Consider the following 72,089-nt stretch of genomic DNA (forward strand, 5'->3'; position numbering starts at 1 on the left):
CAGTTTGGGAAGTTGCACCAACTAAATGATACTGTCAGCTCTACTCTGTTTTCACTAACATACTACCTTCCTCTTTTTCAGCAACCACTTCACAGAAAATTGTGTCACTGTGTATCAAAAATGAGCACACACATCTAGCATCTGCCATGACCTATTAATTAGATTCTTCCACAGCCCTCCCACAAAAGCATATGGGACCACAAAAAGATGTTTGAGACATTCCTAACCATACAGAAGCTCAAAGTGGAAACACTTCGTGAGAGAGGGCACATAAATTGAGGGATCATCTTTCAATAAATTACCAAGAATAATTTCATCCTTTCTAAAAGCTGCATAGTATTCCATTGTATAGATGTACCAAAGTTTCTTTAACCAGTTGTCTCTTCTCGGGCACTCGGGTTTTTTCCAAGATTCTGGCTATTGTAAATAGTGCTACGATGAACATATAAGTGCAGATGTCATTTCAACTATATTTTTTGTTTCTCCAGGATATATTCCCAGAAGTGTTATTGCTGGATCAAATGGAAGCTCAATATCTAATTTTTTGAGAAGTGTCCATATTGTTTGCATATAAGTGGATCAACATGGAAAGTATCATGCTAATTGAAATGAGCCAGAAAGAGAGGGACAGACATAGAAAGATTGCACTCATCTGTGGAATATAGAACACAGAGTACAAGACTAATACCCAAGAATGGTAATATATAATACCAGGAGGTTGGCTCCATAGCTTGGAAGCTGGCCTCACACGATGGGGGAAAGTCATCCCAGATAGAGAGGGGAACACCAAGTAATATGTGACTAGAGATCGTGTGCAGGAAGGGAGATGCGTGCTGAAAGTAGACTAGAGACTGAACAGGATGACCACTCAATACCCCTATTTCAAAACACAACACCCAAAAGGAAAGAGAGATATCAAATTAAAATGCCTCGCCACAGAGGTGGGGTGGGGTGGGGGGATAGGACTGGGGGGGGTGGGAGGGATACTGGGTTCACTGGTGGTGAATAGACACTGGTGGAGGAATGGGCTCTTAAAAATTGCATGAGGGAAAATCAAGAACAAAAATGTGTTAATCTGTAACTGTACCCTCACTGTGACTCACTAATTAAAAAATAAATTTAAAACAATCCACTATTCAAAAAAAATTATCAAAAATAAACAAGTCAAAGCTGTACTTCTTGGAGGGATAGCACAACGGTTAGGGTGCTTGCCTTGTATGTGGCCGACCTGGGTTCAATACACAGCATCCCGTATGGTCCCCCGAGCACTGTGTGGAGTAATTCCTGAGTGCATGAGCCAAGAGTATCCCCTATGCATTGCTGGGTGTAACTGAAAAAAAAAAAGCTCTACTTCTTTTTTTTTTCATGAATGAGTCACCAATAGGGTACAGTTACAGAGTTTCGTGCCTGTGTTCCACTTATACAATACTCGAATACCCATCCCTTCATCAGTCCCCATTCTCCTCCACGAATGACCCCAGTGTCCCTCATACCATTCCTCATGGTGTCCCCCCCTCGCCCCCACCCCCGTGAGAGGGAAGTCCTTATTGTTCTCTCTCTCCTTTTGGGTATTATGGTTTGCAAATGAGATACTGGGTGTCTATCGTGTTCAGTCTATAGTCTGCTTTCAACCTGCCTCTCCCATCCTGAGTGGATCCTCCACTAAACTTTAGTTGGTATTCCCTTCTCTATCTGAGCTGCCCTCTCCCCCGCATGTGAGGGCAGAAAAAAGCTATACTTCTATAAAGTGAAAGGTACAAATATAACACACACAACAACAGGGATGAATCTTACATATAAAATGTGAGTCAAACAACAAAGCAGCCCATAAAAATGCATTTATCTCTGGGGAGACGGGGGCACAGTGAATAAGAGGCTGAGGAGGTGTGAGGAACACAAGAAACCTCTACTGACCTTTATCTTCATTAGGGTCATTGTCCCAAGAACTTCTTTACACCACAAAACTTTCTTGAGTTCTAAGATCTCTGATTTGTGCACACACATACTTCCATAAAAAATTAAAACCTCACTTAAAATTTAAGCAAGTATGTATTCGTCATCTTAAAATATAAGTACAATATATCCAAAAGGATCTTTGTGAGTATGTTCGTGTTGTGTGTGTGTGTACTGCTGAAATCCCTCCAGATCAACACATCTGGAGTCTGCCATGATCTTCATTGAACTCTTACGCAGCAGCATCTAAGTATTCTGTATTGTAAGCCTTGTCTAAGGATATTATTTTTATTTTTATGGTCCCAAGAGAGCCTCTTCAAATAAACCAGAAATGTCCCTAAAATTCTCCAGTGGCAGGTACAAGAAATATTCCCTGGGCTGGCTCTCCTGAGAGAGAGAAAGAGGCAGCACACACTGCCCTATTCTCCCCAGTGGACTTCCACATTCCAGAAAGCAGAGTATTTAACAGAGATGCCGAGAGCTCAGCTAGTTCCATGCACATCTCTGCCTTTAGCCTTCCCAGCAGGCTGCTGACCCTGTGACTTAATAAAGGAGGTTTTGTCTCCAGCTGACCACTGGACCAGCTTGCATGCAAAAAGTGAGTGAGTGACTAACAGGCTGATCAGTCTGCCTGGTTCACAGAGATGAAACAGCTATTCCTATTTCTAAGTCTCATATTTCCTTTGTCCTAGTCTCCCTTTATTTTAACATTGTTGCAGGGCTAGGAATCAGTCAGATAAAATGGGTGTTTTTATGCCATTTTAAAAAGAAATCATTCTTCTCTCATTTTGAACATAAAGGACGGTTCCACCATATCCAGCATCCAGAGACGGAAACTACATATTTGCACTGAATAAAAAGGTGTATTCAAAAATAATCTGTCTTTTCCAAAGTCATTGTAACTGGAGATTCAGTCTACTGAACTGAGCTTTCATGGGAGAGGAAATCAGGTCACTGTTATAGGGAAGTGGGCACCCTGCTGATGAGTGTATTTGGGGAATAATTTATGCACAACAGGTATAATTAATAGCACTGTAATTCCAAGATCAACAAAGTAAAACACTTACATCGCAAAACATGTCTGCCTTTCAAAGACACTTTCTCTGAGAATTTGATACGAGACCTGTGGGTAATAGGGGTTCAGGTCTCTGGCCCAGCAAACAGAGGGTTGAGTGACAGAGGCGGGTCTGGACATCCAAGCGGAGCCTGCAGCTGCCATCTCTAGGAGAGGCTTGGCCAGAGGGCTTCCTGGCTCTGTGAGGAGCCTCCGGTGCTCCCAGGACATGGTTCCTCTGGATTAAGGCAGTAAGATAGTTTATTTCTCCACCTGGGGTTCCAACTTCTTTGGAAATGTGTCTGTTAAATAGACTGAATACAATCATCCCAGTAGTGTTAAGTATATTGAACAAGATGCCTTTAAATATTATATCTGAGGAAGATAGTCTTTCCATGGTGACAGATTTAAGCACTTTGAAAGCAACTACTTCTTTACAGTTTTCATACTCAAAGTTTTCTCCTCTGCTATCCTGCATTTCATGTGGGTTGCTCTGAACACATTCTGAGAAAATTTAAGAATCCCTACGTACTTTGGTACTTTGTATGATATACACTCAGTCTGCTAAAATAATTTTGTTAAAGAAGATATCACTTGCATAGCCTTGCTAGAGTGCTGTTTTATTTTTAGTGCAAATTTCTTGTTAAAAAAGTGTAGTTTTATAGAGCTGATAGACCAACTTATATCCGAACTTTTATAAAAGGTTATTAACTAATTCTTGATTTTGTCAGACAGGCATACCACAGATGCTTTACTGGTTGACTTGCTGGTTCGTTCATCCTTGGTTCTAGAGCAAGTTCCTTTTTAAAAATAAATCATTTATAATCTTGTTTTTAGTGGTTCAGCTGGTGCCGTTAGGGGTGTGCACTGAGAAATGACGGTGTCGGCGCCATGGAAGTATTACTGTCGCACATGTTGCTTTCCTTCACCAATGTCAGCAGCTTCCTTTCCCCCAAACAGTGTTAAAAGCCACTTTATTACATCACTTGACTTCATATAATGTACCTTCGCTGTTTCACATATATATTCAAGTAAATCAAAAACCTTGGGTGGAGTTGTTGAGAAGTGTGTTTCTGCAGTTTTGTTTTATGTAGAACATTCATTTATCCAGAATGGCAGTTCTAGCAGGTGGTCACAGTCCATTTTCTGAATCAGATTTTAACAAATCCAAACACTTAAACAAATCCAAAGTATCCTCGCTGTTTGTCAAGATGGTCTACAGAGATGTTAGAAATGAATAGAGATGCTATACTTTTAAAGATGTTGCAATATTAGGGTGCCATTTTCACCTTTTTTAAGTGATGCATTTTGTTGGCAGGTCTATGAAGTTCTTGCAAACTATTATTATACAGGAACATTTTGAGTACCCACTCAGGCATGTTTGCAGATACGCCACATGTATAGGTGTTAGGAAATTTCATTTTATCTTCTCTAAAGTCTGCCTAATGAAAGACATTCCACTATTATAATACATAATGCTCAGCTTTTTGTAAATATTTAAATGTATTTTGTGTTTATACAGGTATTCACAGTACTTTGTTCTCTATGATGCAGCCACTATAACATGATATAAGGCATTGCACAACTTCAATTTTTTAGTAATATCATGAATTTAATTTGCTTAATAAGTTTTAGCACATTTCATAACTTTTAATCTCTTGACAATTACATTGGCAAAAGCGTTTGTTAATAGTCTCCCCACCTCAAACCCACAAAGCACTGTCATTTTCATTTGGAATAATGTTCTGTTTTATGATGTGTTTTCAAATTGAGTTTGGAATCTGCAACTCAAGTTCAGCATAATCTGTTGAGCTTTCAAACGTGTCTGAAGTAATATTTAAGTAGGCATTTAAAATTATTAATTAATGTTTTAAAATTGATGCATAGTAATTTTCACTGTAAAATAATTCCTCTTCTCCCCTTCCTGTCTGCCATTGTGAATATGCTTATTAAAGTATTTTTTAAACAGAAAAAAAAGAAGATATCAAAGATCTACCTTGGCCTTTCACACAAAATCAAAATAAAGCAACAGCATTTATTCCATCTGCTTATTGGTTTTAGGTTGCTTTAAAGGCAGATGGTTTCTTTCTGAGGTAAGGAATATTTGACAGTCACCGAATTAGTTAATCTGTAATAAAGAACAGTTGTCAATACCCACTGACTTTCAGTTTTGTCTGCTTTCTTCCAGACAAAACTAACATCAGATATTGTTAGAAATACCTATGGCGACTGTTAAAACTACAAGGCAGAGACAGGGTTGTACTCTGAAAGTATATACCCTCTCACAGGGACAGCTGTCACAAGCTTCATTTATTCACATTTCCTTCCAGAGGATCATTGAAAGATCGCAGTAAACGTGCATAACAGGATGTTTGTTATAGTCTTAGTGCTTTTCAACTGTGAGCTTTGCAGTTAGCCAAAGATTTGAACATCTTTCATATCTGGTGCCATGATTAATTTTTATGGTTAAACCTCTTTGGCAGCATGTACTTATAATATGTTTATAGATTTTGAAAATAAGGGTGACAGCCTGCTTACCCAACTGATTTGTCTTTCTTTCAACTTTACAAATTCCTAGGTTTTCTTTCAATTCTAGTACAATATTCAGGGTATACCTGGCATTCTTTACATTTCTGGCCTTAAGTAGATCTCCTGCCACGGGTCCTACTAATGTTAATGTCAACAAACAATTCTACTGAAATGGCATTCACTGTTTAGATTTTCGTAACCTGAGCAATCCGGTTCCCGGGGGTATTTTGAACAGATCCAGTGGGTTGTATCACTGGGTGCAATTGATATTTGCTTTCTCTCCACGCACTCTAAGGTGTATTTCCAGGCCAAGTGAGAGAGTATAAGGTTAAGCTACTTGCCTTGCACGTAGCAGAGTCCCTACCACAAATGAGGAACAGATCCCAAGAACCACAACATATGGGGGCAAAAAAATAGTAGGAAATAGAGAAAAGTGAATCTCCAGGGATGTTGAGAAATTATTTTCTGAAAAGGGAGTAGCAGACTAAACAATTTTGAGAACATGTGGCTTAGAAGGTTAAATATCCACAAACTTGAATCAAAATATTCATAAATTCAGCCTCACAAGCTCAGCAAGTATCTCTAATATCCATTTCTCTTGGAAAGCAAAACTACATAAGTAAACCTGATAATGGGTAAACCATTGTGAGTATACCTATGTATTAACCTTGGCAACAGATCTGCCCATACAGAAGATGAGTGCAGCCCAAACACAACAGGCGAGCCATAATCACCCACCAGTCACCTTCTCCAGACTCTCACAGTGAAAGCAGCAGCCTAACTGCTGTGGGACTGAGCGGCAGGATTCTCTGGCTACACCTGTCCTGGTGACCCCTGTGTGTCCGGGACCAGCTGAATCTATTCTCCTCCATAGGAAGAGGCTATTCCTCCCTCCACCCCATTTAGGAAAGAGGTGATGCTTTCTCTCCAGACCCACCACTGCCAGCTAGCAGACACAGTTCTGAGTCAGCAGATACTGCTCTGCAGTAGCAGATACAAGGAGGAAGATCTCACAGCAGTTTCTCCAACCACAAAGAGATTTCAGTAAATGTATGGTGTCAGTGACTGGATGGTTTAAGACTGCTGGTAGCAAGCATGACTAGAACCAGGGCTAGAGTGACAATACAGTGGAAAGGGTGTTTGCTTTGCATGTACCACAAGGTTCAATTCCCAGCATCCCATAGAGTCCCCTAGTACTGCCAGGATAACTCCTGACTGAAAAGCCAGGAGTAACCCCTGTGCATCACCAGGTGTGACCCAAAAAGGGGAAAAAATCCCTGACTAGAACCTCTCAGAGAGCTCTCAGACAGAACCATTCCCAAGGCCAAATTAACACCTGAAGGTGACTATCACCGTGTGAACATCACCTCACACTCTGTTGTACTCCTCTGCTTTTTCACTACTGAGTGCACAGAGACACGGACAGCACATCGAGAGAAAACACAAGCACTGTTCATGCCCAAAAAGGCCATGACACAGGAAGAGCAAAGCAGCTGGCTGAGGAAACGTGCCAGTATGTTATGTAGGAGCAGGGACATTGTCGTTGTATCTTTCAAAGCTGGAATATATCTACAGAACAGTCCCAATGTGTCAGGAGTGAGGAGGGGAAAACTGGGCATCAAAATGGTTCAAAGAGGCAATATCCTCACCTCTGGCTTAAAAAACTCACAAGAATGTCTTTGCTTGAACAGTGGCACCAGTGACTAGCAGAACACACAGGAAGCAGTGATGGGTGTTAACTGAAGGATCTATCTAAGAAAACGTGTAGGCACAGCAGAGAGCTGGGTGTCGAGGAAGGATGCAGTTTGCATGTCTGGTACAGGAAAGGGTCGTGAACACTAGGACAGAGATACAGTCTAATGAAGGTTGAGTGGGAAGATCTGCAGACTTGATCAGTAAGCAGACAAGTCCCAAGAGGGGGAATTAAAGCTAATAACCGTGTGTGGGGAAAAAACACCTCTGTTAAGAAAAAGTAACAAGTGATATTTTGGAGACTTGAATACACAGAAGATTAAAAGGATAGCAAATGACTATGCAGATATTTCTAGAAATCAGGTGGTTTAGGGTTATATATATTCCTTCATGGAAGTATGGTTTTGAATATAGCACTTTTCTCAAAGAAAGAGCCCTCACAGTGTCAATTTTTAGGAAGGCCAGGGAATAGGCACCAGTATGTACTGGTGAGAGCCTGCAGAGAAGATGAGAGGGAGGAGGAAGAGGAGGGAAAGGAAGAAATCTCCTGTAGTGGTCCCTTTCCTCTCCTGCTGTCCCTATCCCAATCTTCCCTACAAAATACACTTAGGAAAATCTGTGGTCAGACCAGCCCCTCTGAAATGAAAGAAAACTGGCTCCTGGCATGATTCTGAGGCACAGAAACATTCATATTTGAAAAATCTGCTCAAAGGGCATCCCTTTTCTACGGCCAGGAGATGGGCTTTAGTAAACAAGGGACCTGCACAGACTTGTCTCAAACTGCTTCTCCTTAGCTCTCTGCAGCTCCTGCACCTGCATGAAACTTCGAAAGAGCAAAGATGTCCAATCAGACCAGTGTGACTCAATTCATCCTCAGAGGCTTTTCAGATGACCCTGCACTGAGAATTGTGTCTGTCGTCTTTTTCTTGTTTGTCTACCTGTTTGGCCTCCTGGGAAATCTTTCCATTATCACAGCAGTGATTTCTGAAGGCCGTCTCCACACGCCCATGTACTTCTTCCTAAAGAACCTGTCTTTCCTGGACACGTGCTACACTTCAGTCACTATCCCCAAGGCCCTGGTCACAACTCTCATGGGCTCTGGGGTCATTTCCTACCTTGAATGTGTAGCTCAGCTCTACACATTCATTACGCTTGGTTCGACCGAGTGCTTCCTACTAACTGCAATGGCCTATGACCGCTGCTTGGCCATCTACAGGCCCCTGCTCTATGGTGCCACCATGAACCACCAACTTTGCTGTGAGCTGGTTGTCATGGCATGGGTGGCTGGTGCCATCTTCTCAGCCTTCCACACTGCCAACACCTTCTCCCTCCCTTTCTGTGGGCCCAACATCATCGAGCACTTTTTCTGTGACATTCCTCCTGTCATGAGACTCTCCTGCACAGACTACCACCTCCATGAAGTCGTGGGATTTGCTGTCAGCAGCTGTGCCATCATGAGCTCCTTTGCCCTCACAGTCCTCTCCTATGCCAGGATCATCTCCACCATTGTACAGATCCCCTCTGTGGATGGAAGGTGGAAGGCCTTCTCCACCTGCTGCTCTCACCTGACCACAGTTCTTTTGTTCTACGGAACAGGAAGTTTCATGTACCTGAGGCCAGCCTCCCGATATTTCTCAACCCAGGGACGCCTGGCGTCCATCTTTTACTCTGTTCTTACCCCGACCTTGAACCCTGTGATCTACTGTCTGAGGAACAAAGAGATGAAGGCTGCCCTGCAGAGAGTATACTGCCCAAGAAAACACTGAGAGCTGAGAGGTCCAATCGGTGGGTTTTTCACTAAGTCAACAGAAGTTTACAGAATCAAAGCACTCCCTTCCTCCCCTGACTGGTGACCAGAGATCACAGGGCCCCTCCCTCAGCTGCAAAGCTGCAGGTCTCTCCCTCCAGAGCTTCTCCGTCAGCACCTATGGACTCTCTTAACGCAGCACAACTTTTTTATGCTATTTATTTCCCCTATTTAATGAACGTGGAAGAATTCACTTGGTGCTGTTTTATTCTCGAGTGTTCCTCATCATCCTTGTGTAATGCCCCCTATGCTAAATCTCCAACACTGCTATAACAATGGAATGGCTTTCATTTTCATTTCACCACAACGTGTCTGGCCTTCATTTCTTTACCATTTCTTTAAGTTTTTAATTTGTAGTTTAGGTTATCATGGTTACAGTAGTGTTATCTTCCATAGTTTTGGTGAATGTACTCCACCATCACCACCACCAAAGTGCCAAAGACCCTCCACCACTGTCTTCTGTCACCCCTAGCCTGCCTCTTTCTTCTCCACCCCCATACTCCTTGGTAATCTCAGTTCTGCATTCAAAAGTCAAGAGTTTGTCCTCCCAAAATATTGTTCCGTCCTTAATTTTTCTCTATATGCTACAAATGATCAAGATCATCTGGCATTTGTTCCTCTCCCTCTGACTTAACATGATGCTGTCCATTCCCACACAAGTTATAGAACACTACAAGATTTCACACATTAGTAGCTGAATTGTGTTCCACAGTTTGCGTACACACACGCGCCATAGCTTTTTATCTGTAAGTGCAATAATTTATATTATTTTTATTTCTTTAGGGCATCAGAGTCTACAGTACTATCTTAAGTCACTGTTTGACAGTTGCAGGCTACTGCACCATCCCCACCAGGACCTTCATGCCCTCCACCATCATGCCATCGTCCCTGCCCCTTGAGCTTTTCATTACCACAAATTATTCATCAGATCGTTTTTGTTAATCATTTGGATTGTTTCCATGTCCACTGCGATGAACACAGGTCTCCACACATCTGTTCAAATTACTGCTTTTTGTGTCCTTAGGACAGATGCCAAGAAACAGAATTGCTGAGTCATAAGAAAGTTCTTAGTTGTAAAGAAGCTTCCCCAAGGCATTGCCCGATTTTACATCATACTATAGAACTGTATTAATCAAAACAGTGTAGTACTAACATAACAGACTCTCAGAGCAAAGAAAATGAACTTATATTCAACATATACGTATAGTTAATCTATGATAAGGCCACTGGGTACACAAAGTGGAACAAGGAATGTCTCTACCAAATGGTAGGGGGATAATGGGGAAACTACATGTAACAATTGAAACTGGATCCATATCTTATGCCACATACAAAGTTAATTCAAGCAGTTCCAAGGCCTTAAAATCAGACCAGACTCCATGAAATTCATGGAGGCAAACATAGGCAGAACCCTCCTGGATACTGATAGTGAGATGTCTTCAGTGATTCAACTCCTTTACCAGAGACAAAGAAAATAAAAATAAACAGCTGCTATTACATCAAACTAAGAATGTTTCCCATAGGAAAGTAAATACTGGCTTAAATGAAAAACATGCTACTGAATCGGAGAAAATATTTGCACACTAACCTTCATATAAAGAGCTGGTATGTAAGTTCAACCGAAAAACCTCAACCTCTAAAAAAATACTGAATAAAGATGAATAGACATTACCCTGAAGATGACATGCTTTCTGCTTATAGGCATATGAAAAAATATTCATCATTACTGATTACTTGGCAAGACAAATAAAAATGATAGTGAGATATCATCACAAACCACTGAGTATGGTATATATCAAAAAGACTCAAAATAACCACGTTGGCAGGAATGTGGTTGTTGGACACAGAGAGGGGCAGGAGCCACTCCATCCGCCTGGTTCCTGCTCCACGTCCTGTTTTACTTAAACCTTTTTGTTTTTCTTAAAATCCCCACTTCTCCCCCCTGGCCATCTGTGAGGGAAGGTCATTTGGGCTGAAAACTCAGCCTTGGCAAATAGTTTCATAACTGCTATTCACTGTCTATAGAAGCCACCCAGACACAAGTAGGATGGGCAGCTGCCAGAATGTTCTGAAAACATGTCTAGATCACCTACCTGTAACTGCCTGTTTGTACTATTTGAAAGTATGTTTTCTTCTGAATCATGAAACTTACATTTTTACTCATGCTTCTGCTAACCTTTGTACGTGTGGGTTGGGATGTAAGCAGATGTGAGCACTGACTATAAAATTTGCGGCTTTTCCCTTGTTTGGCTCTTGCTTGGGCCTATGTGCCTAGAAGCTTCACCCCAGTTAGCTGCTTAATAAACTCCGCTTGTTTATTACATTACTGGCTGAGCTCTTTGTGTGGTACTGGAAATACTTTTTCATAGTACTGGAAATACTTGCCATACTGATTAGGCAAGAAAAAGATATTAAGGGCATTGAGATTGGAAAGGAAGAAATCAAGCTCTCACTATTCACAGATGACATGATACTATACTTAGAGAACCCTAAAACTTCTACCAAGAAACTCCTAGTAACAATAGACTCATATAGTAAGGTTCGAGGCTATAAAATCAATACCCAAAAGTCCATGGCTTTCGTATACACAAATAATGAGAGAGAAGAAAGCGACATGATAAAAGCAATCCCGTTCACAATTGTGCCTCAAAATATCAAGTACCTCGGAATCAGCTTAACTAAGGAGGTATAGGACTTGTATAAAGAAAACTACAAAACACTACTTCAGGAAATAAAAGAGGACACGATGGAAATGGAAAGATATCCCCTGCTCATGGATTGGAAGAAGTGACATTGTCAAAATAGCAATACTCCCCAAAGCACTGTACACATTCAATGCAATCCCTATAAGGATACCCATGACATTCTTCAATGAAATGGAGCAAACACTTCTCAAACTCATATGGAACAATAAGCCCCCAAGAATAGCTAAAGCAATTCAACCTCTCCAACTTCAAACTCTAATACATAGTGGTAATAATTAAAACAGCATGGTACTGGAACAAAGGCAGAGTCGCAGACCAATGGAACAGGGTTCAATATTCTGAAACCCCCACAAATATATGATCATCTAATCTTTGATAAGGGAGCAAGAAAGGTGAAGTGGAGCAAGGGAAGCATTTTTAACAAACAGTGCTGGCGAAACTGGACAGCTACATGCAAAAAACCGGGCTCAGATCTCCACCTATCACCATGTACAAAAGTCAGGTCAAAATGGATTAAAGACCTCAACATCAGACCAGAATCCCTAAGGTACATTGAAGACAAGGTCGGCAAAACCCTACCCAACATTGAATCCAAAGGTCTCTTCAAAGATGACACGCCACTGGCCAAGCGTGTGAAAATAGGACTATCTTAAACTAAAGCTTCTGCACCTCAAAAGAAACAGTGACCAAGGTACAATGACAATCTACAGAATGGGAAAGGATATTCACCCAATACCCATCTGATAAGAGGTTGATATTAAGGATATACAAGGCACTGGTTGACCTCCATAAAAAGAAAACTGCCTGGGGGCTGGAGCAATAGCACAGCGGGTAGGGCGTTTGCCTTGCATGTGGTCGACCCGGGTTGATTCCCAGCATCCCATATGGTCTCCTGAGCACCGCTTGGAGTAATTCCTGAGTGCAGAGCCAGGAGTGACCCCTGTGCATTGCTGGGTGTGACCCAAAAAGCTAAAAAAAAAAAAGAAAACTGCCAACCCAATCAAAAAATGGGGTGATGAAATGAACAGAAATTTTCTCAAATAAGAAATCCGAATGGCTGACAGGCACATGAGAAAATTCTCTGCACCACTAATTATCAGGGAGATGCAGATCAAAAAACAACCATGAGATATCATCTCACACCACAGAGACTGGCCCACACCCAAAAAAACAAAAGCAACCAGTGTTGCGCGGATATGGGGAGAAAGGGACTCTCCTTCACCTCTGGTGGGAATGCTGACTGGTTCAGCCCTTTTGGAGAACAATATGGACGACTCTCAAAAAATTAGAAGTTGAGTTTCCATTTGACCCAGCAATACCACTCCTGGCAATATATCCCAGAGGGGCAAAAAGGTATAGTAGAAACAACATCTGCATTTGTATGTTCATTGCTGCACTGTTTACAATAGCCAAAATTTGGAAAAAAAATCAGAGTGCTCAAAAACAGATGACTGGTTAAAGAAACTTTGGTACCTCTACACAATGGAATAATATGCAGCTGTTAGAAGAGATGAAGTCATGAAATTTGCATATAAGTGGATCAACATGGAATGTATCATGTTCAGTGAAATGAGTCAGAAAGAGAAGGACAGACATAGAAAGATCGCACTCATCTGTGGAATATAAAGTAACAGAATTGGAGACTAACACCCAAGAGTAGTAGAGATAAGAACCAGGAGGTCTGCCCCACAGCTTGGAAACTGGCCTCACATGCTGGGGGAAAAGGCAGCTGAGACAGAGAAGGGAACACCTAGTAGAGAATGTTGCAAGGACCCACTCAGGTTGAAAGCTGTGTGCCGAAAGTAGACTACAGACCGAACATGATGGCTACTCAGTACCTCTATTGCAAACTACAACATCCAACAGGAGAGAGAACAAAAGTGAATGCCCTCCTGCAAAGGCAGGGTGGGGTGGTAGGGGTTGGGGTGAGGGTGGTGCGACAGATATTTGGAACATTGGTAGAGGAGAATGGGCACTGGTGGAGGGATGTAAACAATCAGTGATCACTAGGTGACTGAAATGTAAACATGAAAGCTCATAAGTTTTTAAATGTACCTCACGGTGGGGGCCGGAGCGATAGCACAGCGGGTAGGGCGTTTGCCTTGCACACGGCTGACCCGGGTTCGATCCCCGGCATCCCATATGGTCCCCCAAGCACTGCCAGGAGTAATTCCTGAGAGCAATGCCAGGAGTAACCCCTGAGCATCGCTGGGTGTGACCCAAAGAGAAAAAAAAACCAACATGTACCTCATGGTGATTCACTAATAAGAATTTTTTAAAAAACACCTCAGAGGTAATAAACTCAGCAGAATTCATTCCTAGGTCATGAGGGCGGACCAAGCCTTGAAAAATCTAGAGACTTCATAGCTTTGGAGCAATGCTTGCCATTTGGTATTTATACACAGTGGCAAGGAACACAGAACTCCAAGCTTTTACTCCAGTTGCATAGATATATTATTATGGCTATATGTTTGTGCTAATATTATCATGTTTAAGTTTCTTCAACATGGTGTTATACTTGATGGGGAAAAAATCCCAACAATACCAGTGTTTAAAGAAATTTGCTTCTTAGAGATTAGATTTTATAATTTATTTTTCATTTAAAGTTACAGTTTCAAGAATCTATCAAAGGTGGTTGGTGAGGTAAATGTAAACCCATGATTTCATGTATTGCCATACTTAAGATGAATAAAGTAAATTTTTAAAGGAAAAATATGTAAATAAAAAAATAACATAAAAAAATAAAAATAAAAAACACTTCAAAAAATTAGAATCCTTCTGGTGACACCTGCCACATCTATAATAAAGGTGCCATTTAGCACATGAAACCCAGTTCCACGCACTTCACCTTCAGTTTTAGCTCAGATACTTATATACTTAAAGCACGAAAACCCTTTATTTCCATGGCTTACAATAAATACCACATGGAACAATCTCCTCTCTGCATGGATTAGATGCAACTTCCTCCAGGACAGACAAGGGCTCATTAGAAAACTCAGGGGACTAATACTCTGATTTTCAAATTCCTTTGATAGCCCCATGCTGAGGTTTTGTCATGCACTTCCTGTGGAACAGATTTCTGCAGGGAAAGATTACAGAATGCTGACAGATCAATTAATCCTCTTTCCAAGGTACTGACCTCTTCACAATATTTACATACCTGCCATGGTTTTCTGCCCACATCCGTACCACTCTTGCCTCTTATTCAATCAATTTTGTCAAATTCGGTCAAACTTGGTGGAGATTTTTTTATTTCTCCACTTTAGAAACCATATTCTGCTCTACCTATACCAACTCTCAAGTCGCCTTTCTGGCCTGCGTTCGCCCTGTGCCTGCCCACCACTCCTCCAACAGCCTGGCTTTGGGCCTGTCCCTCTTAGGCATTCCTCTTTGTCTCTTGCCTTTATTCAATATGCACCACAGCTAGACTCAAACACACAGTCTGGTACCATATTTCAGGCAACTGTGCAGTGCTATGACGTGCAGACTCACAACTGGGTTCAGCATCACCTCATTAAAATGAGAGTGAAGAGTCAGTCCCTGAGGAATGTGACTCCTGGTGCCACTGCCATGCACGAGTCTGAGCCCTTCTTCCTTCAGTCAAGACCAGCCTTCCTCAACCAGTCCATTCCGTTAGTCACCTTCTGACTGCACATCAGGGCTGCACTAAGTTGTTGGGGTTTTTTTCTTCCTACAACTGAGTATTATATGGTCACCACTTTTAAATAGGGCAAAGTTATGTAGGACATTTCCCACCTGAAGCATTTCTGAATACGAAGTCCTCCAAATCACCAACTGAATCTCCTGCTTGACTCCTGGAACTTCAGAGTATGGAAAAAAGGCCAGCTACTGAATTTCCTCTGAAATAAAAAAATCATTTAACAAATACTTGTAAGCACATTCCTCAGCTTTGACAGCAGTTGGGTGAATCCCAGGTTAATTTCTCCAGAGCCCCCCTTTTTCTTCACCACAGTGGATGAAGTCTCGCATCTGCCTACATAGCAATGCACAATATGCCATGAGCTAGTTTCATCCACTTATATGCAAACAATATGGACACTCACAGCAATAGGAAAGGCTGAACCTTTATGGAGTTCAGCCTTTCCTATTGCTGTGAAGTGCCGGATCTAACACCAACACATACTTAATTCATAACAAGGATTTTCAGGGATAATTAATAAGATTATAATAAAAAGAGCACCAAACACTTGATCCCTACAAATCAGATGAAGCTTAGAAATCCTTAGCATTTTTACTTAATGAACATCATCTCAGAACCTCATATTTGAGAAATCCTTACTTATCTCCATAAACCACCAATAAAATCATTTCAAGGTCAAGGGTTTACAGTTTGGGAAGTTGCACCAACTAAATGATATTGTGAGCTCTACTCTGTTTTCACTAACATACTACCTTCCTCTTTTTCAGCAACCACTTCACAGAAAATTGTGTCACTGTGTATCAAAAATGAGCACACACATCTAGCATCTGCCATGACCTATTAATTAGATTCTTCCACAGCCCTCCCACAAAAGCATATGGGACCACAAAAAGATGTTTGAGACATTCCTAACCATACAGAAGCTCAAAGTGGAAACACTTCGTGAGAGAGGGCACATAAATTGAGGGATCATCTTTCAATAAATTACCAAGAATAATTTCATCCTTTCTAAAAGCTGCATAGTATTCCATTGTATAGATGTACCAAAGTTTCTTTAACCAGTTGTCTCTTCTCGGGCACTCAGGTTTTTTCTAAGATTCTGGCTATTGTAAATAGTGCTACGATGAACATATAAGTGCAGATGTCATTTCAACTATATTTTTTGTTTCTCCAGGATATATTCCCAGAAGTGGTATTGCTGGATCAAATGGAAGCTCAATATCTAATTTTTTGAGAAGTGTCCATATTGTTTGCATATAAGTGGGATCAACATGGAAAGTATCATGCTAATTGAAATGAGCCAGAAAGAGAGGGACAGACATAGAAAGATTGCACTCATCTGTGGAATATAGAACACAGAGTACAAGACTAATACCCAAGAATGGTAATATATAATACCAGGAGGTTGGCTCCATAGCTTGGAAGCTGGCCTCACACGCTGGGGGAAAGTCATCCCAGATAGAGAGGGGAACACCAAGTAATATGTGACTAGAGATCGTGTGCGGGAAGGGAGATGCGTGCTGAAAGTAGACTAGAGACTGAACAGGATGACCACTCAATACCCCTATTTCAAAACACAACACCCAAAAGGAAAGAGAGATATCAAATTAAAATGCCTCGCCACAGAGGTGGGGTGGGGTGGGGGGATAGGACTGGGGGTGGGTGGGAGGGATACTGGGTTCACTGGTGGTGAATAGACACTGGTGGAGGAATGGGCTCTTAAAAATTGCATGAGGGAAAATCAAGAACAAAAATGTGTTAATCTGTAACTGTACCCTCACTGTGACTCACTAATTAAAAAATAAATTAAAAAAAATCCACTATTCAAAAAAATTATCAAAAATAAACAAGTCAAAGCTGTACTTCTTGGCTTCCCTCCCCTCCGGACTGCCGGCCGACTGGCCGGCACGCCGACCCCAAGCGCCGCCGCCGTCCTGTCTTCCGGCAAAGGTCTGTGACGCTCCCTCGACCCGCCCTTCCGGACCCAGCCTGCTCCGCGGCCCTGAGCACCCCGGGCTTCCCTCCCCTCCGGACTGCCGGCCGAGTGGCCGGCACGCCAACCCCAAGCGCCGCTGCCGTCCTGTCTTCCGGCAAAGGTCTGTGGGAAAGGGGCGTGGCCTAACCACCAGGGGCGTGGCCTAAAAAGTGGGCGTGGCCTCATTGCCGGCGGCGGCAAGTAGTTTCCTCAACATCCTATCCAAGACTAACATCCTAGCTATTCGCAAGCAGTAGGACAATAAAACACAAGACTTCACATAAGAACATCTCAGTAGGAGACCAGGTTCTATAGCCAACCACTATTAACTGAGCCTATCCACAATCCTTTTTCGCAATAAAAGGAAACAGGGACACTCATCATCAAGGGCCCTCTTTCATATCACCACAAACAACATGAAGAAACAGCGAAAATCCCCATTGCAACCAGAGGACGATCAAAGGAGTCCAGAAACCTCAATGGGCGCCTCCTACAAACTTGACCTCTCTGAGAAAGAATTCAGACTTGAAATCCTCAACATGTTCAATCAACTCAATGCAAAGATGGACAACTTCAAGGAAGACCTGGCGGAAACAATACAACAGACAGCCGACAAAATACGGGAAGAAATGAGAGCAGAAATAAAAAACCTTCAAAAAGAAATGAAGGATTCCGTACATGAAATCAAAAACTCTCTGACTGCCCTCAACAATAGGATGACTGCAGCCGAAGACAGAATCAGTATGCTTGAAGATGAGCTGCAAGAGGCCTACAGGCAACATCAAACCATGGCAAGAGACCTCAAAATAGCTCTAGCCAGAATCAGAGTCCTAGGGGATGAATTCAAGAGGAACAACATTAGAATCATTGGACTACCAGAACCACAGGGAACCAACCCCAACGAAAAAGACACAGTCAAACAAATCATTGCGGAAAACTTCCCACAGCTGGACAATGCAGGCATCCAGATTCAAGGCGCCCGAAGAGTGCCAGCTAAAAGAGATCCTAACAGAAAAACCCCAAGACATATCATAGTTACAATGATGGACATCTTCCAGAGAGACACAATACTCCAAGCAGCAAGGTCCAAGAAGGAAATCGCATACAAAGGAGCACCCCTTAGGCTCACAGCAGATCTATCAGAGGAAACCCTCCAAGCTCGAAGGCAATGGTGGGATATAGTGAAAAAACTCAATGAAATCAATGCTTCACCAAGAATACTTTATCCGGCTAAACTCTCATTCAAACTAGAAGGAATCATACACTACTTTGGGGATAAACAACAGCTCAGGAACTTCATAGACTCAAAACCAAACCTAAAAGAAGCACTAAAGGGGCTATTGTAAGACAAGAACAACCTCTACAAGCACAACAAACCCTTGCACAAAGACGGCACAAAATCCCATAACAATAATCTCCCTTAATGTCAATGGTCTGAATTCACCAATTAAGAGACACAGACTGGCAAAATGGATTCAGAGACTCAACCCAACCTTCTGTTGCCTGCAAGAAACACATCTGAATAGCCATAACAAACACAGACTCAAAGTCAAAGGATGGAAAACAATCCTGCAAGCAAACAACTCCCTCAAGAAAGCCGGAGTGGCTTTACTAGTATCGGACAACATAGACTTCAGGTTGAAAAAGATTAGAAGGGATAGTGAAGGCCACTTTTTATTAATCAAGGGATGTGTACATCAGGAAGAAATCACACTCCTAAATGTCTACGCACCCAATGAGGGACCAGCTAAATACCTACAACAGCTGCTAAGAGACCTCGAGAAGGACATCTCGAGCAACACAATAGTAGTTGGAGACTTCAACACCGCATTGTCTCCTCTGGACAGATCTAGAAGATTAAAACTCACCAATGAAATACTGGCTTTGAAGGAAGAAATAGAAGAGAGAGGGCTTATAGATCTATACAGGGCTTCATATCCCCCCAAAAAGGAATACACATTCTCTTCCAGTGCACATGGAACATTTTCCAGAATAGACCATGCGCTGGGCCACACAACATACCTCAACAGAATCAACAAGATAGACATTGTACCAGCTATCTTTTCAGACCATGATGCACTGAAGATAAAACTTAACTGTGGACAGATGCAGAAAACCAAATCAAACACCTGGAAATTAAATAGCTCGATATTGAACAATGAGTGGGTCAGGAAGGAAATCAAGGAAGAAATCAAAAGGTACCTAGAAACAAATGAGAATGAAGACACGAGCTACCAGAACCTGTGGGATGCAGCTAAAGCCGTTTTAAGGGGAAAATTTATAGCTCTGCAAGCATATCTCAGGAAGGAAGAAAGGGCCCACATAAATAACTTGACTTCACAGCTCAAGACCTTAGAAAAGGACCAACAAAAGGAGCCAAAACCAGGCAGAAGGAAAGAGATAATAAAACTTAGAGCAGAAATTAATGACATGGAAACCCAAAAGACAATCCGGAAGATCAATGAAACCAAGAGCTGGTTCTTCGAGAAAATAAACAAGATTGATAAACCACTAGCAAGACTCACAAAGAAAGAGAGAGAGAGAAACCTTATAAGCCGAATCAGAAATGAAAAGGGGGACATCACAACAGAAACCAATGAAATTCAAAAGATCATCAGAGACTACTTTGAAAATCTCTATGCCACGAAACAAGAGAATCTAGAAGAAATGGATAAATTCCTCGACTCCTATAATCTCCCAAGGATGAACCAAGAAGACCTGGAGTACCTGAATAGTCCAATTAACATCAAGGAAATTGAAATGGTAATCAAAAGTCTCCCCAAAAACAAAAGCCCAGGTCCAGACGGATTCACTAGTGAGTTCTTCCAAACATTTAAAGAGGACCTTTTGCCAGTCCTTCTCAAGCTCTTCCAGGAAATTGAAGAAACAGAAACCCTCCCTAACAGTTTCTATGAGGCTCATATCTCCCTAATACCAAAAGCAAACAAAGACACCACAAAAAAAGAAAACTACAGGCCAATATCCCTGATGAACACAGATGCAAAAATTCTCAACAAAATATTAGCAAATAGAATTCAACAACTCATCAAAAAGATCATACACCACGACCAAGTGGGATTCATCCCGGGGATGCAAGGATGGTTTAACATCCGGAAATCAATCAACATAATCCACCATATCAACAAAAGAAAAGATAAAAATCATATAATCATATCAATAGATGCAGAGAAAGCATTTGACAAGATCCAGCATCCGTTTATGATGAAAACACTAGCCAAAATAGGTATAGAGGGACCTTCCTCAATATAGTCAAAGCCATTTATCACAAGCCTATGGCAAGCATTGTCCTCAATGGGGAAAAACTAAGAGCCTTTCCTCTGAGAACAGGGACGAGACCAGGATGCCCACTCTCTCCACTTCTGTTCAATATAGTACTGGAAGTACTTGCAATAGCGATTAGGCAAGAAAAAGACATTAAGGGCATTCAGGTAGGAAAGGAAGAAATCAAGCTCTCACTATTCGCAGATGATATGATACTATACTTAGAGAACCCTAAAACCTCTACCAAGAAACTCCTAGAAACAATAGACTCGTACAGTAAAGTTGCAGGCTATAGAATCAATACCCAAAAGTCCATGGCTTTCCTATATGCAAATAATGAGAGAGAAGAACGTGACCTGAGAAAAGCAATCCCATTCACAATTGCGCCTCAAAAAATCAAATACCTCGGAATCAGCTTAACAAAGGAGGTAAAGGACTTGTATAATGAAAACTATAAAACACTACTTCAGGAAATAAAAGAGGACACAAGGAAATGGAAAGACATCCCCTGCTCATGGATTGGAAGAATTAATATTGTCAAAATGGCAATTCTCCCCAAAGCATTGTACAAATTCAATGCGATCCCTATAGGGATACCCTTGACATTCTTCAATGAAATGGAGCAAGCGCTCCTGAAATTCATATGGAACAATAAGCCCCCACGAATAGCTAAAGCAATCCTTGGGAAAAAGAAAATGGGAGGAATCAACCTCCCCAACTTCCAACTCTACTACAAAGCGGTAGTCATTAAAACAGCATGGTACTGGAACAAAGGCAGAGCGGCAGACCAATGGAACAGGGTTGAATACTCTGACATACACCCCCAAATATATGATCATCTAATCTTTGATAAGGGAGCAAGAAATGTGAAGTGGAGCAAGGAAAGCATGTTTAACAAATTGTGCTGGCAAAACTGGACGGCTACATGCAAAAAAAATGGGCTTAGACCTCCATCTATCACCATGTACAAAAATCAGATCAAACTGGATTAAAGACCTCAACATCAGACCAGAATCCCTAAGGTACATTGAAGATAAGGTCGGCAAAATCCTCCACGACATTGAAGCCAAAGGTATCTTCAAAGCTGACACGCCACTGGCTAAGCTAGTGAAAACAAAGATAAATAAATGGGACTATCTCAAACTAAGAAGCTTCTGCAACTCAAAAGAAACAGTGACCAAAATACAAAGACAGTCTACAGAATGGGAAAGGATATTTATGCAGTACCCATCCGATAAAGGGTTGATAACAAGGATATACAATGCACTGGTTGAACTCCACAAGAAGAAAACTGCCAACCCGATCAAAAAATGGGCTGATGAAATGAACAGAAACTTTTCCAAAGAAGAAATCCGAATGGCTAAGAGGCACATGAGAAAATGTTCAACATCACTAATCATCAGGGAGATGCAGATCAAAACAACAATGAGATATCATCTCACACCACAGAGACTGGCCCACATCCCCAAAAACAAAAGCAACCGGTGTTGGCGTGGATGTGGGGAGAAAGGGACTCTCCTTCACTGCTGGTGGGAATGCCGACTGGTTCAGCCCTTTTGGAAAACAATATGGACGATTCTCAAAAAGTTAGAAATTGAGCTCCCATTTGACCCAGCAATACCACTCCTGGGAATATATCCCGGAGAGGCAAAAAGGTATAGTAGAGATGACATCTGCATTTCCATGTTCATTGCTGCTCTGTTCACAATAGCCACAATATGGAAAAAACCAGAGTGCCCGAAAACAGATGATTGGCTAAAGAAACTCTGGTATATTTACACAATGGAATACTATGTAGCTGTCAGGAAACATGAAGTCATGAAATTTGCATACAAGTGGATCAACATGGAAAGTATCATGTTGAGTGAAATGAGTCAGAAAGAAAGAGACAGACATAGAAAGATTGCACTCATATGTGGAATATAATGTAACTGAGAAGTACAAGTTGGCAACGATGCAACTTCTGGCAGATATCTCTCTGGACTTAGTTACTAAAATACTAAATTACAGAAACCCAAAACTGAGAGGCCGCTAAGTGTGGTCATTCGACCTCACACTTCTTCATCCTCAGCAATGGAAAACAAATTACCTAATGCTTCCTTTTCAGCAGGTCTGACTTTAGGGGAGAGACTCTCCAAACAATAATAGTGAGTTTTGTTGAAATATTGTATGCAATCAAAGTGAAAGTAAAGTGAAATTTATTAGTTACACAGGCGGGGGGGGGGCTTAGGGTGGGGGGGCTAGGGGCGTGGGGGGGTTTGGGGTGTGAGGGGGCGGGGTGGAGCTATACTGGGATTCTTGGTGGTGGAATATGAGCACTGGTGAAGGGATGGGTATTTGAGCATTGTATAACTGAGATTTAAACCTGAAAACTTTGTAACTTTGTAACTTTCCACAATAAAAAATTAAAAAAAAATAAATAAAATAACCTGCATAGATTTTCTAAAAAAAAAAAAGCTGTACTTCTTGAAGCGATAGCACAACGGTTAGGGTGATTGCCTTGTATGTGGCCGACCTGGGTTCAATACACAGCATCCCGTATGGTCCCCCGAGCACTGTGAGGAGTAATTCCTGAGTGCATGAGCCAAGAGTATCCCCTATGCATTGCTGGGTGTAACTGAAAAAAAAAAAAAGCTCTACTTCTTTTTTTTTTTCATGAATGAGTCACCATTAGGGTACAGTTACAGAGTTTCGTGCCTGTGTTCCACTTATACAATACTCGAATACCATCCCTTCATCAGTCCCCATTCTCCTCCACGAATGACCCCAGTGTCCCTCATACCATTCCTCATGGTGTCCCCCCCTCGCCCCCAACCCCGTGAGAGGGAAGTCCTTATTGTTCTCTCTCTCCTTTTGGGTATTATGGTTTGCAATTGAGATACTGGGTGTCTATCGTGTTCAGTCTATAGTCTGCTTTCAACCTGCCTCTCCCATCCTGAGTGGATCCTCCACTAAACTTTAGTTGGTATTCCCTTCTCTATCTGAGCTGCCCTCTCGCCCAGCATGTGAGGGCAGAAAAAAGCTATACTTCTATAAAGTGAAAGGTACAAATATAGCACAAACAACAACAGGGATGAATCTTACATATAAAATGTGAGTCAAACAACAAAGCAGCCCATAAAAATGCATTTATCTCTGGGGAGACGGGGGCACAGTGAATAAGAGGCTGAAGAGGTGTGAGGAACATAAGAAACCTCTACTGACCTTTATCTTCATTAGGGTCATTGTCCCAAGAACTTCTTTACACCATAAAACTTTCTTGAGTTCTAAGATCTCTGATTTGTGCACACACATACTTCCATAAAAAATTAAAAGCTCACTTAAAATTTAAGCAAGTATGTATTCGTCACCTTAAAATATAAGTACAATATATCCAAAAGGATCTTTGTGAGTATGTTCGTGTTGTGTGTGTGTGTGTACTGCTGAAATCCCTCCAGATCAACACATCTGGAGTCTGCCACGATCTTCATTGAACTCTTACGCAGCAGCATCTAAGTATTCTGTATTGTAAGCCTTGTCTAAGGATATTATTTTTATTTTTATGGTCCCAAGAGAGACTCTTCAAATAAACCAGAAATGGCCCTAAAATTCTCCAGTGGCAGGTACAAGAAATATTCCCTGGGCAAGCTCTCCTGAGAGAGAGAAAGAGGCAGCACACACTGCCCTATTCTCCCCAGTGGACTTCCACATTCCAGAAAGCAGACTATTTAACAGAGATGCCGAGAGCTCAGCCAGCTCCATGCACATCTCTGCCTTTAGCCTTCCCAGCAGGCTGCTGACCCTGTGACTTAATAAAGGAGGTTTTGTCTCCAGCTGACCACTGGACCAGCTTGCATGCAAAAAGTGAGTGAGTGACTAACAGGCTGATCAGTCTGCCTGGTTCACAGAGATGAAACAGCTATTCCTATTTCTAAGTCTCATGTTTCCTTTGTCCTAGTCTCCCTTTATTTTAACATTGTTGCAGGGCTAGGAATCAGTCAGATAAAATGGGTGTTTTTATGCCATTTAAAAAAGAAATCAGTCTTCTCTCATTTTGAACATAAAGGACAGTTCCACCATATCCAACATCCAGAGACGGAAACTACATATTTGCACTGAATAAAAAGGTGTATTCAAAAATAATCTGTCTTTTCCAAAGTCATTGTAACTGGAGATTCAGTTTACTGAACTGAGCTTTCATGGGAGAGGAAATCAGGTCACTGTTATAGGGAAGTGGGCACCCTGCTGATGAGTGTATTTGGGGAATAATTTATGCACAACAGGTATAATTAATAGCACTGTAATTCCAAGATCAACAAAGTAAAACACTTACATCACAAAATATGTCTGCCTTTCAAAGACATTTTCTCTGAGAATTTGATACGAGACCTGTGGGTAATAGGGGTTCAGGTCTCTGGCCCAGCAAACAGAGGGTTGAGTGACAGAGGCGGGTCTGGACAGCCAAGCGGAGCCTGCAGCTGCCATCTCTAGGAGAGGCTTGGCCAGAGGGCTTCCTGGCTCTGTGAGGAGCCTCCGGTGCTCCCAGGACATGGTTCCTCTGGATTAAGGCAGTAAGATAGTTTATTTCTCCACCTGGGGTTCCAACTTCTTTGGAAATGTGTCTGTTAAATAGACTGAATACAATCATCCCAGTAGTGTTAAGTATATTGAACAAGATGCCTTTAAATATTATATCTGAGGAAGATAGTCTTTCCATGGTGACAGATTTAAGCACTTTGAAAGCAACTACTTCTTTACAGTTTTCATACTCAAAGTTTTCTCCTCTGCTATCCTGCATTAGATGTGGGTTGCTCTGAACACATTCTGAGATAATTTAAGAATCCCTACGTACTTTGGTACTTTGTATGATATACACTCAGTCTGCTAAAATAATTTTGTTAAAGAAGATATCACTTGCATAGCCTTGCTAGAGTGCTGTTTTATTTTTAGTGCAAATTTCTTGTTAAAAAAGTGTAGTTTTATAGAGCTGATAGACCAACTTATATCCGAACTTTTATAAAAGGTTATTAACTAATTCTTGATTTTGTCAGACAGGCATACCACAGATGCTTTACTGGTTGACTTGCTGGTTCGTTCATCCTTGGTTCTAGAGCAAGTTCCTTTTTAAAAATAAATCATTTATAATCTTGTTTTAGTGGTTCAGCTGGTGCCGTTAGGGGTGTGCACTGAGAAATGACGGTGTCGGCGCCATGGAAGTATTACTGTCGCACATGTTGCTTTCCTTCACCAATGTCAGCAGCTTCCTTTCCCCCAAACAGTGTTAAAAGCCACTTTATTACATCACTTGACTTCATATAATGTACCTTCGCTGTTTCACATATATATTCAAGTAAATCAAAAACCTTGGGTGGAGTTGTTGAGAAGTGTGTTTCTGCAGTTTTGTTTTATGTAGAACATTCATTTATCCAGAATGGCAGTTCTAGCAGGTGGTCACAGCCCATTTTCTGAATCAGATTTTAACAAATCCAAACACTTAAACAAATCCAAAGTATCCTCGCTGTTTGTCAAGATGGTCTACAGAGATGTTAGAAATGAATAGAGATGCTATACTTTTAAAGATGTTGCAATATTAGGGTGCCATTTTCACCTTTTTTAAGTGATGCATTTTGTTGGCAGGTCTATGAAGTTCTTGCAAACTATTATTATACAGGAACATTTTGAGTACCCACTCAGGCATGTTTGCAGATACGCCACATGTATAGGTGTTAGGAAATTTCATTTTATCTTCTCTAAAGTCTGCCTAATGAAAGACATTCCACTATTATAATACATAATGCTCAGCTTTTTGTAAATATTTAAATGTATTTTGTGTTTATACAGCTATTCACAGTACTTTGTTCTCTATGATGCAGCCACTATAACATGATATAAGGCAATGCACTACTTCAATTTTTTAGTAATATCATGAATTTAATTTGCTTAATAAGTTTTAGCACATTTCATAACTTTTAATCTCTTGACAATTACATTGGCAAAAGCGTTTGTTAATAGTCTCCCCACCTCAAACCCACAAAGCACTGTCATTTTCATTTGGAATAATGTTCTGTTTTATGATGTGTTTTCAAATTGAGTTTGGAATCTGCAACTCAAGTTCAGCATAATCTGTTGAGCTTTCAAACGTGTCTGAAGTAATATTTAAGTAGGCATTTAAAATTATGAATTAATGTTTTAAAATTGATGCATAGTAATTTTCACTGTAAAATAATTCCTCTTCTCCCCTTCCTGTCTGCCATTGTGAATATGCTTATTAAAGTATTTTTTAAACAGAAAAAAAAGAAGATATCAAAGATCTACCTTGGCCTTTCACACAACATCAAAATAAAGCAACAGCATTTATTCCATCTGCTTATTGGTTTTAGGTTGCTTTAAAGGCAGATGGTTTCTTTCTGGGGTAAGGAATATTTGACAGTCACCGAATTAGTTAATCTGTAATAAAGAACAGTTGTCAATACCCACTGACTTTCAGTTTTGTCTGCTTTCTTCCAGACAAAACTAACATCAGATATTGTTAGAAATACCTATGGCGACTGTTAAAACTACAAGGCAGAGACAGGGTTGTACTCTGAAAGTATATACCCTCTCACAGGGACAGCTGTCACAAGCTTCATTTATTCACATTTCCTTCCAGAGGATCATTGAAAGATCACAGTAAAGGTGCATAACAGGATGTTTGTTATAGTCTTGGTGCTTTTCAACTGTGAGCTTTGCAGTTAGCCAAAGATTTGAACATCTTTCATATCTGGTGCCATGATTAATTTTTATGGTTAAACCTCTTTGGCAGCATGTACTTGTAATATGTTTATAGATTTTGAAAATAAGGGTGACAGCCTGCTTACCCAACTGGTTTTTCTTTCTTTCAACTTTACAAATTCCTAGGTTTTTTTTCATTTCTAGTACAATATTCAGGGTATACCTGGCATTCTTTACATTTCTGGCCTTAAGTAGATCTCCTGCTACGGGTCCTACTAATGTTAATGTCAACAAACAATTCTACTGAAATGGCATTCACTGTTTAGATTTTCCTAACCTGAGCAATCCGGTTCCCGGGGGTATTTTGAACAGATCCAGTGGGTTGTATCACTGGGTGCAATTGATATTTGCTTTCTCTCCACGCACTCTAAGGTGTATTTCCAGGCCAAGTGAGAGAGTATAAGGTTAAGCTACTTGCCTTGCACGTAGCAGAGTCCCTACCACAAATGAGGAACAGATCCCAAGAACCACAACATATGGGGGCAAAAAAATAGTAGGAAATAGAGACAAGTGAATCTCCAGGGATGTTGAGAAATTATTTTCTGAAAAGGGAGTAGCAGACTAAACAATTTTGAGAGCATGTGGCTTAGAAGGTTTAAATATCCACAAACTTGAATCAAAATATTCATAAATTCAGCCTCACAAGCTCAGCAAGTATCTCTAATATCCATTTCTCTTGGAAAGCAAAACTACATAAGTAAACCTGATAATGGGTAAACCATTGTGAGTATACCTATGTATTAACCTTGGCAACAGATCTGCCCATACAGAAGATGAGTGCAGCCCAAACACAACAGGCGAGCCATAATCACCCACCAGTCACCTTCTCCAGACTCTCACAGTGAAAGCAGCAGCCTAACTGCTGTGGGACTGAGCAGCAGGTTTCTCTGGCTACACCTGTCCTGGTGACCCCTGTGTGTCCGGGACCAGCTGAATCTATTCTCCTCCATAGGAAGAGGCTATTCCTCCCTCCACCCCATTTAGGAAAGAGGTGATGCTTGACTCTCCAGACCCACCACTGCCAGCTAGCAGACACAGTTCTGAGTCAGCAGATACTGCTCTGCAGTAGCAGATACAAGGAGGAAGATCTCACAGCAGTTTCTCCAACCACAAAGAGATTTCAGTAAATGTATGGTGTCAGTGACTGGATGGTTTAAGACTGCTGGTAGCAAGCATGACTAGAACCAGGGCTAGAGTGACAATACAGTGGAAAGGGTGTTTGCTTTGCATGTACCCACAAGGTTCGATTCCCAGCATCCCATAGAGTCCCCTAGTACTGCCAGGATAACTCCTGACTGAAAAGCCAGGAGTAACACCTGTGCATCACCAGGTGTGACCCAAAAAGGGGAAAAAATCCCTGACTAGAACCTCTCAGAGAGCTCTCAGACAGAACCATTCCCAAGGTCAAATTAATACCTGAAGGTGACTATCACCGTGTGAACATCACCTCACACTCTGTTGTACTCCTCTGCTTTTTCACTACTGAGTGCACAGAGACACGGACAGCACATCGAGAGAAAACACTAGCACTGCTCATGCCCAAAAAGGCCATGACACAGGAAGAGCAAAGCAGCTGGCTGAGGAAACGTGCCAGTATGTTATGTAGGAGCAGGGACATTGTCGTTGTATCTTTCAAAGCTGGAATATATCTACAGAACAGTCCCAATGTGTCAGGAGTGAGGAGGGGAAAACTGGGCATCAAAATGGTTCAAAGAGGCAATATCCTCACCTCTGGCTTAAGAAACTCGCAAGAATGTCTTTGCTTGAACAGTGGCACCAGTGACTAGCAAAACACACAGGAAGCAGTGATGGGTGTTAACTGAAGGATCTATCTAAGAAAACGTGTAGGCACAACAGAGAGCTGGGTGTCGAGGAAGGATGCAGTTTGCATGTCTGGAACAGGAAAGGGTCGTGAACACTAGGACAGAGATACAGTCTAATGAAGGTTGAGTGGGAAGATCTGCAGACAAGTCCCAAGAGGAGGAATTAAAGCTAATAACCGTGTGTGGGGAAAAAACACCTCTGTTAAGAAAAAGTAACAAGTGATATTTTGGAGACTTGAATACACAGAAGATTAAAAGGATAGCAAATGACTGTGCAGATATTTCTAGAAATCAGGTGGTTTAGGGTTATATATATTCCTTCATGGAAGTATGGTTTTGAATATAGCACTTTTCTCAAAGAAAGATCCCTCACAGTGTCAGTTTTTAGGAAGGCCAGGGAATAGGCACCAGTATGTACTGGTGAGAGGCTGCAGAGAAGATGAGAGGGAGGAGAAGAGGAGGGAAAGGAAGAAATCTCCTGTAGTGGTCCCTTTCCTCTCCCGCTGTCCCTTTCCAATCTTCCCTACAAAATACACTTAGGAAAATCTGTGGTCAGACCAGCCCCTCTGAAATGAAGAAAACTGGCTCCTGGCATGATTCTGAGGCACAGAAACATTCATATTTGAAAAATCTGCTCAAAGGGCATCCCTTTTCTACGGCCAGGAGATGGGCTTTAGTAAACAAGGGACCTGCACAGACTTGTCTCAAACTGCTTCTCCTTAGCTCTCTGCAGCTCCTGCACCTGCATGAAACTTCAAAAGAGCAAAGATGTCCAATCAGACCAGTGTGACTCAATTCATCCTCAGAGGCTTTTCAGATGACCCTGCACTGAGAATTGTGTCTGTCGTCTTTTTCTTGTTTGTCTACCTGTTTGGCCTCCTGGGAAATCTTTCCATTATCACAGCAGTGATTTCTGAAGGCCGTCTCCACACGCCCATGTACTTCTTCCTAAAGAACCTGTCTTTCCTGGACATGTGCTACACTTCAGTCACTATCCCCAAGGCCCTGGTCACAACTCTCATGGGCTCTGGGGTCATTTCCTACCTTGAGTGTGTAGCTCAGCTCTACACATTCATTACGCTCTGTTCGACAGAGTGCTTCCTACTAACTGCAATGGCCTATGACCGCTGCTTGGCCATCTACAGGCCACTGCTCTATGGTGCCACCATGAACCACCAACTTTGCTGTGAGCTGGTTGTCATGGCATGGGTGGCTGGTGCCATCTACTCAGCCTTCCACACTGCCAACACCTTCTCCCTCCCTTTCTGTGGGCCCAACATCGTCGAACACTTTTTCTGTGACATTCCTCCTGTCATGAGACTCTCCTGCACAGACTACCACCTCCATGAAGTCGTGGGCTTTGCTGTCAGCAGCTGCATCATCATGAGCTCCTTTGCCCTCACAGTCCTCTCCTATGCCAGGATCATCTCCACCATTGTACAGATCCCCTCTGTGGACGGAAGGTGGAAGGCCTTCTCCACCTGCTGCTCTCACCTGACCACAGTTCTTTTGTTCTACGGAACAGGAAGTTTCATGTACCTGAGGCCAGCCTCCCGATATTCCCCAACCCAGGGACGCCTGGCGTCCATCTTCTACTCTATTCTTACCCCGACCTTGAACCCTGTGATCTACTGTCTGAGGAACAAAGAGATGAAGGCTGCCCTGCAGAGAGTATACTGCCCAAGAAAACACTGAGAGCTGAGAGGTCCAATCGGTGGGTTTTTCACTAAGTCAACAGAAGTTTACAGAATCAAAGCACTCCCTTCCTCCCCTGACTAGTGACCAGAGATCACAGGGCCCCTCCCTCAGCTGCAAAGCTGCAGGTCTCTCCCTCCAGAGCTTCTCCGTCAGCACCTATGGACTCTCTTAACACAGCACAACTTTTTTATGCTATTTATTTCCCCTATTTAATGACCGTGGAAGAATTCACTTGTTGATGTTTTATTCTCGAGTTTTCGTCATCATCCTTGTGTAATGTCTCCTATACTACATCTCCAACACTGCAACAACAATGGAATGGCTTTCATTTTCATTTCACTACAACGTGGCCTGGCCTTCATTTCTTCTTTTCCATTTCTTTAAGGTTTTAATTTGTAGTTTAGGTTATCATGGTTACAGTAGTGTTATATTCCATGGGTTTGGTGAATGTTACTCCACTATCACCACCACCAACGTGCCAATGACCCTCCACCACTGTCTTCTATCACCCCTAGCCTGCGTCTTTCTCCTCCACCCCCACACTCCTTGGTAATCTCAGTTTTGCATCTAAAAGTCAAGAGTTTGCCCTCCCAAAATATTGTTCCGTCCTTAATTTTTCTCTATATGCTACAAATGAACAAGATCATCTGGCATTTGTTCTTTTCCCTCGGACTTAACATGATGCCGTCCAGTCCCACACAAGTTACAGAAAACTACAAGATTTCACACTTTAGTAGCTTCAGAGTGTTCCACAGTGTGTACACACACACATGCAATAGCTTTTTATCTGTAAGGGCAATAATTTATATATATATTTTTGTTTCGTTAGGGCACCAGAGTCTACAGTTCTATCTTAAGTCACTGTTTGACAGTTGCAGGCTACTGCACCATCCCCACCAGGACCTTCATGCCCCCCACCATCATGCCATCATCCCTGCCCCTTGAGCTTTTCATTACCACAAATTATTCATCAGATCATTTTTTTGTTAAACATTTGGATTGTTTCCATGTCCACTGCGTTGAACACAGGTGTCCACACATCTGTTCAAATTATTGCTTTTGTGTCCTTAGGAGAGACACCAAGAAACAGAATTGCTGAGTCATAAGAAAGTTCTTAGTTGTAAAGAAGCCTCCCCAAGGCATTGCCTGATTTTACATGATACTATAGAACTGTAGTAATCAAGACAGTGTAGTACTAACATAATAGGCTCTCAGAGCAAAGAAAATGAACTTATATCAACATATATGTATAGTTAATCTATGATAAGGCCACTGGGTACACAAAGTGGAACAAGGAATGTCTCTAACAAATGGTAGTGGGCTAATGGGGTAACTACATGTAAAAATTGAAATTGGATCCATATATTGCGGGACACACAAAGTTAATTCAAGCAGTTCCAAGGCCTTAAGATCTGACCAGACTCCATGAAATCCATGGAGGAAATCATAGGCAGAACTCTCCATGATACCGATACAGAGATGTCTTCAGTGATTCAACTCCATTACCAGAGACAATTAAAATAAAAATAAACAAGTACTGTTACATCAAAATAAGAATGTTTCACATAGGAAAGTAAATACTGGCTAAAATGAAAAGACACTCTACTGGATGTACAAATTTTGCACAACAAATATCAGATAAAGAGCTGGGACATAAATTCAACCTAAAATCCCTCAATGTCATAAAAAAAATGAACTGTTAAAAAAGATAAATAGACAATACCCTGAAGATGACATGCTTTCTGCTTATAGGCATTTGAAAAAGTATTTGCAACGCAAATAAAAATGACAGTAAGATATCATCACAAACCACTGAGTATGGCATATTTCAAAAAGAGTCAAAATATTTATGGGCTGGAGCAATAGCACAGCGGGTAGGGCTTGCATGCCTTGCATGTGGCTGAACTGGGTTCGATTCCCAGCATCCCATATGGTCCCCCGAGCACCGCCAGGAGTAATTCTTGAGTGCATGAGCCAGGAATAACCCTTGTGCATCACTGGTTGTGACCCAAAAAGCAAATATTTATATATATATATATATATATATATATATATATATACAGTGTTGGCAGGAATGTGGTGAAAAAGGAATACTGTTTCACTACACAAATGCAGAATGGTTCTTCCTCTGTGAAAAATGACAGGTGTTACTATTTTGTCTTTTTCTTTCTTAATATTACTGCTCAACAGGTTCTCAATTACCCAAAATCTATTACTGAATCTAACATGACGTATCTTCTTAGTCTGGGATTTTGTGACATCATTTCTGGGATGAAAATTCTAATTCAGTTAATTTCCAAATTCACCTTTTTTTCTTGAAGAACTCTTTACCCAACCAACTCTTACACGGTAGCCCTTCATATGTAACTAGATAGTTCTCTTTAGGAGAAATGCGAGGGGATCAGTGCTGAAGCCTGTTTCTCTCCTCTGATCTGACCAGCACCACCTTCCCCAGCAGCAACTGATCAAAGTCTTCAATGACTCAACTCAGAGACAAAGAAAACAAAAGTAAGCAAAAATTAAAAATACTCTATAATATAAAATCCCTGCTATACAAAAATGTCACCTATTTCTTCCCTTTCACCTGCTCTATTCAAAACTGTCAAAATAGCAAGCTGTATTTCCATTTTGTGGATCCTTACATACACCCTTAAAACAGAATCCTTCTGGTGACACCTGCCACATCTATAATAAAGGTGCCATTTAGCACATGAAACCCAGTTCCACGCACTTCACCTTCAGTTTTAGCTCAGATACTTATATACTTAAAGCACGAAAACCCTTTATTTCCATGACTTACAATAAATACCACATGGAACAATCTCCTCTCTGCATGGATTAGATGCAACTTCCTCCAGGACAGACAAGGGCTCATTAGAAAACTCAGGGGACTAATATTCTGATTTTCAAATTCCTTTGATAGCCCCATGCTGAGGTTTTGTCATGCACTTCCTGTGGAACAGCTTCCTGCAGGGAGAGATTACAGAATGCTGACAGATCAATTAATCCTCTTTCCAAGGTCCTGTCCTCTTCACTATATTTAGATACCTGCCATGGTTTTCTGCCCACATCCTTACCACTCTTGCCTCTTATTCAATCAGTGCTTCTGAAATTTGGTCAAACTTGGTGGAGATTATTTTACTTCTCCACTTTAGAAACCATATTCTGCTCTACCTATACCAACTCTCAAGTCGCCTTTCTGGCCTGCGTTCGCCCTGTGCCTGCCCACCACTCCTCCAACAGCCTGGCTTTGGGCCTGTCCCTCTTAGGCATTCCTCTTTGTCTCTTGCCTTTATTCAATATGCACCACAGCTAGACTCAAACACACAGTCTGGTACCATATTTCAGGCAACTGTGCAGTGCTATGATGTGCAGGCTCACAACTGGGTTCAGCATCACCTCATTAAAATGAGAGTGAAGAGTCAGTTCCTGGGGAATGTGACTCCTGGTGCCACTGCCATGCACGAGTCTGAGCCTTTCTACCTTCAGTCAAGACCAGCCTTCCTCAACCAGTCCCTTCCGTTAGTCACCTTCTGACTGCACATCAGGGCTGCACTAAGTTGTTGGGGTTTTTTTCTTCCTACAACAGAGTATTATATGGTCACCACTTAAATAGGGCAAAGTTATGTAGGACATTTCCCACCTGAAGCATTTCTGAATACGAAGTCCTCCAAATCCCCAACTATGAATCTCCTGCTTGACTCCTGGAACTTCAGAGTATGGAAAAAAGGCCAGCTACTGAATTTCCTCTGAAATAAAAAAAATCATTTAACAAATACTTATGAGCACATTCCTCAGCTTTGACAGCAGTTGGGTGAATCCCAGGTTAATTTCTCCGGAGCCCCCCTTTTTCTTCACCACAGTGGATGAAGTCTCGCATCTGCCTACATAGCAATGCACAATATGCCCATGAGCTAGTTTCATCAGGCTGAACCTTTCCTATTGCTGTGAAATGCCGGATCTAACACCAACACATACTTAATTCATAACAAGGATTTTCAGGGATGATTAATAAGATTATAATAAAATGAGCACCAAACACTTGATCCCTACAAATCAGATGAAGCTTAGAAATGTTAGCATTTTTACTTAAAGAACATCATCTCAGAACCTCATATTTGTGAAATCTTTACTTATCTCCATAAACCACCAATAAAATCATTTCAAGGTCAAGGGTTTACAGTTTGGGAAGTTGCACCAACTAAATGATACTGTGAGCTCTACTCTGTTTTCATTAACATACTACCTTCCTCTTTTTCGCAACCACTTCACAGAAAATTATGTCACTGTGTATCAAAACTGAGCATACACACCTAGCATCTGCCATGACCTATTAATTAGATTCTTCCACAGCCCTCCCACAAAAGCATATGGGACCACAAAAAGATGTTTGAGACATTCCTAACCATACAGAAGCTCAAAGTGGAAACACTTCGTGAGAGAGGGCACATAAATTGAGGGATCATCTTTCAATAAATTACCAAAAATAATTTCATCCTTTCTAACAGCTGCATAGTATTCCATTGTATAGATGTACCAAAGTTTCTTTAACCAGCTGTCTCTTCTCGGGCACTCGGGTTTTTTTCAAGATTCTGGCTATTGTAAATAGTGCTACGATGAACATATAAGTGCAGATGTCATTTCGACTATATTTTTTGTTTCTCAGGGTATATTCCCAGAAGTGGTATTGCTGGATCAAATGGAAGCTCAATATCTAATTTTTTGAGAAGTGTCCATATTGTTTGCATATAAGTGGATCAACATGGAAAGTATCATGCTAATTGAAATGAGCCAGAAAGAGAGGGACAGACATAGAAAGATTGCACTCATCTGTGGAATATAGAACAACAGAGTACAAGACTAATACCCAAGAATGGTAATATATAATACCAGGAGGTTGGCTCCATAGCTTGGAAGCTGGCCACACACGCTGGGGGAAAGTCATCCCAGATAGAGAGGGGAACACCAAGTAACATGTGACTAGAGATCCTGCGCGGGAAGGGAGATGCGTGCTGAAAGTAGACTAGAGACTGAACAGGATGACCACTCAACACCCCTATTTCAAACCACAACACCCAAAAGGAAAGAGAGATATCAAATTAAAATGCCTCGCACAGAGGTGGGGTGGGGTGGGGGGATGGGACGGGGTGGGGGGATGGGACGGGGTGGGTGGGAGGGATACTGAATTCATTGGTAGTGGAGAATGGACACCGGTGGAGGGATGGGCTCTTAAACATTGCATGAGGGAAAATCAAGAACAAAAATGTGTGAATCTGTAACTGTAGCCTCACTGTGACTCACTAATTAAAAATAAATTTTTAAAAAATCCACTATTCAAAAAAATAAATTATGAAAAATAAACAAGTCAAAGCTGTATTCTTGGAGCGATAGCACAGCAGTTAGGGTGATTGCCTTGCATATGGCCGACCTGGGTTCAATACACAGCATCCTGTATGGTCCCCCGAGCACTGTGAGGAGTAATTCCTGAGTGCATGAGCCAAGAGTAACCCCTATGAATTGCTGGGTGTAACAGAAAAAAAAAGCTCTATTTCTTTTTTTTTTTTTATGAATGAGTCACGGTGAGGGTACAGTTACAGAGTTTCATGCCTGTGTTTCAGTTATGCAATACTCGAATACCCATCCCTTCATCAGTCCCCGTTCTCCACAGATGGCCCCAGTGTCCCTCATACCATTCCTCGTGGTGTTGCCCCGTCTCCCCCGTCCCGTGAGAGGGAAGTCCTTATTGTTCTCTCTCTCCTTTTGGGTATTATGGTTTGCAATTGAGATACTGGGTGTCTATCGTGTTCAGTCTATAGTCTGCTTTCAACCTGCCTCTCCCATCCTGAGTGGATCCTCCACTAAACTTTAGTTGGTGTTCCCTTCTCTATCTGAGCTGCCCTCTCCCCCAGCATGTGAGGGCAGAAAAAAGCTATACTTCTATAAAGTGAAAGGTACAAATATAACACACAAAACAACAGGGATGAATCTCACATATAAAATGTGAGTCAAACAACAAAGCAGCCCATAAAAATGCATTTATCTCTGGGGAGACAGGGGAACAGTGAATAAGAGGCTGAGGAGGTGTGAGGAACACAAGAAACCTCTACTAACCTTTATCTTCATTAGGGTCATTGTCCAAAGAACTTCTTTGCACCATAAAACTTTCTTGAGTTCTAAGATCTCTGATTTGTGCACACACATACTTCCATAAAAAATTAAAACCTCACTTAAAATTTAAGCAAGTATGTATTCGTCACCTTAAAATATAAGTACAATATATCCAAAAGGATCTTTGTGAGTATGTTCGTGTTGTGTGTGTGTGTGTACTGCTGAAATCCCTCCAGATCAACACATCTGGAGTCTGCCACGATCTTCATTGAACTCTTACACAGCAGCATCTAAGTATTCTGTATTGTAAGCCTTGTCTAAGGATATCATTTTTATTTTTATGGTCCCAAGAGAGCCTCTTCAAATAAACCAGAAATGCCCCTAAAATTCTCCAGTGGCAGGTACAAGAAATATTCCCTGGGCCGGCTCTCCTGAGAGAGAGAAAGAGGCAGCACACACTGCCCTATTCTCCCCAGTGGACTTCCACATTCCAGAAAGCAGAGTATTTAACAGAGATGCCGAGAGCTCAGCTAGTTCCATGCACATCTCTGCCTTTAGCCTTCCCAGCAGGCTGCTGACCCTGTGACTTAATAAAGGAGGTTTTGTCTCCAGCTGACCACTGGACCAGCTTGCATGCAAAAAGTGAGTGAGTGACTAACAGGCTGATCAGTCTGCCTGGTTCACAGAGATGAAACAGCTATTCCTATTTCTAAGTCTCATGTTTCCTTTGTCCTAGTCTCCCTTTATTTTAACATTGTTGCAGGGCTAGGAATCAGTCAGATAAAATGGGTGTTTTTATGCCATTTAAAAAAGAAATCATTCTTCTCTCATTTTGAACATAAAGGACGGTTCCACCATATCCAGCATCCAGAGACGGAAACTACATATTTGCACTGAATAAAAAGGTGTATTCAAAAATAATCTGTCTTTTCCAAAGTCATTGTAACTGGAGATTCAGTCTACTGAACTGAGCTTTCATGGGAGAGGAAATCAGGTCACTGTTATAGGGAAGTGGGCACCCTGCTGATGAGTGTATTTGGGGAATAATTTATGCACAACAGGTATAATTAATAGCACTGTAATTCCAAGATCAACAAAGTAAAACACTTATATCGCAAAACATGTCTGCCTTTCAAAGACATTTTCTCTGAGAATTTGATACGAGACCTGTGGGTAATAGGGGTTCAGGTCTCTGGCCCAGCAAACAGAGGGTTGAGTGACAGAGGCGGGTCTGGACAGCCAAGCGGAGCCTGCAGCTGCCATCTCTAGGAGAGGCTTGGCCAGAGGGCTTCCTGGCTCTGTGAGGAGCCTCCGGTGCTCCCAGGACATGGTTCCTCTGGATTAAGGCAGTAAGATAGTTTATTTCTCCACCTGGGGTTCCAACTTCTTTGGAAATGTGTCTGTTAAATAGACTGAATACAATCATCCCAGTAGTGTTAAGTATATTGAACAAGATGCCTTTAAATATTATATCTGAGGAAGATAGTCTTTCCATGGTGACAGATTTAAGCACTTTGAAAGCAACTACTTCTTTACAGTTTTCATACTCAAAGTTTTCTCCTCTGCTATCCTGCATTTCATGTGGGTTGCTCTGAACACATTCTGAGAAAATTTAAGAATCCCTACGTACTTTGGTACTTTGTATGATATACACTCAGTCTGCTAAAATAATTTTGTTAAAGAAGATATCACTTGCATAGCCTTGCTAGAGTGCTGTTTTATTTTTAGTGCAAATTTCTTGTTAAAAAAGTGTAGTTTTATAGAGCTGATAGACCAACTTATATCCGAACTTTTATAAAAGGTTATTAACTAATTCTTGATTTTGTCAAACAGGAATACCACAGATGCTCTACTGGTTGACTTGCTGGTTCGTTCATCCTTGGTTCTAGAGCAAGTTCCTTTAAAAATAAATCACTTATAATCTTGTTTTTAGTGGTTCAGCTGGTGCCGTTAGGGGTGTGCACTGAGAAATGACGGTGTCGGCGCCATGGAAGTATTACTGTCGCACATGTTGCTTTCCTTCACCAATGTCAGCAGCTTCCTTTCCCCCAAACAGTGTTAAAAGCCACTTTATTACATCACTTGACTTCATATAATGTACCTTCGCTGTTTCACATATATATTCAAGTAAATCAAAAACCTTGGGTGGAGTTGTTGAGAAGTGTGTTTCTGCAGTTTTGTTTTATGTAGAACATTCATTTATCCAGAATGGCAGTTCTAGCAGGTGGTCACAGTCCATTTTCTGAATCAGATTTTAACAAATCCAAACACTTAAACAAATCCAAAGTATCCTCGCTGTTTGTCAAGATGGTCTACAGAGATGTTAGAAATGAATAGAGATGCTATACTTTTAAAGATGTTGCAATATTAGGGTGCCATTTTCACCTTTTTTAAGTGATGCATTTTGTTGGCAGGTCTATGAAGTTCTTGCAAACTATTATTATACAGGAACATTTTGAGTACCCACTCAGGCATGTTTGCAGATACGCCACATGTATAGGTGTTAGGAAATTTCATTTTATCTTCTCTAAAGTCTGCCTAATGAAAGACATTCCACTATTATAATACATAATGCTCAGCTTTTTGTAAATATTTAAATGTATTTTGTGTTTATACAGCTATTCACAGTACTTTGTTCTCTATGATGCAGCCACTATAACATGATATAAGGCATTGCACTACTTCAATTTTTTAGTAATATCATGAATTTAATTTGCTTAATAAGTTTTAGCACATTTCATAACTTTTAATCTCTTGACAATTACATTGGCAAAAGCGTTTGTTAATAGTCTCCCCACCTCAAACCCACAAAGCACTGTCATTTTCATTTGGAATAATGTTCTGTTTTATGATGTGTTTTCAAATTGAGTTTGGAATCTGCAACTCAAGTTCAGCATAATCTGTTGAGCTTTCAAACGTGTCTGAAGTAATATTTAAGTAGGCATTTAAAATTATGAATTAATGTTTTAAAATTGATGCATAGTAATTTTCACTGTAAAATAATTCCTCTTCTCCCCTTCCTGTCTGCCATTGTGAATATGCTTATTAAAGTATTTTTTAAACAGAAAAAAAAGAAGATATCAAAGATCTACCTTGGCCTTTCACACAACATCAAAATAAAGCAACAGCATTTATTCCATCTGCTTATTGGTTTTAGGTTGCTTTAAAGGCAGATGGTTTCTTTCTGGGGTAAGGAATATTTGACAGTCACCGAATTAGTTAATCTGTAATAAAGAACAGTTGTCAATACCCACTGACTTTCAGTTTTGTCTGCTTTCTTCCAGACAAAACTAACATCAGATATTGTTAGAAATACCTATGGCGACTGTTAAAACTACAAGGCAGAGACAGGGTTGTACTCTGAAAGTATATACCCTCTCACAGGGACAGCTGTCACAAGCTTCATTTATTCACATTTCCTTCCAGAGGATCATTGAAAGATCACAGTAAAGGTGCATAACAGGATGTTTGTTATAGTCTTGGTGCTTTTCAACTGTGAGCTTTGCAGTTAGCCAAAGATTTGAACATCTTTCTTATCTGGTGCCATGATTAATTTTTATGGTTAAACCTCTTTGGCAGCATGTACTTGTAATATGTTTATAGATTTTGAAAATAAGGGTGACAGCCTGCTTACCCAACTGGTTTTTCTTTCTTTCAACTTTACAAATTCCTAGGTTTTCTTTCATTTCTAGTACAATATTCAGGCTATACCTGGCATTCTTTACATTTCTGGCCTTAAGTAGATCTCCTGCTACGGGTCCTACTAATGTTAATGTCAACAAACAATTCTACTGAAATGGCATTCACTGTTTAGATTTTCCTAACCTGAGCAATCCGGTTCCCAGGGGTATTTTGAACAGATCCAGTGGGTTGTATCACTGGGTGCAATTGATATTTGCTTTCTCTCCACGCACTCTAAGGTGTATTTCCAGGCCAAGTGAGAGAGTATAAGGTTAAGCTACTTGCCTTGCACGTGGCAGAGTCCCTACCACAAATGAGGAACAGATCCCAAGAACCACAACATATGGGGGCAAAAAAATAGTAGGAAATAGAGACAAGTGAATCTCCAGGGATGTTGAGAAATTATTTTCTGAAAAGGGAGTAGCAGACTAAACAATTTTGAGAGCATGTGGCTTAGAAGGTTTAAATATCCACAAACTTGAATCAAAATATTCATAACTTCAGTCTCACAAGCTCAGAAAGTTTCTCTAATATCCATTTCTCTTGGAAAGCAAAACTACATAAGTAAACCTGATAATGGGTAAACCATTGTGAGTAAACCTATGTATTAACCTTGACAAAAGGTCTGCCCATACTGAAGATGAGTGCAGCCCAAACACCACAGGCGAGCCATAATCACAAACCAGTCACCTTCTCCAGACTCTCACAGTGAAAGCAGCAGCCTAACTGCTGTGTGACTGAGTGGCAGGTTTCTCTGGCTACATCAGTCCTGGTAACCCTGCATGTCTGGGACCAGCTCAATCTGTTCTCTTCCATAGGAAGTGGCTATTCCTCCCTCCACCCCATTTAGGAAAGAGGTGATGCTTGACTCTCCAGACCCACCACTGCCAGCTAGCAGACACAGTTCTGAGTCAGCAGATACTGCTCTGCAGTAGCAGATACAAGGAGGAAGATCTCACAGCAGTTTCTCCAACCACAAAGAGATTTCAGTAAATGTATGGTGTCAGTGACTGGATGGTTTAAGACTGCTGGTAGCAAGCATGACTAGAACCAGGGCTAGAGTGACAATACAGTGGAAAGGGTGTTTGCTTTGCATGTACCACAAGGTTCAATTCCCAGCATCCCATAGAGTCCCCTAGTACTGCCAGGATAACTCCTGACTGAAAAGCCAGGAGTAACCCCTGTGCATCACCAGGTGTGACCCAAAAAGGGGAAAAAATCCCTGACTAGAACCTCTCAGAGAGCTCTCAGACAGAACCATTCCCAAGGTCAAATTAATACATGAAGGTGACTATCACCGTGTGAACATCACCTCACACTCTGTTGTACTCCTCTGCTTTTTCACTACTGAGTGCACAGAGACACGGACAGCACATCGAGAGAAAACACTAGCACTGTTCATGCCCAAAAAGGCCATGACACAGGAAGAGCAAAGCAGCTGGCTGAGGAAACGTGCCAGTATGTTATGTAGGATCAGGGACATTGTCGTTGTATCTTTCAAAGCTGGAATATATCTACAGAACAGTCCCAATGTGTCAGGAGTGAGGAGGGGAAAACTGGGCATCAAAATGGTTCAAAGAGGCAATATCCTCACCTCTGGCTTAAAAAACTCGCAAGAATGTCTTTGCTTGAACAGTGGCACCAGTGACTAGCAGAACACACAGGAAGCAGTGATGGGTGTTAACTGAAGGATCTATCTAAGAAAACGTGTAGGCACAGCAGAGAGCTGGGTGTCGAGGAAGGATGCAGTTTGCATGTCTGGTACAGGAAAGGGTCGTGAACACTAGGGCAGAGATACAGTCTAATGAAGGTTGAGTGGGAAGATCTGCAGACTTGATCAGTAAGCAGACAAGTCCCAAGAGGGGGAATTAAAGCTAATAACCGTGTGTGGGGAAAAAACACCTCTGTTAAGAAAAAGTAACAAGTGATATTTTGGAGACTTGAATACACAGAAGATTAAAAGGATAGCAAATGACTGTGCAGATATTTCTAGAAATCAGGTGGTTTAGGGTTATATATATTCCTTCATGGAAGTATGGTTTTGAATATAGCACTTTTCTCAAAGAAAGATCCCTCACAGTATCAATTTTTAGGAAGGCCAGGGAATAGGCACCAGTATGTACTGGTGAGAGGCTGCAGAGAAGATGAGAGGGAGGAGGAAGAGGAGGGAAAGGAAGAAATCTCCTGTAGTGGTCCCTTTCCTCTCCCGCTGTCCCTGTCCCAATCTTCCCTACAAAATACACTTAGGAAAATCTGTGGTAAGACCAGCCCCTCTGAAATGAAAGAAAACTGGCTCCTGGCATGATTCTGAGGCACAGAAACATTCATATTTGAAAAATCTGCTCAAAGGGCATCCCTTTTCTACGGCCAGGAGATGGGCTTTAGTAAACAAGGGACCTGCACAGACTTGTCTCAAACTGCTTCTCCTTAGCTCTCTGCAGCTCCTGCACCTGCATGAAACTTCGAAAGAGCAAAGATGTCCAATCAGACCAGTGTGACTCAATTCATCCTCAGAGGCTTTTCAGATGACCCTGCACTGAGAATTGTGTCTGTCGTCTTTTTCTTGTTTGTCTACCTGTTTGGCCTCCTGGGAAATCTTTCCATTATCACAGCAGTGATTTCTGAAGGCCGTCTCCACACGCCCATGTACTTCTTCCTAAAGAACCTGTCTTTCCTGGACATGTGCTACACTTCAGTCACTATCCCCAAGGCCCTGGTCACAACTCTCATGGGCTCTGGGGTCATTTCCTACCTTGAGTGTGTAGCTCAGCTCTACACATTCATTACGCTCTGTTCGACAGAGTGCTTCCTACTAACTGCAATGGCCTATGACCGCTGCTTGGCCATCTACAGGCCCCTGCTCTATGGTGCCACCATGAACCACCAACTTTGCTGTGAGCTGGTTGTCATGGCATGGGTAAGTGGTGCCATCTTCTCAGCCTTCCACACTGCCAACACCTTCTCCCTCCCTTTCTGTGGGCCTAACATCGTCGAACACTTTTTCTGTGACATTCCTCCTGTCATGAGACTCTCCTGCACAGACTACCACCTCCATGAAGTCGTGGGCTTTGCTGTCAGCAGCTGCATCATCATGAGCTCCTTTGCCCTCACAGTCCTCTCCTATGCCAGGATCATCTCCACCATTGTACAGATCCCCTCTGTGGATGGAAGGTGGAAGGCCTTCTCCACCTGCTGCTCTCACCTGACCACAGTTCTTTTGTTCTACGGAACAGGAAGTTTCATGTACCTGAGGCCAGCCTCCCGATATTCCTCAACCCAGGGACGCCTGGTGTCCATCTTCTACTCTATTCTTACCCCGACCTTGAACCCTGTGATCTACTGTCTGAGGAACAAAGAGATGAAGGCTGCCCTGCAGAGAGTATACTGCCCAAGAAAACACTGAGAGCTGAGAGGTCCAATCGGTGGGTTTTTCACTAAGTCAACAGAAGTTTACAGAATCAAAGCACTCCCTTCCTCCCCTGACTGGTGACCAGAGATCACAGGGCCCCTCCCTCAGCTGCAAAGCTGCAGGTCTCTCCCTCCAGGTGCTTCTCCGTCAGCACTTATGGACTCTCTTAACGCAGCACAACTTTTTTATGCTATTTATTTCCTCTATTTAATGAACGTGGAAGAATTCACTTGGTGCTGTTTTATTCTCGAGTGTTTGTCATCATCCTTGTGTAATGTCCCCTACGCTAAATCTCCAACACTGCTACAACAATGGAATGGCTTTCATTTTCATTTCACCACATCGTGTCTGGCCTTCATTTCTTTACCATTTCTTTAAGTTTTTAATTTGTAGTTTCGGTTATCATGGTTACAGTAGTGTTATCTTCCATAGTTTTGGTGAATGTTACTCCACTATCACCACCACCAAAGTGCCAAAGACCCTCCACCACTGTCGTCTGTCACCCCTAGCCTGCCTCTTTCTCCTCCACCCCCACACTCCTTGGTAATCTCAGTTCTGCATTCAAAAGTCATGAGTTTGTCCTCCCGAAATATTGTTCCGTCCTTAATTTTTCTCTATATGCTACAAATGAACAAGATCATCTGGCATTTGTTCTTTTCCCTCGGACTTAACATGATGCCGTCCAGTCCCACACAAGTTACAGAAAACTACAAGATTTCACACTTTAGTAGCTTCAGAGTGTTCCACAGTTTGTGTACACACACACACACACGCAATAGCTTTTTATCTGTAAGGGCAATAATTTATATATATTTTTTTGTTTTGTTAGGGCACCAGAGTCTACAGTACTATCTTAAGTCACTGTTTGACAGTTGCAGGCTACTGCACCATCCCTCACCAGGACCTTCATGCCCTCCACCATCATGTCATAGTCTCTGCCCCTTGTCCTTTTTATTACCACAAATTATTCTTCAGATTGTTTTTTGATAAACATTTGGATTGTTTCCATGTCCACTGCGTTGAACACAGGTCTTCACACATCTGTTCAAATTACTGGTTTTGTGTCCTTAGGAGAGACACCAAGAAACAGAATTGCTGAGTCATAAGAAAGTTCTTAGTTGTAAAGAAGCCTCCCCAAGGCATTGCCTGATTTTACATCATACTATAGAACTGTAGCAATCAAGACAGTGTAGTACTAACATAACAGGCTCTCAGAGCAAAGAAAATGAACGTATATTCCATATACACGTATAATTAATCTATGATAAAGCAACTGGGTACACAAAGTGGAGCAAGGAATGGCAGTGGGATAATGGGGTAACTACATGTAAAAATTGAAATTGGACCCATATCTTACACCACATACAAAGTTAATTCAAGCAGTTCAAAGGCCTTTAGAATAGACCACACTCCATGAAATCCATGGAGGAAATCATAGGCAGAACTCTCCAGGATACCGATACAGAGATGTCCTCAGTGATTCAACTCCATTACCAGAGATAATGAAAATAAAAATAAACAAGTGCTATTACATCAAACTAAAATGTATGACATAGGCATATAAATACTGGCTAAAATGAAAAGACACGCTACTGGATGCAAAAATTTTTGCACACCAAACATCAGATAAAGAACTTGTATGTATGTTCAACCAAAAAACCCTCAATGTCATTTAAAAAAACCTGTGAAAGAAGATGAACAGACACTTCCCTGAAGATAGCATGCTTTCTGCTTATAGACATATGAATAGGTATTGATCATCACTTATTACTTGGCAACACAAATAAAAATGGCAGTGAGATATCATCACAAACCACTGAGTATGGAATATTTCAAAAAGACTCAAAATATCCAGTGTTGGCAGGAATGTGGTGAAAAAGGAATCCTGTTTCACTATACAAGTACACTATACAAATGGTTCTGCCTCTGTGAAAAATGATAGGTGTTATTATTTTATATATTTTTTCTCAACATTACTGCTTACCAGGTTCTTATTTACCCCAAAATCTATTACTGAATCTAACATGATGTCTCTTCTTAGTCTGGGATTTTGTGACATCTTTTCTGGGGTGAAGTCCAGTAATTATCCAATTCAGTTCATTTCCAAGTTCACCTTGTTTTCTTGAAAGAACTCTTTACACAACCAACTCTGACATGGTAGTCCTTCATATATAACTAGACAGGTCGCTAAAGAGAAATGCGAGGGGATCAGTGCTGAAGCCTGTTTCTCTCCTGTGATCTGACCAGCACCACCTTCCCCAGCAGCAGCTGATCAAAGTCTTCAATGACTCAACTCCATTATCAGAGACAAAGAAAACAAAAGTAAACAAAAATAAAAAATACTCTATAATATAGAATCCCTGCTATATAATAAATATCACCTATTACTTACCTTCTAGTTTTTTCCTTCAAAACTGTCAAAATAGCAAGCTGTATTTCCATTTTGTGTATCCTTACACGTGCCCTTAAAATATAATCCTTCACAAAGCAGGTAGGGCTTTTGCCTTGCACGCAGCCGACCTGGGTTCAATTCTTCCACCCCTCTCTCAGAGCTCAGGAAGCCATGACCTGGGATCAATTCCTCAGCCCCTCTCAGAGAGCCCGGCAAGTTACCGAGATATCTCGCCTGCAAGGCAAAGCCTGGCAAGCTCTCTGTGGCGTATTTGATATTCCAAAAACAGTAACAACAAGTCTCACAATGGAGACGTTTCTGGTGCCCGCTCAAGCAAATTAATGAGCAATGGGATGACAGTGATACAGTCGTACAGTGATCAATAGATGCAGAGAAAGCAGTTGACAAGATCCAGCACCCATTTGTGGTGAAAACTCTCACCACAATCTGTATTGAAGGAACTTTCCTCAATACAGTCAAAGCCATCTACCACAAGCCTATGGCACGCATTATCCTCAATGGGGAAAAACTAAGACCTTCACTTTAAGATCAGGGACAAGGCAAGGATGCCCACTCTAACGACTTCTATTCAATATAGGACTGGAAGTACTTGCAATAGCGGTTTTCACTGTCACTGTCATCCCGTTGCTCATCGATTTGCTCAAGTGGGCACCAGTAATGTCTCCATTGTGAGATTTATTGTTACTTTTTTTTGCATATCAAATATGCCACGGGTAGCTTGCCAGGCTCTGCCATGTGAGCGAGATACTCTCGGTAGCTTGCTGGGCTCTCCGAGAGGGGTGGAGGAATTGAACCTGGTCGTCCACGTGCAAGGCAAACGCCCTGCTGCTGTGCTATCACTCCAGCCCACCAATAGCGGTTAGGATATATATATATATATATATATATATATATATATATATATATATATTAAGAGCATACAGGTAGGAAAGGAAGAAATCAAGCTCTCACTATTTACAGATGATTTACTATATTTAGAGAACCCTAAAGGCTCTACCAAAGCTCCTAGAAACAATAGACTTGTATAGTCAAGTTGCAGGCTATAAAATCAATACCCAAAAGCCCATGGCTTTCCTATATGCAAATAATGAGAGAGAAGAAAGCGATATGAAAAAAGCAATCCCATTCACAATCATGCCTTTAAAAATCAAGTACCTTGGAGTCAGCTTAAATAAGGATGTAAAGGACCTTTACTAGGAAACTGCAAAACTCGACTTCAAGAAATAGAAGAGGTAGAGGTAGGGCTGGAATAACAGCACAGGGGGTAGGGCATTTGCCTTGCACGCGGCTGACCCGGGTTTGATTCCCAGCATCCCACATGGTCCCCCGAGCACCGGCAACTGGCAGGGGTAATTCCTGAGTGCAGAGCTAGGAGTAACCCCTATGCATCACCAGGTGTGACCCAAAAAGCAAAAAAAAAAAAAGAGAGAGAGAGGAAGAGAAAGAAGGAGCTGGAGCAATAGCACAGTGGGTAGGGTGTTTGCCTTGCACAAAGACGACCCGGGTTCGATTCCCAGCATCCCATAGCATCCCCTGAGCACAAACAGGAGTAATTCCTGGGTGCAAAGCCAAGAGTAACTCCTGTGCATCTTGTATTGAAGGAACTTTGGGTCACCAGGTGTGACCCAAAAGCCAAAAAAAAAAAAAAAGAAAGAAAACAGGACACAAGGAAATGGAAACACATCCTCTGCTCATGGATTGGGAGAACTAACATTGTCAAAATGGCAATATTCCCCAAAGCATTATACAGATTCAATGTGATCCCTATAATATAAGGATACCCATGAAACACTCCAAAGAAATGGAACAACGAACCCCTACGAATAGCTAAAGCAATTCTTGGGAAAAAGAAGATGGGAGGCATCACCTTCCCCAACCCCAAACTCTACTACAAATTGGTAACAGTTAAAACAGCATGGTACTGGAACAAAGGCAGAGCCACAGACCAATGGAACAGGGTTGAATATCCTTATACTCACCCTCAAATATATGATCATCTAATCTTTGATAAGGGAGCAAGAAATGTGAAGTGGAGCAAGGAAAGCCTCTTTAACAAGTGGTGCTGGCCGAATAGCTAAAGGAATCCTTGAGAAAAAAATCGGTGGCGTCACCTTCCCAATTTCAAACTCTAGTACAAAGCAGTAGTAATTAAAAAAGCATGGTATTGGGATAAAAACATACCCGCAGACCAATGGAACAGAGTTGAATATCCTGTCACAGACCCCCAGATATATAGCCACTTAATCTTTGACAAAGGAGCAAGAAATGCAAAGTGGAACAAGGAAAGCCTCTTCAACAAGTGGTGCTGGCAAAACTGGATAGCTACCTGCAAAAAAATGAACTCTGACCTCTGTCTAATGCCAGGCACAAAAGTCAGATCAAAGTGGATTAAAGACCTCAATATCAGACATGAATCTATAAGGTTCATAGAAGAAAATGTAGGCAGAAGCCTCCATGACATTGAAGCTAAAAGCATCTTTAAGGACGAAACAGCACTGACCATGCAAGTGGAAGCAAACATAAACAAATGGGACTACATCAAACTAAAAAGTTTCTGCACTTCAAAAGAAACAGTGACCAAAATACAGAAAGAGCCCACAGAATGGGAAAGAATATTTTCCCAATACCCATCTGATAAGGGATTAATATCCAGGATATACAAGACACTAATAGAAATGTATAAGAAAAAAACCTCCAACCCCATAAAAAAATGGGGAGAAGAAATGAACAGAAATTTCCTCAAAAAAGAAATACAAATGGCAAAAAGGCACATGAAAAAATGCTCCACATCGCTAGCCATCAGGGAGACGCAAATCAAAACAGCATTGAGATATCATCTCATACCAGAGAGACTGGCACACATTCAAAAGAACAAAAGCAACCAGTGCTGGTGTGGATGTGGGGAAAGAGGGACGTTCCTTCACTGCTGGTGGGAATGCCGACTGATCCAGCCTTTCTGGAAAACAATATGGACAGTGCTTCAAAAACTAGAAATTGAGCTTCCTTATGACCCCACAATACCACTTCTGGGAATATATCTTGAGGATGCGAAAAAGCACAGTAGAAAAAGCACATCTGTACCTATATATTCATTGCAGCACTGTTCTACAATAGCCAGAATCTGGAAACAACCCGAGTGCCCTAAAACAGATGACTGCTTAAAGAAACTTTGGTACATCTACAAAATGGAATACTATGCAGCTGTTAGGAGAGATGAAATCATAAAATTTGCTTATAAATGGATAAACATAAAGAGTATCATGCTAACTGAAATGAGTCAGAAAGAGAGGGACAGACAGAGAGGGACTGCACTCACTTGTGGAGTGTAGGGTAGCATCACATGAGGCTGACACCTAAGGACGGTAGATACAAGGGCTAGGGGGATTGCCCCATAGCTGGAAGACTGCTTCTTGAGCGGAGGGGAGAAGGCAGCTGGAATAGAGAAGGGATCACTAAGAAAATGATGGCTGGAAAATGATGGCTGGAGGCACAGAGGGGATGGGAGATATGTGCCGAAAGTAGATAATGAACCAAACATAATGACCTCTCAGTGTCTGTTTTGCAAGCCATAATGCCGAAAAGTAGAGAGAGAGTATGGGGAATATTGTCTGCCATGGAGGCAGGGGGACGGTGGGAAAGGGGGGTATACCCGGGATATTGGTGGTGGGGAATGTGCACTAGTGGAGGGATGGGTGTTTGATCATTGTGAGATTGTAACCCACACTTGAAAGCTTGTATCTATCTCACAGTGATTCAATAAAATTTAAATTTTTTTTTAAAAAGTGGTGCTGGCAAAACTGGACAGCTACATGCAAAAAAAAAGGGGGCGGCTTAGATCTCTACTTAACACCATGCACAAAAGTCAGATCAAAATGGATTAAAGACTTCAACATCAGATCAGAATCCATCAGGTGTAAAAAATTACAAAGATGCGCACGTAGGAGGGTGCAATGTGATGTGTGTTGTGTTGTTGTTCATGGACACTCGGGGCGGCACACTCTAGCTGCTCACGTTCAGTGCTCTCGAGCCGTTGTGTATGGACCGGATTGGGATGGCTCCTTCTTTGTGATCCACTTCTGTGTGTTCTGCTGTGCTCTATTCTGTGTCTCTATCTCTGTCTCTGTCTCTGTAGTCTCTTCTCTGGTCTCTTCGACCTCTCTCTGTCTCTGTTTCTGTGTCTTTCCTCCTGCTTCTGTGTCTTCTCTTGTGTCTTCTGCCTTGCCTCTGTGTCTTCTCTCTGCTTCTGTCTCTTCTCCTTGCTTCTGTCTCACCTTTGCCTTTTGTCATGCATCTGCCTCTACTTCTCTTACAGTCCTAGTTTATATAGCAATAACAAAGGTGGGTTGAACATTGACAAATCAACAAAAAAGGGTAAGACCATTTCTCCAGGAGATTAACAAAATCTCATCTAAGGAGATTACTTCAGATAACTAGGAGATCAGCTCAAGGGTGTGTTGCTTTCTTCCTTCCTCAGGTAGTAATCCACTTAAATAGTTACAGTAAATTTGCTTCTAATATTTCTAGCAATGTCATTCTGTATGAGCACAGTAAGAGATATATCAGACTTAAAGTTTGGTTCTTCCTGAGAATATTCACTACATATTCCAGACCACAGTCCTCAGGCCAGGTTAGTGTTCCTAACCCCAGCAGGATCCTAATTTCGTCGTTACTTTTGGATCATGACAGCATTTGTCTATGACCATGCTCTCAACTTATAGTTGAGTAGTGTGGTGCTTTGGCCTTGCCCATTTCGATGCCAGGGTAGCTCACAGCTTGCCCTGGGTCCATTCTGTCCCCCATCGGGACCCTGCTTTTGGGGTACTAGGAACTAAGGGCAACTGAGTTGAGAAAGCAGATGCCCAGGAGTAAATATTATTGAAGTTAATCAGCTCCCAAGTTACAAAGCATAGTATTAACTGTCTTCCTTTGTCCATACAGAAAGGACATTGCTTTAAGGTAAACTAAGTTCGCTGCGGCAAGGCTGAAAGCACAAACCCCATGTTATCCTACAATCAGGTACATTGAAAACAAGGTTGGCAAACCCCTCCATGACACTGAAGCCAAAGGTATCTTCAAAGATGAAATGCCACTGACCAAGCAAGTGGAAACAGAGATAAACAAATAGGAATATCATAAACCAAGAAGCTTCTGTACTTCAAAAGAAACGTGACCAGAATACAAAGACAGTCTACAGAATGGGAAAGGATATTCACCCGATACTCATCTGATAAGGGGTTAATATCAAGGATATACAAAGCACTAGTTGAACTCTACAAGAAGAAAACATCCAATCCCATCAGAAAATGGGGCAGTGAAACAAACAGAAACTTTCTCAAAGAAGAAATCTAAATGGCCAAAAGACATATAAACAATGTTCTTCATCACTATTCATCAGGGAGATACAGATAAAAACAACCATGAGATATCCTCTCACACCACAGAGATTGGCACACATCCAAAAGAACAAAGGCAACCAGTGTTGGCATGGTTGTGGGGAGAAGGGGATTCTCCTTCACTGCTGGTGGGAATGCCGACTGGTTCAGCCCTTTTGGAAAACAATATGGACACTTCTCAAAAAATTAGAAATTGAGCTCCCCTTTGACCCAGCAATACCACTTCTGGGAATATATCCTGGAGATGCAAAAAAGTACAGTAGAAATGACACCTGCACTTGTATGTCTATTGCAGCACTATTTACAATAGCCAGAATTTGGAAAAAACCTGAGTGCCCAAGAACAGATGACTGGTTAAAGAAACTCTGGTACATACACAATGGAATATTATGCAGCATTAGAAAATATGAGGTCATGAAATTTGCTTATAAGTGGATCGATATGGAGAGTATTGTGTTAAGTGAAATAAGTCAGAAAGAGAGGGACAGAAAAGGACTGCATTTATTTGTGGAATATAAAGTAACATAATGGGAGACTAACAACCAAGAATAGTAGAGATAAGGACCAGGAGGATTCCTCCATGGCTTGGAAGCCGGCCTCACATGCTGGGAGAAAAGCAAATGAGATAGAGAAGGGAACACCAAGCAAAGGATGCTTGGAGGGCTCGCTCAGGATGGGAGATGCATGCTGAAAGTAGACTATAGACGGAACATGATGGCCACTTATTACCTGTATTGCAAACCATAACACCCAAAAGGAGAGAGACAGTAAAAGGGAATGTGCCTGCCACAGAGGCGGGGGTGGGGAGTGGGGAGGGGTGGCGGGAGGGATACTGGGAACATTGGTGGTGGAGAATGGACACTGGTTGGAGTGATGGGTACTTGACCGACCACTGTATGACTGAAACATAATCATGAAAGTGTTTAAGTCTGCAATTGTATCTCACGGTGCTTTGTTAGAAAATTTTTAAAAAGCCAAAACATTGGTGTTTCTGCAGTCCTAAATCAAAACAATTAGACCATCAGTTATGAGGTGTATAATCACATAGAGATACATAAGCATACTGTTTCTTCCTCTGGAAGGTGAAATCAGTGGTCACTATTCTAGAGAATTTTCACAAATTTAACATGATCATATCCTGAGGAATGAGGTCAAAGGATTTAGACAACTATTTCAGCTTTGTAAAAGGTGTTTTGTCAGTTGACTATCAAGAAGAATTAACCCAACAGGAAATGGTGCTAGGTGTTGCGGCACAAATCCAATCTGCATTTATTACAAATATTTTCTGTAAATGTATTAAAGAATAATTTCTATGAGAATTAGGAAATCAAGTCCATCATTATCTGCAGATGATTGAAATATAAAAGGCATTGATGATTTATAATGAAAGAATATAGTTGAAAGAATCAATACAGATTTTTTTAGTTTTATTTTTTTAACTAGTGAATCACCATGAGGGTACAGTTACAGATTTACTCATTTTCCTGCTTGTGTTTCCCTCATACAATGTTCGAGAACCCATCCCTCCACCAGTGCTCATTCTCCATCACCAATGAACCCAATATCTCTTCCACCCCCCAATCCCATCCTCCCCACCCCACCCTGCCTCTGTGGCAGAGTATTCCATTTTTGTTCTCTCTCTTCTTTTGGGTGTTGTAGTTTGCAATAGGGGTATTGGGTGGCCATCGTGTTCAGTCTCTAGTCTACTTTCAGTACGCATCTCCCTTCCTGCGCGGGATCTCCAACCACATTTTACTTGATGTTCCCTTCTCTATCTGAGCTGCCTATTCCCCAGCATGTGAGGCCAGCTTCCAAGCCCTGGAGACAAACTCCTGGTACTTATTTCTACTATTCTTGGGTGTTAGTCTCCTACTCTGTTATTTGATATTCCACAGATGAGCGTAATCTTTCTATGTCTGTCTCTCTCTCTCTAACTCACTTCACTTAGCATGATACTTTCCATGCTGATCCACTTACATGAAAAGTTCATGACCTCATCTTTTCTAACAGCTGCATAGTATTCCATTGTATAGATGTACCAAAGTTTCTTCAACCAGTCATCTGTTCTCGGGCGCTCGGGTTTTTTTCCAGATTCTGACTATTATAAACAGTGCTGCAATGAACATGTAAGTGCAGATGTCATTTCGACTATACTTTTTTGCTTCTCCAGGATATATTCCCAGCAGTGGTATTGCTGGGTCAAATGGGAGGTCAATTTCTAATTTTTTGAGAAGCGTCCATATTGTTTTCCAGAAGGGCTGAACCAATCGGCATTCCCACCAGCAGTGTAGAAGGGTCCCTTTCTCCCCACATCCTCTCCAACAGCATTGCTTTTGTTCTTTTGAATGTGTGCCGGTCTTTGTGGTGTGAGGTGGTATCTCATGGTTGTTTTTATCTGTATCTCCCTGATGATTAGTGATGCAGAGCATTTTCTCATGTGCCTTTTGGCCATTTGTCTCTCTTTCTTGGGAAAGCTTATGTCCTACAGATTTTTTAAAAGGCAAATGTGCAGATAAAAAGAACAAATAAGCCCAAGCTTTAGAGATGAAGAAAGGGGTATGAAGATGACACAAATGAAAACGACCTCAGTCCTCAGCATTAACCCCACATTTATAGAATATTTTTCAAAATATATTGTACATGAGGCTTCCAAACAATTCAATTAATACACTTAAAATGATGAATTTGGCATCAAGTTCTTTTAGACAAGAAGAAAAATAAAACTAGAAACCAAACATAAAAAGAAAATTAGGAAATATATAAAACATGCAGATTAAACATATTACTGAACAGCTCAGTGTCTTAGGAGAAAGAATATTTTGGGATAAAAACATAGGTAAAAGATAAACATAACATTAAAGGTTAATCTTGGAGTCTTTAACTGCTGAAGATTACCAACTGGGATGTATTTGTGTTTTCTCTCCCAAATTGTCTCCTTCCCTTCTTGTTTCCTCAGGCTGTATGTAAAAATTATTCAGTAAAAGGTCCATAACTATTACATAAACCAAGAAGCTATCTGTCTACCTCCATTGCACATACTCCCTCCGTCAGCTGGGGACAGGGCTGTCAGCTGTGCACAACCCTGTTCCACATATGTGTTTCCATCATCAGGTGAGAAATGAACATGAGAATCTTTCTTCCTGCCCATAGCTGTATCTGCTGTCATCTTACCCTCCAGGCTGTGGGTAGAGAGAGCAATGAAGAGGAAGGGTAACAGCACTGCTTCAAACCCTACCACCATCCTGGCCTCCTGGAAAAGGATACATCAGTGTAGCGCAGATGAAGAAGGGTAGGTAATTCAAAGAATCAACAGAGAGGATCACCTAACTGGATTACTGTGAGTCAGAGCCTGGCACCAGGAAAAATCTCATGACTACACAGCAAATAGTTTAGGATGAGTGGACAGCTCAGTGGACAACCTGGGCCATCACCCCAAGACAAAACATTTAGCTGTCTGCAGCACTAAACCAATCTAGAAAGGAATAAATCTAAGAAAGAGCTTTTCTGCTTGTGAGATATTTAAAAGGTGTCTCGGGGGTGGGTGGGTGAATAAGTTCCCAGAGAAAGGAATCAAGAACAACTTAAGAATTATAGCTATAAAGCAATTATTGGGAAAAAGAAGATGGGAGGCATCACCTTCCCCAAGCTTAAACTCTATTACAAAGCGGTTATAATTAAAACAGCATGGTACTGGAACAAAAACAGAGCTGCATACCAATGGAACAGGGTGGAATATCCTTATACACACCCTCAAATATATGATCACCTAATCTTTGATAAGGGAACAGTAAATGTGAAGTGGAGCAAGGAAAGCTTCTTTAACAATGGTGCTGACAAAACTGGACAGCTACATGCAAAAAAATGGGCTCAGACCTCTACCTATCATCATGCATAAAGGTCAGATCAAAATGGATTAAAGACTTCAACATCAGACCAGAGTTCATCAGGTACATCGAAAACATGGTCGGCAACTCCCTCTACGACATCGAGGGTAAAGGAATCTTAATAAAGGGCACTCCACTGGCCAACCAAGTGGAAACGGAGATAAACAGATGGGACTACCTTAACCTGAGAAGTTTCTGCACCGCAAAAGACACAGTGAGGCTCTCCGCCCAGATGTGACCCGAGCGGCTGCACATGAGAGGCCCCTCTGTTGCTGAACGCCCATGATCCCAGAGGCCAACTAACTACTTTCAGCAGCAGCAGCTTCTTGCAGAAATGCCTCTAGACTGTGAACTAAGCTACGGCCCCATGCCGCCACAGGAGGGGAAAGGCTTTTCTTTTTCTTTTTTTTTTTTAAATAAATTTATTTATTTTTAATTAATGAATCACCATGAGGGTACAGTTACGGATTTATACACATCTGTGCTTATGCTTCCCCCATACAAAGTTCGGGAACCCATCCCTTCACCAGTGCCCATACTCCACCACCAGTAAACCCAGCATCCCTCCCATCCTCCCCAATCCCATCTCCCCCCACCCCACCCTGTCACTGTGGCAGGGCATTCCATTCTGTTCTCTCCCTCTAATTAGCTATTGTGGTTTGCAATAAAGGTGTTGAGTGGCCACTGTGCTCAGTCTCTAGCCCTCATTCAGCCCGCAACTCCCTTCTCCCACATGGCCTTCGAATACATTATAGTTGGTGATCCCTTCTCTGAGTTGCCCTTTCCCCAGAATGTGAGGCCAGCCTCCTAGCCATGGAGTCAACCTCCTGGTAGTTGTTTCTACAATTCTTGGGTGTTAGTCTCCCACTCTGTTATTCTATATGTCATAGATGAGTGCAATCTTTCTATGTCTGTCTCTCTCTTTCTGACTCATTTCACTTAGCATGAAACTTTTCATGCCGATCCACTTAAATAAAAAATTTGTGACCTCCTTTTTTTCTAACAGCTGCATAGTATTTCCATTGTATAGATGTACCAAAGTTTCCTCAACCAGTCATCCGTTCTAGGGCATTCGGGTTTTTTCCAGATTCTGGCTATTGTAAACAGTGCTGCGATGAACACACATGTGCATATGCCATTTCGATTATACTTTTTTGCCTCTCTGGGATATATTCCCAGCAGTGGTATTGCTGGGTCAAATGGGAGCTCAATTTCTAATTTTTTGAGAATCGTCCATATTGTTTTCCAGAAGGGCTGAACCAGTCGGCATTCCCACCAGCAGTGTAGAAGGGTCCCTTTCTCGCCACATCCTCTCCAACAGCGGTTGCTTTTGTTCTTTTGGATGTGCGCTAGTCTCTGTGGTGTGAGGTGGTATCTTGTGGTTGTTTTGATCTGCATCTCTCTGATGATTAGTGATGTAGAGCACTTTTTCATGTGCCTTTTGGCCATTCGTATTTCTTCTTTGGTAAAGTTTCTGTTCATTTCTTCGCCCCATTTTTTGATGGGGTTGGATGTTTTCTTCTTGTAGAGTTCAACCAGTGCTTTATATACCATTGATATCAACCCCTTATCTGATGGGTATTGTGTAAATATCCTTTCCCATTCTGTGGATAGTCTTTGGATTCTGGTCACTGTATCTTTTGCGGTGCAGAAGCTTTTTAGTTTAATGTAGTCCCATTTGTTGATCTCTGTTTTTACTAGATTGCTTAGTTCTGTGTCACCTTTGAAGATACCTTTATCTTCAATATCGTGGAGGGTTTTGCCGACCTTGTCTTCAATGTACCTTATGGTTTGTGGTCTAATGTGGAGGTCTTTAATCCATTTTAATCTGACTTTTGTGCATGGTGTCAGGTCAAGGTCTACGCCCATTTTTTTGCATGTGGTTGTCCAGTTGTGCCAGCACCATTTGTTAAAGAGGCTTTCCTTGCTCCACTTCACATCTCTTGCTCCCAAATGTATCAAAGATTAGATGATCATACATTTGGGGTTGTGTGTAAGGGTATTCCTCCCTGTTCCATTGGTCTACGGCTCTGCCTTTGTTCCAGTACCATGCTGTTTTAATTGTTACTGCTTTGTAGTAAAGATTGAGGTTGGGGAGGGTGATGCCTCCCATCGTCTTTTTCCCAAGAATTGTTTTAGCTATCCTTGGACGTTTGTTGTTCCATATGAATTTTAAGATTGCTTGATCCATTTCTTTGAAGAATGTCATGGGTATACTTATAGGGATCGCGTTGAATCTGTATAATGTTTTGGGGAGTATTGCCATTTTGACAACATTGATTCTCCCTATCCACGAGCAGGGTATATGTTTCTATTTCCTCATGTCCTCTTTGATTTCATGGAGTAGCGTTTTGTAGTTTTCTTTGTAGAGGTCTTTTACTTCCTTGGTTAAGCTGATTCCGAGGTACTTGATTTTCTGGGGCACGATTGTGAATGGGATTGCTTTTTTTATGTCCCTTTCCTCTGCCTCATTGTTTGCATATATGAAGGCCATGGATTTTTGGGTATCGATTTTGTAGCCTGCAACTTTACTGTATAAGTCTATTGTTTCTAAGAGTTTCTTAGTAGAGGTTTTAGGCTTCTCTAGATATAGTATCATATCGTCTGCAAATAGTGAGAGTTTGATTTCTTCCTTTCCTATATGGATGCCCTTAATCTCTTTTTCTTGTCTAATAGCTATCGCAAGTACTTCCAGTACTATATTGAAGAGGAGTGGTGAGAGTGGGCATCCTTGTCTTGTGCCTGATCTCAGAGGAAAGGCCCTTAGTTTTTCCCCGTTGAGGATAATGCTTGCCGTAGGCCTGTGATAGATGGCTTCGACTATCTTGAGGAAAGTTCCTCCAAACCCTATTTTAGCGAGGGTTTTCATCATGAAAGGATGTTGGATCTTGTCAAATGCTTTCTCTGCATCTATTGATATGATCATATGGTTTTTATCTTTGCTTTTATTGATATGGTGGATTATGTTGATTGATTTCCGAATGTTAAACCATCCTTGCATCCCTGGGATGAATCCCACTTGGTCGTGATGTATGATCTTTTTGATGAGTTGTTGGATCCTATTTGCCAGTATTTTGTTGAGGATCTTCGCATCGGTGTTCATCAGGGATATTGGTCTGTAATTTTCTTTCTTAGTGGTGTCTTTGTTTGCTTTTGGTATTAGGGAGATGTGTGCTTCATAGAAACTGTTTGGGAGATTTCCTGTTTTTTCAATTTCCTGGAAAAGTTTGAGGAAAACAGGCAGCAGGTCTTCTTTAAATGTTTGGAAGAATTCGCCAGTGAAACCATCTGGGCCTGGGCTTTTGTTTTTGGGGAGGTTTTTGATCACAGTTTCAATTTCCTTAACATTGATGGGTCTATCCAGGTATTCCAAGTCTTCTTTGTTCAGTCTTGGGAGATTGTAGGAATGGAGGAATCCATCCATTTCTTTTAGGTTCTCCTGTTTTGTGGCATATAGACTTTTGAAGTAGTCTCTAATGATCTTTGGAATCTCACTGGTTTCTGTTATGATGTCCCCCTTTTCATTTCTGATTCGATTTATTAGGGTTCTTTCTCTTTCTTTCTTTGTGAGTCTTGCTAGCGGTTTATCAATGTTGTTTATTTTCTCGAAGAACCAGCTCTTTGTTTCATTGATCTTTCGGATTGTCTTTTTGGTTTCCATGTCATTAATTTCTGCTCTAATTTTTATTATTTCTTTCCTTCAATCTGGTTTGGGTTCCTTTTTCTGGTCCTTTTCTAAGGTCTTGAGTCGTGAAGTCAGGCTGTCTATGTGGGCCCTTTCTTCCTTCCTGAGGAATGCTTGGAGAGCTATAAATTTTCCCCTTAACACGGCTTTAGCTGCGTCCCATAGGTTTTGGCAGCTCGTGTCTTCATTCTCATTTGTTTCTAAGTATTTTTTGATTTCTTCCTTGATTTCCTTCCTGACCCACTCATTGTTCAACATTGAATTGTTTAATTTCCAAGTGTTTGACTTGATTCTCCGTGTCAGTGAGTGGTTAGCTTCTATCTTCAGCGCATCATGGTCTGAAAAGATGGTTGATACAATTTCTATTTTTCCGATTCTACTGAGGTATGTTCTGGGGCCCAACACATGATCTATTTTAGAAAATGTTCCGTGTGCACTGGAAAAGAATGTGTATTCTTTCTTTCTTTCTTTAGGGGGTGTAAGGCCCTGTATAGGTCTATTAGGCCTCTCTCTTCAATTTCTTCTTTCAGAGTCAGTGTTTCCTTGTTGAGTTTTGTTCTTGTCGATCTATCTAGAGGCGATAAGGCCATATTGAAGTCTCCTACTACTATTGTGCTGTTAGTGATGTCCTCTTTGAAGTCTGCTAGGAGTTGTTTTAAATATTTAGCTGGTCGCTCATTAGGTGCATATATGTTTAAGAGTGTGATTTCTTCCTGTTGTACATATCCCTTGATAAACAGAAAATGACCTTCGCTGTCCCTTTTAATCTTTTTCAACCTGAAATCTATGTTGTCGGATATTAGGATGGCCACTCCAGCTTTTTTATGGGGGTTGTTTGCTTGCAGGATTGTTTTCCATCCTTTGACTTTGAGTCTATGTTTACTCTGTTTGTTCAGGTGTGTTTCTTGCAGGCAGCAGAATGATGGGTTTAATTTCTGGATCCATTTTGCCACTCTGTGTCTCTTTATGGGTGCATTTAGGCTGTTGACATTGAGAGAGATTATAGTGATAGGATTTTGTGTCATATTTCTGTGGTATTTGTTGTTTTTATGTGGCTCCACCTTGTCTTACAGTAGCCCCTTTAGACCTTCTTTCAAGTTTGGTTTTGAGTCTATGAAGGACCTGAGCTGTTGTTTATCCGAGAAGTAGTGTGTGGTTCCTTCGAGTTTGAGTGAGAGTTTAGCCGGATAAAGTATTCTTGGTGAGGCATTCATTTCATTGAGTCTTTTCACTATGTCCCACCATTGTCTTCGGGCTCGGAGGGTTTCCTCTGACAGGTCTGCTGTAAATCTGAGGGGTGCTTCTTTGTATGTAATTTCCTTCTTTGACCTTGCTGCTTGCAGAATTGTGTCTCTATCCATAGCATCCGTCATTCTGACTATGATATGCCTTGGAGTCTTTTTATTCGGGTCTCTTTTTGCTGGTACTCTTCGGACTCCTTGTATCTGGATGCTTGCCTTCTCCAGCTCTGGGAATTTCTTAGCAATGATGTCTTTGACTGTGTTTGTTTCATTGGGGTTACTTCCCTGTGGTTCTGGTACTCCAATGATTCTTATGTTGTTTCTCTTGAAGTCATCCCCCAGGGCTCTGATTCGCTCTATAGCCATTTTGAGGTCTTTGGCCATGATTTGTTGTTGTCTATAAGCTTTCTGCAGCTCATCTTCCAGGTCGCTGATTCTTCAGCTGTAGTCATTCTACTGTTGAGGGCATCTAGAGAGATTTTTAATTCGTCTACTGATTCCTTTATTTGTGTGACTTCCGTTCGTAGGTTTGAGATTTCTGTTCTCATTTCTTCCTGTATTTTCTTGGTGGACCGTTCCAGTGCTTCATTCATCTCCTCCCTTAGTTTATTGGATGTCTGTTCCATGGTTTCTTGGAGTAGGTCGACTCTCCTACAGATCTCCTCTCTAAATTGTTTATCTGAGAGGTCGTAGATGTGAGTAGCCCCCATTGATGTTTCTGGAATTTTTTCTTCTCCCTCTCTTGGTGGAGGGGATTTTCGCTGCTTCTTCATATTGTTACGGAAGTATAGAGTTGGAGCTTTGTAGTTATTTATTCCTTTTTCTTCTTGTGGAAAGAAGGTTTTCTGATCGTGCTAAACTTCCCTTATTAACTGACAGCTTTTATAGTGTCAGACTAAGTTAATGGCTATTTTGCATGTTTGAGATCGCAAAAGTGAATTTTCAAAAAAATACAAGTACCGATTGAGCTGAGGTAACAAAGAATAACTGCGGCCGCGTTAGCGTTGACCGCTCTGAGAGGAGGCCACGCCCACGTTTAGACCACGCCCACTAAGATACGGGACACGCCCCCAGTGTCTTCCTGCGAGGGCGGGCCGCAGTTAGGGGGCCAGGTGAGGAGCCAGGGCGAGGAGGACACGGGCTGGGGCGGCTGGAGGGTCTCGGGGAGTTCAGGCGGCGGGAAGCGGGGTCGGGAGGGCGTGGCCGAGGGTCTGGGACGGTACCTGCGAGGGCGGGCCGCAGTTAGGGGGCCAGGTGAGGAGCCAGGGCGCGGAGGACACGGGCTGGGGTGGCTGGGGGAAAGGCTTTTCTTTCTCGGCTTTTCCTTTCCCCGGCAGCGGCGTGGCAACTGCCATCTTATAAGGCCCACTCAACAGAGGTACGAGCTTGCAATGATGCAATTTCTGGCAGAAATTTCTCTGGACTTGGTTACTAAAATACCAGAAATCCAAAACCGTGCAGCCGCGACATCATATGCTCTTCATTCTCAGCAATGGGAAACAAATTATCAAATGCTGCCTTTTCAGCAGATCTGATTGTTGGGGGAAAATTCCAAATAATAATAGAGTGTTTCCTGTTGAAATATTGAATGTAATCAAAGTAAAGAGAAAGTAAAGTGAACTTCATTCAAAAGAAACTTCTTCAAAAGAAGAAATCCGAATGGCCAAAAGGTACATGAAAAAATGTTCTTCATCATTAATCAGGGAGATACGGATCAAAACAACAATGAGATATCACCTCATACCACAGAGACTGGCCCACATCTAAAAGAACAAAAGCAACTGGTGTTCGCATGGATATGGGGAGGAAGGGACTCTCCTTCACCTTTGGTGGGAATGCCGACTGGTTCAGCCATTTTGGAAAACAATAGACAATTCTCAAAAGATTAGAAACTGAGCTCCCATTTGACCCAGCAATACTACTTCTGGGAATATATCCCGGAGATGCAAAAAGTATAGCAGAAATGACATCTGCACTTGTATGTTCATTGCAGCCCTGTTTACAATAGCCAGAATCTGAAAAAAACCCAAGTACCTGAGAACAGATGACTGGTTAAAGAAACCTTGGTATATCTATACAATGGAATACTATGCAGCAGTTAGAAGAGATGAGGTCATGAACTTTGCATACAAGTGGATCAAAATGGAAAGTATCATGCCAAGTGAAATGAGTCAGAAAGAGAGGGACCGACATGGGAAAATTGCACTCATTTGTGGAATATAAAGTATCAGAATGGGAGACTAACACCCAAGATTATGAAAGATAAGTACTGGGAAGATTGCTCCACAGCTTAGAAGCTGGCCTCACATACTGAGGGAAAAGGCAGTTCAGTTAGAGAAGGGTAAATGGTGCTAGGATGATCTGCTCAGGATGGGAGATGCACCCTGAAAGCAGACTGTAGACCTAACATGATGGCCACTCAATATCTCTACTGCAAACCACAACACCCAAAAGCAGAGAGAGAGCAAAAGGGAATGCCCTGCCACAGAGGTGGGGTGGGGGGAGGGGGAACGGGTGGGGATTCTGGGACGAATGCTGGGAACATTGGCGGTGGAAAATGGGTACTGGTGGAGGGATGGATACTAGACCACTGTATGACTGAAATGTAAGCACAGAAGTTTGTAAGTCTGTAACTACCTCACGGTGATTCACTAATTAAAAAAATTAATTTTTTTTTAAAAAATAAATAAACCTATACCACAAAAAAAGAATGATAGCTATATTTTTTTTAAAAAATAATACTAGTTGAGCAGCCAATGAAAAGATGAAGCACAGAGCACCTTGGCTAGGAATGAAGAAAAATTTCCACAATGCCTGGTTTAGTAATTGGAATTCTGTTGTCCAAGTTTAGCTTTATAAACTTTATAAACTTTAGCCATTATAAAATACAGAAAGAAGAAAACAGAAGTGTTCTTAAACAAAAAATTAGGAAAGCAAAATAAAATTAATTTCACATTAAATACAATGCCAATGTACAATTATGTAAATTGGAATAAAAATCTGTATAGATATCAGAAAAAAACACACAAACTGAACTTCATTCATTTTTTAAAAACCTTTCATATAACAAAAGATTCTGTCAAGACAATACTAAGACAGTTTATAAAATGGAAGAAAATGTATGGAAATAATGTATCTGATAATAATGCCAAGAGTGTAAACACCCCAAAATCTCAATTTAGAAATGGGGCAGAGAACTGACAGCCATTTCTCTAAAGAACATACAGAAGTGAATAGTAAGCATATAAAAATATGGTCAACTGTGTTAATCGCTGTATCACTGTCATCCCGTTGCTCATCAATTTGCTCGAGCGGGTGCCAGTAACATCTTCATTTGTCCTTGTCGTGTGCTAGTGTAGCCCAATGGCATCTACTCGCTCCAGGAACACGAAGAGCACGTAGCCTTGGAGATCTCGACCCTGGGTCCCACACACCTGGGTTCCTCTGCCAGTTCCTTCATGCATGAGGCTCATCTGAACGTGTGAAGAGGGGCCTTGAGCATGGCTGTGGCTAGGCTCTGGAGGTCTTCGGCCGCCAGGACCTCTGCTCTGGGTGGGGAGGGAAGCTGGAGCCCATCCCCTCCGAGGAGGCCTTGGGGAAGACAGCCAGGTGTGCTGTCTTTTTATGTTTTAGAAAGAAAAAAAAATTCTTTTTGGGTCACACCTGGTGATTGATGCACAGGGGTAACTCCTGGTTCTGCAACCAGGATTTACCCCTGGCGGTGCCCAGAGGACTATATGGGATGCTGGGAATCGAACCCGGGTCGGCTGTGTGCAAGGCAAACGCCCTACCCGCTGTGCTATCGCTCCAGCCCCATTAAAAAGAAAATTCTTACAGCAATGCACTGGGACTGTGAGCTGGGCTATGTAATTTCTGGCAGAATTTTCCCTGGACGTTATACAGAAATCCAAAACCGCGCGGACACGGCAGCGCAACTTAACATTTATAATTGTCAGCAATGTGAAACGGTTCCTTTTGAACAGGTCTGACTTGGGGGGGGGAAACTCCAAATAATAACAGTAAGTTTTTGTTGAAATATTGAAGGTTTTTAATGTAGCAGCCACCTCTCTGGACTGTGAACTAAGCAAAAGCCCCACGCTGGCCGACGCGGCGTGTCGTACACCATACTATGAGGCGCGGGAAGGGGGATGAGGGGGAAAAAGAAAAAAAAAAGGAAAAGGAAAAAAAAGAGAGAGAGAGAGAGTTATGTACTAGTAGCAGTGGGGCTACATATCTCTTCATTTCCAGCAATGAAAAACTAATTATCAAATGTAGTAGGTCTGTCTCTCTTGGGTGAAAACTCCAACAACTATAGTGAGTTTTGTGTTGAATTATGGAATGTAATCAAGGTAAAGAAAAAATGAAGTGAAATTCATTAGTTATACAGTAGGGGGTAAGGGGTGGGGGCGGGGGGTATACTGGGGTTTTTGGTGGTGGAATATGGGCACTGGTGAAGGGATGGGTGTTTGAATATTGTATAACTGACATATAAACCTGAGAACTTTGTAACTTTCCACATGGTGATTTAATAAAAAGTTAAAAAAATAAAAATAAAATAAAATAAAAAGAAAATTCTTAGTTCAGAAAAACGAAGTGACATTCCTCTACCGCAATAAAAATATCTGATTTGAAAATACTTTTATTTAAAAAAAGAACGAAAATACTTTTATTATCCCCTCTTACATTAAAGTCAGAAATTATGGGACCAGAGTAATAGCACACAGGTTAAGGCACTTGCCTACACACTGACCCTGACCCTGGTTCCATCCCTAGCACTGTGTATGGTCACTTCAAAGCAACTCCAGAGTGATCCCTGAGCACAGAGTCAGGAGTAAACCCCACGCACTGTTGGGCTCGGCCCAGAAACCAAAACCAAAACCAGAAATTATATTGTGGTTCACTTTATGATTAATAAAGGGAAAGAAATTGTTACTAAATAAAAGTGGAATGCACACTCTAATTATTCCATGTATTTTACGATCTTGATAACAATAATAATCCTCCTCCAAACAGGTGCACTTTCTAGCTTCTAGTTTTTTTTATAGAAATTACAGCTTTCTTATATTTTTATAGAAATTAGTTGTTCAAAATCGTATTTTTTAATCATGTTAAAATTGATTTCAAATTGCCTACATGATTAGAGACAGAGGGAAAATTTGGTCTGTAACTTAGGTCAGGTTCACTCAACTGCCAGACTATTTTGGAGCCTGTAGGACTCTAATCACTAACAGTCATGTCACAGGTAACCTTAATATTCAAGTCTGCTCTTGACAGAATTGCTTGTGGAACCCTAACTGTAAACTTAGCCACCATGTGGTACTTTACATATACTGTTTTCTGGGTTTTTATTTTGTTATTTTAATTGGTTTTTGTTTTTTTTTGGGGGGGGGGTTCATGCCCTGTGATGCTCATGGATCACTCCTGTAGTAGTCAGGGAACCATATGGGGTACTGGGGATTAAATCTGAGTCAGTCACATGTAAGGCAAGAACTTTACCTGCTGTTTATCTTTCAGGCCCACATGCACTCTGTTGAAATGTACCCCGAAGTCAAGAAAAAACAACTGTTACAGTTCATCTGCTGAAACCATTACCTTTTAGTAAGAATTTGCTTATGCAGGAGAGGGACAACACAGAATAATATCTCTTATATACAGAACATAGAGAAGCAGAGCAGAAGAATAACAATGCCCAAAGAGAATATTTTTCTTTTAGTGTAAGGAAGTTTACACTAGCCAGGTGGGGGAGCAGGAGCATGGAAACAGGCAACTCTGGTGGAGCATGGTGGAAGGATTTATGCAGGTAATTCTACATTTAACAGTATTGCAAACCAAGGTCCCTAAAATTAAAATTTAAAAATCACTGTCACTGCCATCCCATTGCTCACTAATTTGTTCGAGCGGGCACCAGTAACGTCTCCACTGTGAGACTTATTTGTTACTGTTTTGGGCCTATCCAATACACCACAGATAGCTTGCCAGGCTCTGCCGCGCGGGCTCGATACTCTCGGTAGCTTGCCGGGCTCTCCGAGAGGGGTGGAGGAATCGAACACGGGTCATCCACGTGAAAGGCGAACGCCCTACCATTGTGCTATCACTCCAGCCCAAAATTTAAAAATAACTAAAATGATTAAATAAAGCTACATTTAAAAATTAAATCACATTTTAAATTTTAAAAATTAAATTTTTTAATTGAAAATTAAATTTTGAAAATTTAAAATTTAATTTTCTTTTAAAAGCAGGTAGAGGGACCAGAGTGATAGCACAGTGGGTAGGGCATTTGCCTTGCATGCGGCTGACCTGGGTTCAATCCCCGGCATCCCATATGGTCCCCAAGCACCACCTGAGTAATTCCTGAGTGCAGAGCCAGGAGTAACCCCTGAGCAATGCTGGGTGTGACCAAAAACAAACAAAACAAAACAAACAAACAAAAAAAGCAGGTAGAGCATTTACCTTGCACCTGGTTCAACCACCGTTCAATCCCAGCATCTCATACAGTCCCTGGAGTACCACCAAGAGTGAATTCTAAGTGCAGAACCAGGAGTATACCCTGAATACCTGCCAGCTGTGGCACAAAAAAAAAAAGAAAGAGAGAAAGAAAGAATCTGTTTCTGCCCAGACTTCTTGCACTTTACCCACCCAGAGTACCTCCTCGTGTAAACACACTTCCTTAGTGCTGACACGTATACCCAGAGATCATATAATTTCAGTAACTCTTCTTCAACCCTTGCTATATTGACTGGTAATATGTGTTACCACTGATTTGAGTACATGCCTGGTTTTGTCACTGCCTCAAACAGCTTCAAAAACTGTCCCATAACACTGCCAACTCAGTCATACACAGATGTATGTCTCTAATAAATAAGCACCTAAGCCTTTACTACATTTCTTACAACGATTTGTTGTCAGGTATGGAACATCCCTGTTACCTATATAAATTAATTTCTGAGGCCTTAGATTTGCTAGCATACTTATATATTTACTAAAGCCATCTCTGAGGGACTCTTCGACTTTCTCCTTTAAAAGACTGTAAATGAAAGGGTTCAGCATTGGGGTTACAATGGTATTCAACACCGTGGCAAATTTGTTAATGTTCACAGCCATTACCCTTTTTGGACAAACACAGAGGAAGATGGAGTTTCCATAATAAAGTGAAACCATTGTGATGTGTGAAACACAAGTGCAGAAGGCCTTCTTGCTATCCTTGGACAGAGGAACTCTCAGGATGGTAATGACAAAGTGGATGTAAGACACTCTGGTCTGGAGCAGGGAGCCCAAGAGCAACACAGCAGAGGCACTAAAGTCAGCCAGTTCAGCCAACAAGATGTCTGAACAAGTCAAATTCAGCACAGAGGCTCTATCGCAGAAGAAGTGATAGAGCCTATTTGGCCCAAAAAAAGATCACAGGTGCAGCTAAGATGGATGGTGCCAACAGAGACAAAAATGCACCCACGTAAGAGCCTAGAATTAGCATCATGCACGTCTGTTTGTTCATACTGATAGTTTATCTCGGGGTTTGCAGATGGCAACATATTGATCAAAAGACATGATAGATAGGATAAAGAATTCTGTGTACCTAGAAGGAAGTAGAAGACAGACTGTGTGGGACATCCCATGAAGGATACTGTTTTGGTGAGAGAAAATGTGTTGACTAGCATCTTCAGCACCACTGTGGAGGTGACGACCACCTCAAGGAAAGAAACACTGACTATAAAGAAGCACATGGGGCAGTGAAGATGGTAGTAAACATACAGCAGAAGAATGACCATGGAGTTGCCACTCGAAGATGTCATGTACATGAGCAGAAATACAGAAAAAAGAAGAATTTCTAAATCTTACTCATTCTGAAAACCTAGAAGAACAAACTTAGTGACTCTGGTCTCATTTCTTTGATCCATCAAGTCCCATTTTGACCTGGAATAGCAGAAAGACAATTTGTGATTAATCCTTCCATTCTAACCCTGGACATGTCCTTCATGTCGATGAACTAACTTATGTTCCCAAGAAAGGAAGTCAGTGCAAACAAACGGTTTTATTACCAGCAAATGAACATCTCCCAAGATACACTGAGTAAGACTACCACAGAACTAGTTACACAACAAGACTATTATGGCTATCCTTTGGAAAACCTCTGAGACTCTCCTTAGGATGGGAAACATAACTGCTAATTCAAATCCCTTAGAATTAACCTTTGGATAGACTTATTGAGTAAAATCAGTCCATTCAGAATGTAACACTAGTCTTTCAAGGTGTCAACAGGGTTGCAGTACAATCTACTTCCGTTAATATTCATGTGCTAGGATATATCTCTGAACTAGGTAATATTTTTATGAAGAACAAAATTATTCAACAATAAGTGAATATCATTACATATTAGGTATTCTCCAAAACACTCATTCTGATTCACTGGCTCCAAATTCATATTAAAATCAATTATTATTAGATAAGTCTCATTTAATCTCTATAAGTCTCCATGGTGAATAAGATTTATCAGAGATCTGGAGCTGGAGTGATAGCACAGCGGGTAGGGCGTTTGCATTGCACTCGGCCGACCCGGGTTCTATTCCCAGCATCCCATATGGTCTCCTGAGCACCACCAAGGGTGATTCCTGAGTGTAAAGCCAGCAGTAACCCCTGTGCATCGCCGGGTGTGACCCAAAAAGCAAAAAAAAAAAAAAAGATTTATCAGAGATCTGACATGAGTGAAGGGAAGAGAATCATGACATCAGTTATCACCACTGGCTATAATTCTATTAGAATTCAGTCAGAAAGCAAATTTTCAACAAGCAATGGAAAAAAATGGTTTTGGGGATCATATTTTGTCATACCGTGGGGCTTCATACTGTAATTTGTGGGCCATGATGAAAAGTTTTGTACTCAGACTTCAGTCTTTTGAAAATCAAAGTCTATTTTTTTCTAATCAAATTCATCCTTTTGCAAATTCAATTCATTCTATAGCAAATCAAATTCACTCTTTTGCAAGTCAAAGTCACCTTGGGATCAATGTAGAGTGAAGAAATGTAATAATGTGATTTTTTTGTGATCTGAATTGATTATCACTTGGTAGAAAATCATTGGACACATATAAATACATTAAATGAATTGATAGACATTACTGTATATAAACAGATTGCTGTCAATTGGCAGACTGCCATGACATTAAACCATAAAGTACATCCTAAAAATATTTTTTCATAAGGATTGCACAAATTTCAAATATGTTAAATGTTAATATACATACACAGAACATGTATACATAATTAGCACCAGTTTACAGGAATGGACTGAAACATTTATGAGTAACATTAAAGTGTGCACCTTTACTGATCATCAAGTCAGAGATGTTATAAAATGTGCACTTTAAATAAATTTACATGAGGGGGCTGCGGGTAGGGCATTTGCCTTGCATGCGGTCGATCCGGGTTTGAATCCCAGCATTCCATATGGTCCCCTGAGCACCGCCAGGGTGATTCCTGAGTGCATGAGCCAGGAGTGACCCCTGTGCATCGCCGGGTGTGACCCAAAAAGCAAAATAAATAAATAAATTTGCATGAGACTTATCTGTTTGTAATATGTATACATATCAAATAACAATCTATCAAGTGGTACTCAGTTTGCATCATCTAACCATAGAATAAATACAAATAAAAATGAATTATTGTGTTACTTCACTCTACTGTCTTCCACGGTGAAGCCAATTTGCAAAAAAGATGAGTCTGATTTGCAAATACATTAGTTCTGTTTGCAAAAGGGTGACTAAGATTTGCAAAAGTCTGGAACTGGAGTGTAAAATCTGTAGAAAATCAAAAATGTATTTCAGAAAAGAGATTTTAACTTACTGTCATTATTTGAGAGCACATTAAGTATGTTCGTGAGACTGAAACCAAGAAAAACAAGATAAACATTTCATATTTTGTATTACAAGTGATATAAATGTTAGCATGAAGAGGTCTGGGAAGGCTGATTTTAAGTGAGTAGAGTCTTATTCTTATTTTCTTTGCTGTAATATTCAAACAGATTGATGAAACTGAGACAGGTGAATTACTACTTTTTGGTCCCACAGAGAAGTTCAATGTTTGAAATAAGACAATATCACAAGTCTCCTGACTTAGATTTGCTGTTCTTTCAGGCCCCATATATTAATTACATCTTTCGTTCATTTCATTATTGTACTTTTACTACATGATGAAGATTGGACCAAGAACACACATGAATTTCTAACATGTGCAACTAAACATGACAAGGAAATTAAATTAGTTTGGATACAAGTTTGTGTCTTCACCAATTCCCTATAATATACTTTTAGAATCATTTCACACAATTATTTTAATTATCAAGAATTCAAAATATTCAATTTGGTTGCCAATGTCTGATTTTTTTTTTAGTCAGATCATTTATTATCCTAAAGGAAAGAAAAATTTGTTTGGACTGGCAACGACATAAAAGAAGAAATTAAACTTTCAAGTGAAGACATTTAAAGACCCTTAGAGTTAACTAAAAAATTGTGTATATGGGGGCCATAAGATATTGTACTTGTCTTCCATGCATCTCACCCAGTATCAATCCTCAGCACTCCACATGATCCCTCAAGAGTAAGTCATGAGTACTCCTGGGTGTGGCCAAAAAACCAAGCAAACCAGAAAAAAAAAAAGATAAAATTGTGCAGAAGGCTAAAGTGAAATGAGAAAGAGGAAAATCTCAATCACATGATCAGGAGAATGAGAAACAGAGATGCAGCAGTGATACAAGCTGTAAGATCTGGAACATGTCTTCTTACCTTCTGGCAACTGTTGGAATGTATGCGGATGCTCCCACTCCGTTATTCTAACTTGTTTTTTTTTTTTAAATTTTTTATTGAGTCACCATGTGGAAAGTTACAAAGTTTTCAGGTTTAAATCTCAGTTATACAATGCTCGAATACCCATCCCTTCACCAGTGTTCATATTCCACCACCAAGAATCCCAGTATAGCTCCACCCCGCCCCCTCACACCCCAACCCCCCCCACGCCCCTAGTCCCCCCCACTCTAAGCCCCCCCCCCGCCTGTGTAACTAATAAATTTCACTTTACTTTCATTTTGATTGCATACAATATTTCAACAAAACTCATTATTATTGTTTGGAGAGTCTCTCCCCTAAAGTCAGACCTGCTGAAAAGGAAGCATTAGATAATTTGTTTTCCATTGCTGAGGATGAAGAGGTATGAGGTCGAGTGACCACACTTAGCGGCCTCTCAGTTTTGGGTTTCTGTAATTTAGTATTTTAGTAACTAAGTCCAGAGAGATATCTGCCAGAAGTTGCATCGTTGCCAACTTGTACTTCTCAGTTACATTATATTCCACATATGAGTG

General features: G+C 41.3%; 3 protein-coding genes across 3 annotated transcripts; all 3 read left to right on the top strand.

The window, feature by feature from the left end:
• The first annotated feature begins 8,067 nt into the window (after positions 1 to 8,067).
• LOC129402548 (olfactory receptor 5A1-like) lies at positions 8,068 to 8,994 on the top strand. Its single transcript, XM_055129526.1, has one exon. The coding sequence runs from the start codon at positions 8,068 to 8,070 to the stop codon at positions 8,992 to 8,994; it is 927 nt and encodes a 308-aa protein (XP_054985501.1).
• Positions 8,995 to 29,999: 21,005 nt separating this feature from the next.
• On the top strand, positions 30,000 to 30,926 carry LOC129402555 (olfactory receptor 1019-like). The gene has a single exon (XM_055129544.1). It carries the CDS (start codon positions 30,000 to 30,002, stop codon positions 30,924 to 30,926), a length of 927 nt encoding a protein of 308 aa, XP_054985519.1.
• Positions 30,927 to 43,194: 12,268 nt separating this feature from the next.
• LOC129402554 (olfactory receptor 5A2-like) lies at positions 43,195 to 44,121 on the top strand. The gene has a single exon (XM_055129543.1). The coding sequence runs from the start codon at positions 43,195 to 43,197 to the stop codon at positions 44,119 to 44,121; it is 927 nt and encodes a 308-aa protein (XP_054985518.1).
• The last annotated feature ends 27,968 nt before the right edge of the window (positions 44,122 to 72,089 follow it).

This window comes from Sorex araneus, chromosome 2, assembly GCF_027595985.1.
Source record: "Sorex araneus isolate mSorAra2 chromosome 2, mSorAra2.pri, whole genome shotgun sequence".
Taxonomy (NCBI): Eukaryota; Metazoa; Chordata; class Mammalia; order Eulipotyphla; family Soricidae; genus Sorex; species Sorex araneus.

Coding starts and splice junctions, on each gene's coding strand:
- LOC129402555 (XM_055129544.1), top strand. CDS start 30,000: ATGTCCAATCAGACCAGTGTGACTCAATTCATCCTCAGAGGCTTTTCA.
- LOC129402548 (XM_055129526.1), top strand. CDS start 8,068: ATGTCCAATCAGACCAGTGTGACTCAATTCATCCTCAGAGGCTTTTCA.
- LOC129402554 (XM_055129543.1), top strand. CDS start 43,195: ATGTCCAATCAGACCAGTGTGACTCAATTCATCCTCAGAGGCTTTTCA.